Below are 72089 nucleotides of genomic sequence, written 5' to 3'. Positions count from 1 at the left end.
TTTAAAATAATAAATGCTATTTTTGTATGCAATTTAGAAAACAGTCGACTCAGAAATAAATAATTTGTAAATTCCATAGTATGAAAAAAGGCGTTCCCTGTGAGACAGACTATAAATACATTAAATTAATTTTACTATGCCTTCCCACATGCAGAGAAGACCTTTTTTTCATACAAAAATAATATTGTTTTGTTATTTTTACTTCTTTCTTTTTTTCTCTTTTTTTTTATATGTCAAACCAAACTGAAATTATTACAAAAAACCATCTTTATAGAGGGATGGGACGGACTAAAAGTCATTTTTGTTTATTTCTTAAAATTACCGATATCGGGTCCACTGGACTTTGTAGAATTCAAGTGTTATTTATAGTCTTTTCTGCTACATCACAAGTACTAGAACATGTACAGTGTAACAAAATAATTCACACGCAAAGTTAAAGGACAAAACAAGAATAAAAGTTGTAAATTAGTGGTAAGCTCTCTTCACGATCATTTTCATCGTCATCTGTCAGGCTGGTGGTTCGTCAGAAGATGTCCCAGGTTCAAACTGATAAGGCATTATTTGTTGTGTTGCACAAATATTAGTCCAGTCGTCATTACTACACTATTCATCATCGAAAGAAGAATCGCATGACAATTGAGCTTGGCAGTCGCTGTCGGTCCCACTTTCGCTTGCACTTGAAGTCATCTCGTGGTAGGTTTCTGTGAAGCGAGTTCCCTTCATGACGTCATGGCTATTTACAGGCAAATGTTTTTACCTAGAATTTTACTCGGTCGATTCTGGCAGTGTTCTACGGGAGTGATGTTTTAATACATTTATGGGGCATTTTTGTAATTATTGATTTACATATCGGTGTAAAATATTACTGCAATGAATTAAGATTTTTTTTTATATTATTTATTTAACAATGCACTCAACGCATTTTGTTTACGGTTATATGGCGTCAGATATATGGTTAAGGACCACACAGATTTTGAGAGGAAACCTGCTGTCGCCACTTCATGGGCTACTCTTTCCGATTAGCAGCAAGGGATCTTTTATTTGCACATCCCACAGGCAGGATAGCACAAACCATGGCCTTTGTTGAACCAGTTATGGATCACTGGTCGGTGCAAGTGATTTACACCTACCCATTGAGCCTTGTGGAACACTCACTCAGGGTTTGGAGTCAGTATCTCGATTAAAAATCCCATGCCTCGACTGGGATCCGAACCCAGTACCTACCAGCCTGTTGACCGATGACCTAACCACGACAACACCGAGGCCGGTACAATGAATTAAGTGTGGAATTTGAAATTTTAGTGTATGGTCTGGAACAGCACTTTAATGACTTGATCAGACTTTCAGTGGGGGGGGGGGGGGGGGGGGGGGGGGGGATTAAGCTTCCAAGGAAAATATTGTAACATGCAGCAAATCACATTGTGCAATGTATAATGCTAGGCTTAGACTATTAACTGTCACAATGGACAATAGCCAACTCGAATGTTGCGTTGTAATTTCCCCCGCTCCCAACTTACGACTGGTGCACTGACATTAACCTCGAATATGATCCACTCTAAGCATGGTTATACCAATCATGTTTGCATGTAGTATATATATGCATAGATGCATACACACAGGCATGCACATGCACACACACACACACACACACACACACACACACACCATTGTGGAAAAACAATAGGACACAAATTCTATTGTAACCTATTTTGAGAAACTAAGTCAAACTAATTTTGTAACTATGTTTTTGGGTTTTTTTTCTAATTACAGATTTAACCAGCAGTGCCCAGTTAATTTTGTAAACTTATTTCCAATTATAGCTATATACTTCAGCTGCCTGTGAAAAACTACTGTTAATTTATTATTACGAATAAAACCAACTAGTATCGTATATATATATTTATATATAAGTAGTCACCTGTCTTAAGTGGCTATTTTAGTTTTTGTCAAAAATAATCTAATATAATATATTTTAGGTGGCCAGGTTTGGTATTCCACTGGATGGTTGGTTGATTGCCAATGTTCCAGTTGAGTTCAATTTGACGTTCAAAACAACTGAGATTGGACTGAGTTCTAGTGCACTCTCAGACCAGTAATAAATGTTGAGTCTGTTTCATTTTTTAAGTCTGATACGACGGCTGTCATAGAAGTCATATAAGATGAAAATTGAGTTGTAAGAGTGCTCAGATTAGCACCTTGCTGGACAGTCATAGAAGTCTTGAGAGTGGCAAGTTGGCCACCTCTGTAATGCCAGTAGTCGGACCCTAGCATTACAAAAGGTTATGGGTTATGGGTTTTTTATTTAGATACTGCACCATCTTCCTCCCCCTTCTCCAGCCCCAAAAATGTGAGCCCAAGACAAGGCATTCCCAGTCTGGAGCTCGACACGGTAAGACGTGTTTGTTTCACTTATGCACACTGCACGTGCTTTCGCGGCTCGATTTGGGGATCCTTCACTTCGTTGTTTTTGTCAGCGAAGTGAAGTTTTCTACTGGGATGTATGCGGCCATTGGAACTGACTGAATGCTGGAATGCTTCTCGTTTCGACAGTCTGCACCACCAGGTTGGATTCTTTTTTACCGAGATTCCTTGCCTCCACATCATTTCTCCATCTGACTATGTTGACTTGTTTTTTTCATGACTAGTATGACGGCCATTCTGCAGAATGCCACGGTTGTTCGCGTTTAGTCTCTACATGTCCGAGCCTGTCCTAGCAGCACTGGAAGATTGACCGCCCCACTCTAAGAAGAAATAGGAAGCGGGGTCGGCCCCTACTACTCTTTTCTAGATTTACTTTGTTTTATTGTGATACGATCTTGTATCCTCAGGAGTCGGGCCCGTCCGCACCACTATACCAACCCATGACGACTGGACTATATCCTAGTCTGATTCTCTCTCTCGTTCAGACGGATCCGGTCTATTGACTGTCAATCTAAGGGTTTTCTTGACAGGATGCAACCCATCTTGTCTCTACAAGCTGTGCATCCTAACGGCCATAACGAGGCCACTCACGTGGACATATAGATTGGACTTTAAACTTTTAAACCTTCGTTCATAAGTTTATGTCAAAATTACTTTCTTTTTTCAATATTATTAAATAGTCCGATCCTCTCTTCTTTGTCTTATTTATTTTTGGACTGTCCTTCTAAAATGCTCCAAATTATATAAATATTCGACCGAGCAGTCAATTCTTTTTATTTTTGGCTTGTAACTTTTTTTTTCTTTCTTTTTTTTAAATTCTGATAACTTTTTTATTAATTGCTATTTTCAAAATTCTGCCCATTTTCAACTCCCCCCCCCCCCCCCCCCCCCCCCCCCCCACCCCCCCCCCCCCCCCCCCCCCCCCAATCCCGAGTTAGGCCACCGATCTTATCTAATTTCTTTGTGGTCCATGTAATTTCATCAAAACGGTGTTTGACTGTATAAATAGTTAATCTAACTGAGACATATTTTAGCTAGCCATCTCACAAAAAGAATTTGATAGATTTAAGTTCAGTTCACGAAACCTTGCTTTGTTTCTAATTTACCATAGCAAAATGTTTAATATGTACATGTATTAATTTTGTTTTTCACAGTGTGATGTTTTAGTCAATACCACTAGTAGTACACTTAACTTGAAAGATGGAGCAGTTTCAAAGTCTATTGTGGAAGCAGCTGGAAATGTTATCATTGATGAATGTAACAGGAAGTATCCCTACGGCATTACACATGGTCAGATTGCTAAGACCTCAGGTGGAAAAATGAAATTTTGCCATAGTATCTACCACGGAGCACTACAATCAGACAAAAAGAATGAGGCAAGAGTCATTAATGTCATATTGGGTGATTCATGAAAAAAGTCGCTCTTTTCGAAGCTGAATAATGAAAAAGGTTCATGTATATACAACACAGAACAAGAAATATGCACAAAAAATGTTATTATTGGGGTTTTTTTGTTAATGGTATAAGTTTCAGTTTGATAATTAATTTACTATTCAATGCAGCAAAATGCTGAACTATATGACAAAAACAAAAGTCAATTGCCCACCATTATCTTCTAGCACATCTCATATTAAGTATATCTTCCAGGATAATTAACATACATGTACTTCCGTATCTCCTCCTACAGTTTTGATTTAATTATTCTGAAACATTGTACAATGATTCTCTGGGGTACCTTCCACAAACAAATAGAGAGATATTTTGAAATGTTTTAATTTTATTAAATGTTTGTCAAATGAAAAATGAAATTTTGAAAGTCTGTCCTCTCCTAGCGTTTTGATCGGATAGTTCTCAAAGTTGGTATTATGATTCTTTGGGGCAGTTTTCACAAACTAATACATAGTTAGTTAGGAAATTTAGAATTTGAGAATTTTTATTAAATTTAATCATTTTACATAGAAATTTAGCATTGAAAATGTCAAAACTCTATTTTCTCCTAAAATAATAATTAGATAGTTTTACAACTTAGTATAATTATTCTCAGGGGTAGTCTTCACAAACTAATAGAGAGAGATTTAGAAAAAAATTGCATTTTTGTTAAATGTTTAGAAAATTTAAATTGAATATTTGAAAGTCTTATCTTAATTCAGACTTCATAAACTAATTATTAATAAAGAGATGTTTATCAAATATAGAAATTTTAATTAGCAATTTAACTTTGAAAATTTAAAAGTCTATCTTCTCTTTTCGTAAAATTTATTATATAGGCTGGTCAATATACCACCTAACCTAAAAAAAATTGCAACAAAATGTTTTATGATCATTTATTGTATTATTCGATGTGGAGAACAACATATCAAAAGTTGGACAATTTTGACACATGGGAAAGTCTTTAAAAAATGACATAAAAAACCAAGATGGCCGCCAGCAAAAAACCGTCAAAAATCTTATTGATAACCATCAAATTGCAAGTGTTTTTAAACCTGATGTTATAATTAATGCTATTTTCATTTATGTTTTTCAAATAACAGTAGTTCCTGGAATGAACATTGCATTTGTACTGGCGTCATGACGTCATCAATGACGTAATCAAGGCACAACTCTGGGAATAAGCACTGACATCATGACACATAATATCCTATCTTATTGCTTCTCAGACTCAGTCTTGTTCATCATCCTAATAATAAAATGTTAACTTACAAATCTCAAAATATGTCACGTCTACAGGTTTAATTTGATAATTCATAAATTTGACACATGAATAATCTAATTGGTATGGAGTGTATATTTCAATTTAAGCATTCCAGTATTCAAAACCACAGATGACTTTACATCACCTACATAGTTACATGTATAATTTATATAATTATACTTTAAGAATGTGAAGTTTCTATTTTGGTTCAGTATATTTTGTAGTAGGTTATGTTACACAAAATGAAATATTTGCATAATCAATACATATACATATGTTGTGCAAATTTCCAATAATCCATAGTAAGGGGGATTAAAAAGGAAATATAAAAATACTATAAAAATAAAACATCTCCAAGAAGTATGAAAGTAGATTCGATCTGGGATAAAAAAAAAGAAAAAAGACTGGTTTAAAAAATGGTAGGCAGAAGATTGTGGGCCAATTGACCATCTGTTTTTGTTTGTTTGTTTCATACAGTAAATGTTGAGTAGCTTCTCAATGGTATATAATTTTTTTTTTAATTAAATTTTATACCATGCCCCATTTTAATAGTGATCTTTGTCTCAAAGTAAAACTTATAACATCAATATACAAAACAATAAACCACATGTAGTTTTGTGCATTTTGTTGCATTCTTTTTCAACTATTCAATTTTAAAAATTGGGATATTTTTTTAATAAACCAATTAATATATATTTTGTGGTAATGACAGTTTAATATTAATGGAATGAGGAAACACTAGCAATTACATGACGTTTTTCAGGTATTGCAAGCACTTGAAGTGTGCAAGTACTTGAAGGGTGAAAGATTTCTGCATTATTCTTATATTTTATTGTGAGTTTAAAAAGATATTATTGACTAAGCAACAATATTAAAATTATTATGCTGCTTTGCAAATCAGAGTAATCAAATAGTTATCTCATTAACAACCTAAATTAAAAAATAGCTCTATAAAATGTATAATATGAGTTTGTACTTTGTTTTTATGATTGTAAAATATTTATTTATCTGTTTCAGGTTTTATTTAGTTTCATGATGTCTTGTCTGCATGAAGCAACTGTAGATGGCCAGAAATCCATTGCATTCCCAGCTTTGGGAACAGGAAAACTTCAATACCCTGCCGATGACGTAGCAAAGGTTATGTTTGACTGTGCAGAAACATTCTTTATGCAGATGCCACACTCATCCATTCAAGAAGTGGTCTTTGTGTTGTACCCTGAAGACAAGCCTGCTGTTCAGGTAGATATTATTTCAAATATACATGTATTTTAAACATTAGATTGATATAAATTATGATGCAAATTACAAGAAATTACTTTTTAAATAATGATAATAATAATGATTCTTAATTGATTACTTTTATAAACCAGTGACTTTCTGAAACAAAGGGTGGGAGTTAGCTCGATTGAGCGCTCACCTGAGGTGCTTGCACTGCAGGATCAAACCACCTTGGTGGATCCATTCAACTGAATGGTTTTTATTGTTCCAACCAGTTCACCACAACTGATCAAAGGCCTTGGTATGTGCTTTCCTGTCTGGGAAAGTGTATATAAAAGATCCCTTGCTGCTAATGAAAAAATGTTGCAGGTTTTTGTTGATGACTACGAGTCATGATTACCAAATGTTTGACATCCAATAGCCGATGACTAATTAGTCAATGTACTCTAGTGGTGTCGTTAAACAAAAGAAACTTTAACTTTCTGAAACACCTATGACATAATTTAGAAAAGATAATCTATATTTTTGCAGATGTTTTCTATTAATTCGATTATCCGTTGTAATATGCATGTATACATGTATATGTAGGTTGAAGACTTATATATATATTTTACATTTTGTTATTAAAAGCTGTCTGATAAAATATTTTGTTTTAATTGGAAGGCTTTTATTGCTGAGGAAATGGCACGAAGCTATGGAATACGAAGCCTGATGTTCAAGAAACAGACAGTTTGTAAGTTAATTGTTGTTAGGGCCTCTACAAGTCCAAAATATCAGACCCGAGTACCTGACACTTACTAGATGATAATGAGAGTAAGGAATAAAGTAAACTAGCATTATGCATCTTCATTTCAGAGCTGAATCTTGGATGCCAAATCATGCAATTATATTGCATTCTACTTTTGTTTTCCCTCCATGTCTCTTAGCCCTATAATGTAACCGGTGGCAAGCATATGGCAAAATGACGTAAAAACATATAATAAAATGAAAATGTTCTTCCTTGCACAGGTACTCCTGTGAATGGACTCAAGTCTTGCTAGACTCGACCCATGCTTGAGTACTCGAGTACTCATGAAGACCCTAATTGTCATCATATAAAAGCAAAGGTTGTTTCCTCTTGCTGTCTAAGTTGTAAGAACACTGGCTGGATGGTATAAATAGAGAATTTGACACAGGTGGCTTTTAATATGGAAAATATCAACCAAGTCAATGTTAATCAATATTTGTCAAGGCTCTGCTGTGAAAAATAATATTAACTAGACAAGGTTGATCTTTTTCATATTAATAAACATGAGTAAAACAAAATATTTATTCTGTATAACACTTTTAATTTGGTATTTAATAAATCATAATTCTAAAGTCACCTTCATTGTGAACATGACATCACAATTGGCACAAATGCAGTTTGACATCAAGCACTTTAACTAAATCTGATTAAAACATTATGCTCAGGTATACAGGTCCTGTTGGATTGTAAACAAATGACCTATTGACAATAATAAAAACATATTAACTGGGTTAATAATGGTAAATATCAAATGAGATTATTACATGGATATTATGGGTAAGTTATAGATAAATAATGAACATTTATTAATGGACAGACTTTTTATATACAAAAGTTTTGTTATTCAGGCATTGAATTTGGTGATTTTGCTTTATGATTTCACCAAAATCATAAACATCCAACTATAAACAACAACAAGTAGTGTATGAATGTGGATATAGACTGATGGGGAATCCCCAATATCTTGCATACAGGACCATCAAACCTCACTTAGAAACAACTTGGGATGGCGGTGTGTCGCATACTATTAATAGGTAACTGCGACCTACTCTTCACGGTCTACTGCACATAACAGTAAATCCTTGTCCGGACCATATCTTGCATACAGATGCATACAGGATCATCAAACCTCACATGTAAGAACAACTTGGGATGGTGGTGTGTCGCGTACCAGACATGGGTAATCGTAATCAGTAATCGTAATTGATTATATATTTTCATGTAATCGTAATCGTAATCGATTACTCTGTTTGAGAATACCATGTAATTGTAATCATAATCGATTACATTGCTAATGTAATCGTAATTTATGATTACTTCCGTGATTACTACATTAGGATTAAAGTTTCAATCTGTATGAACTTGCACTTTTTTTGATGATTATATATAAATCATTATTACAGCATCCTTTAATATACATGTATCTTTAAAGTAATAAAGTTATTACCTACTAGCAATGTAAACAAAGTATGTAAGTATTTATACAAAATAATAAGAAGGCGTGAATCTATGGTTACTTAGTTTTAAATAGAGTTCTGTACACATATCATATTCTCCTTAATTTTTTATACCGACACCTTCCATTATGTCTGTAAATGGTTATATTATGTTATAACGTACATAAGCTTATGAAAACATGCCTATTAACCAAACCTCTTTGATATGCTTGGTAACAACTCAAGTAACAGTGCTAGTAGTTGGGTGCAGCACTGAGCAAAGGGACTATCCTGAGTTTGTATCCTTTTAACATGTTTTTTTCTGGTGTCACCGGAAACAGTGACGTTACGGCTCAAACTCAATCTGTTGTTTTCTATATTTTCATTTCGGGCTAATGTTGCATTTCAAACCATTATTTTAAGTAAATATTTTTTTAAAACGTATCTCTGTGTTCATCTATAATGTGTTTGGAGTTTGCGATGTTTTTTTATTAAAATAAAAACAACAACCAAACATATCGAAAGAAACTAGGAGTCAGTTACACATTGCCTAATATATTTTTTTTTATTAAAAGTTGTGACGTTTTTTTTCCCTGTGATGTTTTGTCCTGTGTGGGTTTTTTTTTATGGCTTTTTACCTGTCAAGTGAATCAGTTAATTTACAAGTTGACTGAAATAATTGATTCTCCAGCAGTCACATGGCAAGAAAGTGCTGGAGCAAAATATTTTCTGAACTGGTAGAACACTAAAAAAATATCCTATTCTTTTAATCTTTTTTTTTTAATTTGTGGGTTATATTACTTTATACCAGTGGTTACCTAAAATTGTAACGCTTTGGAGGGAGGGGTTATATATGTTAAATAACTTATTGCTGTGTGTGGATTTGGCTGCCCAGTCAAGCTTACAGACAAGAGATTAAGGTTGTGCACTGTCCGTCTGCAGTCATTAAGACTAACAAAAGCAAAGAGTCTGCCACAGTACAACCAATCGTATTCAACACTTTTGATGTATTGTCAAATAATCATAGTTGACAACTCGGACCTTTGATAACTGTAAACTATATGTCTTGTTTTATGTGACACTGAACTAGAGCAGTTCGGCGATTAAAGGGGCATGCTTTGGTTTCTTTTAGCAGCTTGAGGATTAACACACATGTAATTACGTTTTGTCGTTAAATATAATATGTTTTAAATATTCATGTAATAAGTAAAGTTTGTTTTGTTTAATGACACTACTATAGTACATTGATTAATTAATTATGGACTATTGAATGTCAAACATTTGGTAAATTTGACACAATCATCCAAAATAGTTCATATTTGTGAAAATGTAATCATGATTGTAATCATGATTACTGGGCAGAGTAATCGCAATCATAATCGATTACTTTCATTTTCCTTGTAATCATAATCGATTACTTTTGTCATGTAATCACCCCATGTCTGTCACATACTATTACTAGGTGACTGACCTACTTTTCACGGTCTACTGCACATAACAGTAAATCCTTGTCTGGACCATATCTTGCATACAGGACCATCAAACCTCACTTGGAAACACCTTGGGATGGCGGTGTGTCACGTACTCTTACTAGATCACTGCAACCTACTTTTCACGGTTTACTGCACATAACAGTAAATCCTTGTCCGGATCATATCTTGCATACAGATGCATACAGGACCATCAAACCTCATATGTAGGAACAACTTGAGATGGTGGTGTGCTGCATACTATTAATAGGTCACTGCGACCTACTTTTCACGGCCTACTGCACATAACAGTAAATCCTTGTCCAGACCATATCTTGCATACAGATGCATATAGGATCATCAAACCTCACATGTAAGAACAACTTGGGATGATGGTGTGTCACATACTATTACTAGGTGATTGTGACCTACTTTTCACGGTCTACTGTACATAACAGTAAATACTTGTCTGGACCACATCTTGCATACAGATGCATACAGGAACATCAAACTTCAAATGTGGGAACAACTTGGGATGGTGGTGTGTTGCGTACTATTACTAGGTGACTGTGACCTACTTTTCACGGTATACTGCACATAACAGTAAATCCTTGTCCACATCATATCTTGTATACAGGACCATCAAATCACATGTAGGAACAACTTGGGATGGTGGTTGGTCCAAAACAAACTGTTCATCCATCCCATTGCAAAACTTTCACATAATTAGAATTGAATCATACCCATAACATATTAATTAATATCTATGCAGGGTTGAAAATTAACATGAAAACAGTGTTCGAAATAAGCACTTGTTCGTTTGTCCTGACAAGTGAAAATCTATCCAGACAAGCTAAATGTGCCTTGGTGGTTGTTCAGTGGACAAGTAGAAATTTAAAATGCAGTTTTATTTTGAGGAATCAAAACATCATCCTGGTACTTGAATAAAACAGATAATTTATTTGGACAAGTGAAAATGTTGGCGAACAAGTAGATTTCTAGATGTATTTGTTCGGTGGACTAGTGAAAAATTCTGCTTATTTCTATCACTGGAAAAACAAGGTCGCCAGCAGGGCCAGTTGAAGAAAAATCTTACTGGCTCTTCTCAAATTCAACTAGCCCTCCACTTATAACATTGGAATTTAACTGCACAGCTAAAATTAAAACTAGAGTGTTTTTTGTTGAATAATAACCGTTTGCGTTAAAGAAAAGTAGAACTTCATATAAAAACATGTCATTAAGTTTTAAACCCATACCAACTCCAATAAAAAAAAATTTGAAAAAGAAATCCAGTATAAACAAACATGTTTCTTAACAAAGTACCATTAAATTAAACATACTGAATCTCATTTTTAATACAGGGTAAAAGATAATGCAGTGCAGACTAAAGGCAGAACTGCACGTGCTTTAGTAAACTAGTCTGGGAGTGGCAGTTTTCTTTTTGGAGATGCAAGAGGGATGGAATAAATTTTGTGGTGATGCAAGAGGGGTGAAATTCCCAGCAAATGATTTCCTCGGGAGTGGCTGTTCTCCTAGATAGAGATCCATGGAATCATCCCATTTTGCCAAATGCCCATTTGACTATGCTTTGTGCAGAGATATGGCCCTGATCATGTATTATGGTTGTGTCATTCAGATTATGTTGGATGTTCCATCAATTGCCTTGAAACTTGTATCACAAAAAAAAAAAAGAGTTAACCTATGATGTTTGATGGTAATTTGTAAAGAATTTACCCCCAATAAAATGTTATTTGAGACAGTATGGATTTAAAACTTAATAAATTAATATGTTTTTATATGAATTTTATCTTTATTCATTATGTTGGCACTGTCAAAATATAAAATATGTTCTGTCTTCTGCTGCCAAATCTGTAGTTTGTGCCAACATAAACGTGATGTCTTTTGTCACATTCGATTCAGTATCAGTGTGTTTCTGTTTTTTAACTAGTACCATACTCGCCAGACACAATTTTTTTTTTTAATTTGTCATGGACGACCGGACAACTGCTAATTTTGAACCCTGTCTATGGTCTTCCATCAAAGTCCTGATGGGCATATCATGTACCTCACTTGTACACTTGTTTAATTATTCTTTAAAGAGTGAGACTTTTTAATGAAACACCCAATATACTTCTCTTTTTTTTTTTTTAATATTGACAAATTAAAGTCCCTTCTTTCAGTTTGTACCTGCTTCGGTGGCATAGTGGTTAGGCCATCGGTCTACAGGCTGGTAGGTACTGGGTTCGGATCCCAGTCGAGGCATGGGATTTTTAATCCAGATACCGACTCCGAACCTTGAGTGAGTGCTCTTCAAGGCTCAATGGGTAGGTGGTAAACATAATATCGACAAATTAAAAGTCCCTTCTTTCAGTTTAGAGTTGGAAAACTGTGGATACTATTTTCAGCACCAGTTTGTTTGCTCTGTCAATGGGAAAGTGCATATAAAAGATGCCTCTCTGCTCTATGAGTAGGAGTAATCTATGTGGCTGCAGCGGGTTCCACGTCTCAACCAAATATCAAAATAACCACATTATACACCAAAATAGTCATAGTTTAAAATGTGCTAAGGCATCATGAAACAAACTTGAATATATTCCTTTCTAAAGTTCCCGTTTCAGAATGTAATTTTGCACATTTTAGCTTTATTAGAGTTGATTATAACTATTATTCGAACTGAAATATATGTTTCTCATTTACACTTCACAGCAACATCAAAGGACAAAGAAATTCGATCACATTTTCATAACAATGAGATCATGCTACAGATCATAGCTGGAGACGTCAGCACCTGTTCACCAACCAACAGTGGTGGACTGTGTATTTACACTGGAGGTAGGATATATATCTAGCAAGTTGAAATGTCTTGCAGCATAAATGTTTATTCTGTTGAAGTTATACTTAGGTATATAGTAACACAATTCCTGTTGTTATGCGATTTATATATAATCTATTCTGATTGGACTATATGTCACTAAAAAAACTGAATGTTATCCTAGGACTTCATTAAGTAAAACAAATCACGGAAAGGACATTAGATACTGATTTAGATGTGTTAGTCTTATTCAACTTACCCTACTACCACAACAACAACGCTATACAACCCTGAGTCATAACCACCACTGCAGAATTATGTCCCCTTGCCAGATGTATGACCTACACCCACACATGGGCAGACCGTATATCCTCGTTTTTTTATTCTGCAGTCCGCCATTGCAGTTGTATTCGTACTAGCTATTGAAAACTTTTGTAAAATTGTCTATTAATTTGTTTTACTTTTTTATTATGTTTTCTTAATCCGTCATTCGAGGTCTTTTCAGGGGTGTTAATACGGGTGTTAGATGTCTGACACGGCTTCCTCGGGCTCCAACCGTTTGGTTGTGTATGCCAAGGATGGGTGTCTTAAACGACTGTCCCAGTTTGGCAAACATTTGCTGTGTCGGGCCTGCCGTTCTTGTTCTTTTGAACAGCAGTGTGTTGCTTGGTCCCCTTCCATGTGGGGGAAAGTTAAGAAACTCTCTAGCGATGTGGAGCGGAAGAGGATGATTCGATGAGAAAGGGATGAGCGTAGTGCAGAGGCGATCTCTGGGGTCGTGCTCCATACCGATTTGCCATCAGCCGTCAAGTCAATGCCCGGTTCAAAGAGCTCTCGGACGAGTTGTAGGCACAAGGGCGCCTCTTTGTCTGTCCTTCAAGTGCATGGCGATGCCAGTAAACCTGATGCTCCCTGCTTCAGCCGAAGGTATCTTCTAGGTTGGAGTCCACTCCACCTGGGGATATGGACTTGTCTCCATCAGTAGAGGCGGCACCAGTTACAGTGGTAATGGGGTCATTAGTCGGGGGGAGTGCTGTCATGGCGGGAACGACTGGACTCTCAGCTCCGATTCCCATCACACTGATGGATGCAGGGTTATCGGTCCCTCTGTGGAGGGTTCGACTAGCTCAAGAACGACGTCCGCTTCACGGCGCCATTCTTCCTACCAGACATCTGGTGGAGGGTTGGTCGTGGTGCCTGAGGGCACTGTTTCGACCAACGCGCTACTTCGATGATCACGCCACTGTGCTATCACGAAGTCTCACAGTGCTGATTCGGTCACGGAGCTGTTAGGCATTGTTTCGGGTGTGACACCAGTCGGCGTCCCTTCGGTTGCTGGGGAACCAGTACAGCACCATTAGCATTTGGATCACTCTCATGTGGCTGCTTCACCTGTGTTGACTAATCTTCAAGTGGTCCGCTGGGTCCAGAACTTGGCACAAGATTCGTACGTGTATGAATTTCCAGACAGCCCGGTTCAACCGACACCACTAGTCCCTTTGTCTGCTTCAGCAGGGATCCAGAAGACACCGATGGTCAATCCGGACCTGTACGCTATCCCTTGACTATGTGGGCAGAGCCTTACGTTCAGGACCTGCTGGCTTAGGATTGCCCTCAGGGGCGACCTCGCAGGGACCATGGTTGGGGTTGATTCCTCAGGCGTCACCTTCGGTGCCTGTACTGCTAGTCCCTCCACTGCTGGGGTTTCCAGCAAGAACTGGGATGGATCAGTTTGCGGATTCGGGCATTCCGTATTGTCCTACCCATGCAGTTTTGTTTCCATTGGGGTCAGTGCATGGTGCGTCGTTTGAGAAAGTATCTTCTTCGGATGAAGATTTTCCACCCGAATCAGTGCGTGGTTTAGGGGAAAGCTCGGCACTGGGTGATCGGGGAGATTCCCACTTTGGCCGACGGTACACCAGAGGGAGATTATGATTACTGGGCGGTTCTCGGTTTTGTACAGGAACAGGTCGACTGGTGTGCGCAGATGCCATTCTGTCGGAGGAGGCTGTTCCTTCATACCAGGCATTAGGTGTACAAATCTCTTGCGGAGATTGATGCATTGACTGCGGGGAGTTCCTGGCAGCTTTAGCTACCGGGAAACTGTTGTCTGCTGCGAAGGTTTTGTCCATGTCTTCCTATAAGACATTGGGAGCTTCCTTCCTTCCTTTCCTTTCCTGAAGTTCTTTTCTGCAACCCAGTCCCCAAATGCTCAGAAGCGCCAGTCGGCATCTTCATTCAAGCCACCACCTGTCAAGAGATTGACTTTTCTTGACAGTTATCAGATACCCGTGGTGTCTGATTCAGGCGCGCAGTCGGGTAGTACCCGTGGTTCATTGAAGCAGGGATGTTTTCGGGGGAAGCTGAAACTTTTTTTGGTACCACTCGGGGCAAGGCACCCTGGGGTGGTAAGCAGGCGGAGTGAGGGTGCATGGACAATCGGCCTCTGCTTACGGAGGTTCCATTAGCAGGTCTTCCTGTGGGTGGCAGATTGCGCCATTTTGTTCATCGTTGGTGTGAACTGGCAGATCATGGGTTTTGTCGGTTGTCTGAAATGGATACAGAATTCCTTTTTCTTCACCCCATCCTCTGACGTCCTCCCCCTGATTATTTGTGGTACCATCTGCGGACAGATGAGTACTTGTGGAGAAGATGGTTGTTGAGTTTTTCGACAAGAAAGCCATACAGCAGGTGGATTTGGGCACTCCATGAGTTTATTCCCATCTGTTTTTTCGCCCAGAAGAAGAATGGTGAGTGGTGGCCGATCCTAAACCTGAAGCCGCTGATTTCTTACATCATTATTCTATCTGGAATTTTGAAAGTATTTGCGATTCCTTTACAATGGCAGAACTTATGAATTTCGAGTTCTGCCGGTCGGATTCAGTCTTTCTGCCGGAAAGAAATTTTTGGGTATGGCACTATGGAATTGAATACAACTACGGTTGACAAGGGATATGGGGGGTGGGGGCTTCCCTAAGAAAGAAAATGGGTTTCGTTTAGGGTTAGGGTTAAGAAAATCATACAGTAATATTAAGAGTAATTAATTTTGTCAAAAGGTTAACTTAAGCAAATAAATTCTGCAAACAAATTTGGGTATGGCGCCATACCCGTTTTACCCTTTGGCAGAAACCCTGGGATTGGTCACAAGCCCTCACGTCTTTACTCAGGTAGTCAAGTTGGTGGTGAGGCACATGCATCTGTTGGGTATATAGATGCACAATTACCTGGACGACTGGTTAATTCCGGATTCGTCTTGCGGGTGTGGAGTTCATGGATTTATTTCCAGTTGGGTCAAGTCGGAATTGGTGCCGGTGCAGGTTTTTACTTATCTTGGGGTGGTTTTCAACCTTATGTAGGCGTCCGCTCATTCAACAGATTTGTGCCTTCTCAATTTCAAGACGTTGGCGCAACGTTTCGTTTTGGAGGAAAGCACGTCGGTGTACACGGTTCATGTGCGGTTCTGATGATTCAAGAGACCTCTTCAGTGGCATTTGTCCCGAGTGTGGGATAGTCTCAATTGGCATTTTGTTACACCGATAGGGCCTTGGTTCGTTCACCCAATCCAAGAGTGCCTAGTGGACAAGTGTTTGTCCCAGGCCGTTCCATTACACCCACTTTCTCCGGAGTTGGTCCTGTTTACCAATGCTTCCCTCGAGGGATTCAGTGCACACCTTTTGGAACAACATCTGTCAGGGATGTGGACTGCCTCTGAGAGGAATCGCCACATCAACCTGTTGGAGATGGAAGTGGTGCGTCACGTTTGTCTCCATTTCCGGAACGTTATTCGACATTGTCGAATTTTGTTGAGGTCGGACAACACGTCGGTTGTTGCATACCTCAATCGGTGGGGAGGCACAAAATCTATGTCGTTGAGTCGGAGATTCTGGAATGGTACTACGGTTGGGGTGTGGTGTTATTGGTTAAACACATTTCTTCATCCGTGAACATCTTGATGAATGCCTTGAGTCGTCATTCCCCTATGCAGACGCTGAGTGGATGCTGCACCGGGAGGTGGCTTATCGAGTTCTTTAGTTGTAGGAGAGTCTTCAACTCGATATGTTTGCCACGCACCTGAACAGTCAGTTGCCAGTGTTTGTGTCACCAGTACCCCACCCACTGGCACTGTAATACGATGCATTGAGCATGGACTGGATGGGACTGGATCGTTACGCCTTCGCCCCGCAAGTTCTGCTCAGCAAGGTTCTGGCTAAGGTCAAAACAGCAACCTTGTCGTGTCATGCTCATGGCCCCAAGTTGGGCAGCTCAAGCCTGGTTTCCTCCATTCCTGTCACTTTTAGTGCAGGAGCCGGTGCATTTACCATTGATACCCAATCTGCTCAGAGATTGTGGCAAACAATGTGGCATCCGAAGCCGGAGGTCTTCCGACTTCACCTGTGGATGTTGTCGGGGTTTCCCTCCGAGACTGAGGTTTTTTTTACGCAGGTTGCTGAGCTTGTCTCCTCGAAGCGTCAGACTACGGAGAGGGTCTACCAGTATCACTGGCACACTTGGGTTCATTGGGTGACTGAGATGGACGTGGATCCTTTGTCACCTACTGTCAATGACTTAGCTGAGTACTTTCTGGCTCTTGTCCAGGAAAGGCAGCTGAAGGTTCAGACAGTAAGAAGCAGGACTTGTGCTGTCGGTAACCAAATTAGCCATTGACTAATTTTTACAAAAAATGGCTAATAAAATTGGCAATTTGCAAGTGACGGTATCATCCAGAATACAGCGTAGGCCTAATGAAGTTTGCTTATTTTAATAATCATGGTTATTAATTTTAACGGCATGCATTCAACATGTATGAAATCAAATTCTGTAACTTTTTATTTTAACTTTGTAAAGTCTTTGAACCAAAGTAATAAAAACAGACCCACAATGCGTGCCAATTTGAATGCACATGCCAGTTTAGGGCCAAAAGACATGTAGGCTATCCAAAGTATTGAGTTAAGCCAGACTGAGCAAAAACAAAACGTTCACTAGACTGGTTTGTGTGCTTCACGTTAAACCAAATAGACACAACGGACACCAATCAAATAGTTTGTTGGCTGAACTGAGGACAGCTCTCGGCACAAATATACGTCACACTTCAGTCAGCTGACACCCACGTGTCAAGAGACATCTTTGCGGACATTTAAACAATACGATTACACAGGAGTAGATCTTGATGTAAATTTGTACAAAAACAATAGTTCTTCGCATCAATGAATACCTAACTGCAGTTTCGGTTATTTCTTTGTCTTTGTTAATTGCGTACCCATGGTCGAGAGCACGCATGCAGATCGCGATCGCGGGAAATGAACATGCTGTATTTATACAAATTGCAGTTAAATGTACACTGAATAAAATTAGTTTACAATAATCATATTTGTTAGATATAGAATTTGTAAGACTGTGAGGTGAAATTTAATAAGTTAGCTGGATTTAAAAAGACCGTAAATGTTTATTTTATTAACTTTTTTTTTTTCTTCTTTTTAAAAAAATAAATAAATGGAGTATACTGTGAAGTCGGCCTTCTTAGCCTAAGTATTTTGCAAGCAGAAATAACAACAAGCATTTAACAAGACGCTGAAATAAACAGCAACAACATGGCGCAAATTATGAAATTGTTGGGGGTGGGGAATTGATGGGCTACTTAAAAAAAAAGTAATTCAAACTAACATAAAGATAGCTATTCCAAGAAATAATGAGCTCTATATTATAAAAAAAAAAAGGTCTCAAATTTTTATTTGGGGGAAAAAAGGAAGAAAGAAAAAACACCCTCCATAAACATCCACCCACCCCCATATTTCTGTATTTTCATATTCATATATAAATATACTATACAGTACCAGGTAAAACAATTTTGGCTAAAGCATTTTAAATATGGCTAATAAAAATTCCATTTGGCTAATATTTTGGCTACAGGTATTTCTGATCCAAGGTGAGCCCTGAGAAGTCACCAGTCATCCATTTTCACTACTCTGCGACAGTGTGGACGTCAAGATATCTCTACGAATTTCGTGTTGCATGACTTGCTCAAGTTGCTGAAAAACACGGTCGAGAAACCTTCCATTTTGCCAAAATGGAATGTTTTTCTGGTTCTGCATGAACTCAAAGGCAAGCCCTATGAGCCTTTAAAATTCGCCAGTCTCCGTCATTTAACTTGGAAGACTTTGTTTCTTGTCACACTAGCGGTGTGCCATCATATTAGTGAGATTCATGCTTTTTTGCATGATTTCGTGGATTACAAGACGGATGAGTCAGTTATGTTACGTACTGATCCTATTTTAGTGGCTAAGAACCAGGCGCCAGGGAAAGAGTTTCCTCCAGCAATCATTCAGAGTTTGTCTCGTATGCTTTCTGCGGATAATTCTAATAGACTTCTCGATGTCCAGTGTGGGCATTGAAGTACTATTTGGAGCATACTAGGAACCTCAGGCAGGGCACAAAGAGACTTTTTATGTCTTTCATGCGCCAGCCAGGAGACATTACGAAGAATGCTTTGTCAAAATGGATTGCTGCAACTATCAAATTGGCATATGAAAAGGCAGGTGATCATGTTCTGTGGAACTTCTCCTTCCAGCCTCATGAGATTCGGCAATTTCTGCTTCCCTTAATTTCCATGATTCATTGGACATTTTCAAGGTCATGAGTGCAGGGTTTTGGAAAGGTCGACACACATTTGATCGGTTCTATTTCCTTGATGTGGCAGTTGGTCCGGACGGAAGTCAGCGGATTCAGACAGTCATTGCAGGGCAGCAAATCGTATCGGTGCGCATGGCCATGAGAGTGGGGGGGAGGCGACCCTTATTCCGGCTGGTCTCTAGCGCAAGTCATTCTGGGAGATAGTTATCCACCTCCTATTTGTGGGGGTGGATGGATTACTATCTGGGGCAGTCGAGTATCTTTTACCATTACTCAGTGTGCGGGTTTCCTCACCAAGTTGGTTTTACTTTTAATTGGGGCTGTAGTCCTTCAATTTAAAAAGTCACTTTTGACATTTTATACCTCATATGATGTGGGTTGCTATTCACTGTATCATTACTTGAGACGAACACTACTGGTTGAATGGGTAAGTCCTCCTTGTTTTCTTACCTCCTCCCTTTAATGTTAAATTCATATTCTTTAACGGTGTTACATCACGTCTGTTATAGCATTGTTCTTGTGCTAGTATGGTAAGTTGAATAAGACTACTAGAAAATTTGTTTCTAATTTTCATTATTATTCATACTTACCTAGTACTAATTTTCACCCTCATTTTCAATTTTGATCGATCGAGGCTTGGTTAGTTTATACATATTTAAGTTTGTGCTTGTGCAGTATGATTAGAAAGAGTGCAGAAGTGATATGGGATGGAATTCGATAGTTTAGGATACAGGCCCGTAGCCAATGGATGGTCGAGGGGGTCGGTCGACCTCTCCCCCCCCCCTCCATTACTGGTCACGTTTTTTTTCAATATTTCCCCGGACCCCCCTAAGCAACTCTGGTGCTTTGCTCCCTTGTGTGAGGCACTTCGTGCCTCACTATAAACCTAAATGACCCCCCCCCCCCCCTCTCAAAATCCTGGCTATGGGCCTGGGATATATACCTTAGTTAAATTGAATAATTAATTATGCTAAATTTTGAATATGAACAGTTGTATGAATAAATGTGAAATTAGTTCATCCCAATTGCATTATATATTTTCATTTGTGCCTTTCATAAAATATTGATTAATTTGATTTGTAGATATGCCCCACAGTTCAAATTGGCAGCCAACTGTAGATTTGGCAGCTGGTTGGAAAGGTAATTATGAAATATAATTAATTTACCTGAAGCTACAAATGTATGTATATGACCTTAACCTTTAGAATATTCAATTCCTCTAAGAAGTAAATTTTCTTTTTTGTAATGGATTGCATCATTCAGTTTGTAACCACACACTGAGAAGTGAGTCATGGTATTTTTTTCATTGACTGAATATGTTACAATTTTCATATAACATAAAAACTTTATGGTATAACATTGGGGTATTTTTTACAATAAGTTTTGGTCTGTGTACAATCAGTATCTTAATAACCTTATGATGCAAGAATCTTGCTCCGATTTAGGGTTTCGGCGATGTGACATTATTTAAAATTATTTTTAATATTTAAATATTTTCAAACATTGGAATGGGTTGGTTTGTAGTACCTGGTGTGCATGCACTTGTGTATGGCTTATTTGATTGTAGTCATTTTTATGTAATACTATATACATTCGTTACCAATATGCAGTCAGGTTTTCTCCAGGCTGCTCTTAATATTTTCCTTTCTTCCATGTAATACATTATTTCTCCTACGTATTTATTGTGATTGTTTATTGTTCTAATAGCACAATATTTGGAGGTATGGGTATGAACTGCCTTTCTATTGTGTTTATTTTCAACTGTGCCGTAGGAATGAATGATTTATTTAATTCAAATAAATCTGTTTTATTTATTTTTTTATTATTATTGCTTTGCAGACGCTGTAACTGCATAAAGGTCCACACTTATGGCACATTATTAATACACAGTATATTAAAAAAAATACGTAAACATAACTATTAAAAATAAAAAACAAAAATACCATCCCAATTATTAATAAAATGATCAACTTTTTGTAAAACGCTTGGGGAAAAAAACCTTGCTCAGTCGATTTGACCCGCATCAGACCTGTGATGTAGCATCCGGCGGATTCCACTCATTCTTTTAGTAGTTCAGCATGCCGGCAGCAGAGAATGATTTTTCGAAAAACAGCTGATTCTTAACGGACGCTAGTTTTCTAATAAATTAATGGTAGCTGAACAGGACTTTAAAACTGCCGGTTTACACATAATGCCGGTTTAGATAGATGCTGGTTTGGACAGACTCCATTGTATACATGTATGTATATATGTAGACACACAAAGTTACACAAACTTTGTGTGTGTGTGTGTGTGTGTGTGTACACACACACACAAAGTTTGTATTTAATTATGAAATACTTGCCCCATATTTTTTTATCGTTCTAGGCTTCCACTGGCATGGAGGGGGGGGGGGGGGGGGGGAACCAAAACTATGTATATATGATTTTATAAAACTTTATAGTTTAAAAAAAAAGTTTGATGGGGTAGGGGCGTGTTCCCTCACTATGCCACTGCAAAGGTGGCGCATGGCTGTACCACTTTTCATAGAGGCACTTTTGTAGGTTATATTTGTTGTATTTGTGAAAATGTCCTTCTCAACTGAATTTGAAGGAAGAGTCTGGCAACCTTGAGCCGTACCACCATATTTTACACTGCCGCCTCTGCTCTGGTACCCTCCCCCCCCCCCCTTTTTGAGCTCTAGTTTAACTGGTGCTCATCGTGGTTTCTTGTTTGCTGTATCCTGTGCAAATCGAAGAACATGTGCTGGTGGGGATACAGGCTTGGAACAAATATGTTTAACAAAAAAATTATGTATCATACTTATTGACCACCTTAAATAATTGTCGTAATCCCCAGGGATGAAGTGGTCACTGATGGTCCTTTCCATTATGCATGGGTTCGGTTTAAGAACTGCTTCCATGCAAACCCTGTGATTGTCAATTTGTCTAAAGTTCGAAAAAACACTAAACAATGGTTCACCATATTTTATATTTGAAAACTATCTCCAAAAGAATATTCCATCCATACAATTCAATTCAGTAGAATAAAAATTTTGCATTTTAAAAATACACATGTTCCACCTTCCAAGTAAAATGTCTTAAAGGCTGCGAATCACGCTTTCATATTATGCCTGTTAGCGCGTCACGGGATCACATGACTTAATTAGCTCTTGGAGTCGAGAGGCGTTTTGGCAAGCGATGAGAAAAATGCGACTTTTTATTGCAACTATATTAAAAACAGGTCAAATTTTTAAAATTTATTTTATTGATACTTCATATATATTGTAAAAGGTATATTTAGAAACTAAACGATAGTGAATTAAGTTTTCGATGAGCCTGGACCTTTAAACTTTCAAACTACAGTAAAATACTCTTATAATGAAGTGCAAGCTAGGAACCTGACACATCGGTTCGTTATAGCAGTAGTTTGTTATATACATTTGCCTAAGTTAGCCATTTTCATTGAGGAAGTTGGCCATTTTGGAGTTTTCTAATTTAAATACAAGAATTAGTGGGGGTTTTGTTTGAATATTTCATTTATTATCACCAATATCAGTGCAGTCGTTTTGGATTCCGGTAATGCTGCTGACTGATAAGATACAATTAAGATAAAAATTATGATTGGTTCGCTGTGTATGTATATATATATATATACTAATTTACACTGAAATTCATAATTTTGACAAACAGATTTTCTATACCTAGTTCTTTCTATACATTAAAATTTATAAATACTACATAGGGGAAAAAACAGGACTTTACAATCAGTTCATTATATCCAGTAGTTTGTTGTAAGCGTGTTCATCCTAAAAGTACTTTACTGTATTTGTATAATCTTTCTTAATTAATCGTCAGTATATGTGTATAGCCTTGTTCTCATAGATAGTTATGTCTTATATGATTCACATATATATACTCTGTCAAAAAAGAAACGCATAGGTGATAGGGAAAGAAGAAAAGTGTTTGATTTTACAAAGTATTGTTTTTTTGTACAATGTTGCTGAATGACCATGTTTGTTAATGTTCCTGGAATGATCAACATGCCCAAATGTACCCTAAAACAAATTTAACACACGTTGTGGCATGTTGTACGACAATTGCAGGAAATCGGTGTGAAATGGTAAGATTTTGGCGAATGCACGTGAAACTCGGGGGAAAAAGATTGAGGTAGTGATGGGTATTTAAAGCTGCAATGCTCCCACAACTGTCACATGCACTGCAGAAAGAATGGGCTAGGATTCCACATGCCCAGATTCAGAGACTCATTCAGTCTATGCTAAGGAGATGTCGCACAGTGATTGCTGCTGCTGTTGGCCACACACGGTACTGATTTCAGGGTCCTCATGCGACGCTGTTTAGTGACAAAAATGCCTCCACTGCCATCAGTCCATAGCAAGAACATTGTCACATACTCATGTCAAATTTGACTGTGATACGATCATAAATAACGAAATTATGCCACTTTGTATTAAAGAGATAATTACATGAATATTTCGCCTATGTGTTACTTTTTTGACAGAGAGCATATATATATATATATATATATATATATATATATATATATATATATATATATATACAGTCAAACCTGGTTTAACAGTCACCTGTACATAACGGTCACCTGCCTATAACGACCACTATAAATCTGCCCAATGTATTTCCTTCCTTATTTGACCTGTACATAACGGTCACCTGTCCATAACGGCCAGCGGTCACTATTTTTCACCCAAAATCACAGGTTGAACCTGCTATAACTGTTGCAAGATGATCGTCGTGAAGACGTTTTTTGGTGTGTTTTTTTACCCTGGTTATGTCTTTACTTTTTCCATCATCTTAAAAATTATAAATTAAATGTGTTTATATGGCCATGTCTGTAGCTTTGAGTTTATTTTCCATCAAAGTAAAGTTCCATTGTAATTCTCTGATCGTAATTGAAAAACAAACGGACACTCAATAACTTCCGTGACACGCAGTTACTGGTGGTGTAATTCGATTGGTTCTCAGCATCCTCACTGAACAGTAGACGACTTCCCATTGGCTGTCAATAATGTAATCTGTATGTATGGTCACTCTATTGAGTCTCAAGAAACAAAACAAATGAGGTGTTATGTTACGTGTCTGATTATTTCTAGCCAGACATGATTGGTAAATAAACATGAATTTCTGAAGGCGGCAGTCATTAAAGATGCCCAGTGTTGGGATTATTTAATGTCTCATGATCTTATTCAGCTGTAATCAATGGTCATAATCCACTGAAGGATTAGCGGTGACATGAAACAAACAAATGAGTTAAACATGCCACATGGGTAATAACCTTCAACTAAACAAAATATCTTCTGACATGGACAGTCTCATGTTATAAAAAAACTTATTTATGACACATGTATGTCTTCTATGTATGTCTTCTTTCTTTATGACAGTTGTGATATGTTTTAATATATGGGTTCTAATTTTGAAGCTGTATATAAGGGTCACCTGCCATAATGGCCACTTTTGTCAGGTACCTTGGGTGACCGTTATATATAGGTTTGACTGTAGATATATATTATTATTATTATTAGTATTATTATGTGTATGTGTATGTGTATGTGTATGTGTATGTGTATGTGTATGTGTATGTGTATGTGTATATGTATATGTATATGTGTACCGGTATATATATATCTATAGACAGAGAGAGAGTGAGAGAGTGAGTGAGTGAGTGTAAATCAAGAATTTGATTTGATAATATTACAACACTTATATTCTTGTTGGTAGGAGCGGGTTCTAAAATATTTCTATAAATTTTTTGTGAGTTGGATGGTGTACATGTGTTCAGTCATAACATCTTTATATATTCCTACATCCATTTAAACTTGTATCATGTTGGAGGGTAGCGCATTACTGAATTGAATGGTAATGCCATTCACATCTTTTTTCTAAATGTAGATGAGATGGCAGTCTTCTTAGAGGAGAGTCATATTTTGTATTTAATTTAAAACAAATATTATTACACTAATTTCCTTTTTGTTTATATTACAGGAAAGACATTCCAGGAGTTAAAATCCAAATCAGTATTAAAGGAGACGTCCAGTTCATTACCACTGAAGGTTTTAGTCTACTGTTGGAGTAAAAGAGCAATTTCATCTGATGTAATTCAAAAGGGTCTTAAGAAAATAGCATCTGCTAAGTGTTATGCTGCTCAAATAATTGGCATACCTGGTAATTTCAGTTTTATTTTGATACGACTATTAAACATACCTGTATGCTACAATTGGTGACTTAATTAACGTATTTATAAAAGGATTTCATCATCATAAGCTAAATTTTATTCCTAATATATGATATTGACAATACGTACCAAATCACACTATTATACAGTGGCGTAGGAAGGTGCAAAACAGTGGAAGGGCACACTTTTATATTTACATACTTTTACACTATTATAAAGCAAATATAAAGCAAACTATCTGAAAAGTGGGGGGCACATGCCCCCCTTGTCTCCCACCTCGCTTCCTACGCCAGTGCTATAGTACTAATCTCCTATATATTAAACATTAAAAAGATTGCTAAAAAACCCAATTTATTATTATATTCCTTGGTTAAAAAAAAATATATATAAAACTTAATGAATAACGTACTGATTAAGAGAATTCATATTCAGACTTGTTTACTCAAATATATTCATACAAATTGACAACATATGCTTCAACACAGAAACTAATCATTCGTTGGGTCTGTGGTAACTGATGTTACTTTTTTATCTTTACAAGTTAACAAACTCTTACCCAGTATGTTTAAATATTCAGTTCAAGTTGTGACCTTTTAGTTGTTGAATACATGGACATAGGCCTAATAGATAATATGCAAACCTACTACAAATGTAGTCCCAGCTTGTTAAAAAAAAATCAAACTTCTTTGGTAACTGATGTTACATAAAAAGAACAAAGCGATTTTCCAATTGTATTTAAATTAATTTTGTCCTCAGACCTGCACTTGAATTTTACAGATTTTGTTCATAAAATAGATGCTAGAGTAAACTGAATATTTGCATACAATGAAAATGAAATTTCATTTATACATCATAAAAATAGGTTTTGATGTTATATTTAGTCTATAATGTATCCAAAGTTAAAATTTCATTCATTGAGTATAATTTTTAACTTTTAATGTATAAATTTGAAATAAATAAATGAATAAATCATAAACTAAACTAAACTGGTACAACAAATTAAATCAGATTTGCTTTTGTTTATAAATACATGTAGTTTGAACAGCATTATTTTACCCAAAAAAAGAAAAGAAACATTTTTAATTAAAAGCACTAACAATTAATATAATAGTAAATGCTTTCAAAAAATATTTCAGTTTAAACAAATGGAATCTGAAATTGTCAGAAAATATTAAAAAATAGTAATAACCAGTTAACCAGAACTTGAAACTGTAGGGGGTCAAATTTAACAACAGCATCGACAGCGATATCTGTCACTGAGATATAACTTGCCCATAGGTTGGGAGCATCACCGATGGCACTTCTGTGCTGCTGAATAAAACTTACTGCCATAGGTAAAGCTCCTCAACAACAGCAGAATGCATACACCTGGTGTACGTTATCTGCCAGTATTTAACATTAATTTGTACATTTTAAATATGTCTGTATACAGCAAAATGCATACACCTGGTATACGTTATCTGCCAGTATTTAACATTAATTTGTACATTTGAAATATGTCTGTATACAGCAAAATGCATACACGGACCATTTCACTCATGGGTGACAACTTCTTCAGTTAATTTATATACAGTGTAAGCCTTGGGAGCCATCTTGACTGTATGCCAAGTGTTTAATATACAGTGTACACTCGTGTCACATTAGTCTGCATGGCACAAAAGTCTGCGAATGTTAATTACATTAAATTACATCTTGAAACAAGTGTTGGGGTATGTTTGTAAACAAACGAACTACGTTAATTTAATTCATAAAACAATTGTTAAAAGAACACATCTTGATTGTGAATATATGTATAAAACTGGTAAATAACAATTTGATTGGAAAAAACCTCTGAGTTAATGCTCTAAAAGTATATTTTTGCCAGCCTCGAAAACGTGTTTTTGTATCACCTGTCAACACGTGTCTGTTACAACTGTAATGATCAACCTTGAACGTACACAAGTTTACATAGAAGCTTCAATACATACCGTACTGTAATTTATGAATCCATAAATGAAATAAATATTTTATTTTATCTGTTAATGTAAACATCCAAGCATACTTTGAATTTCGCTCCTATTTTTAGCTATAGTATGTTTCAAAATTATCATTGATTGTCCTATATTTCTAACGAACACTATTTGTGCTCATTTACAGTTAATGACAGACAACTTTTGTTGAATAATGATAATAAATTTTGACATTGGTCTTTTTTTATATTGTAATTTTGTGTTATCCAAATTAAGGTGCATGGAACACCATTTATATTTATCAAATTTGCATAATCTAAATTTTCCTGAAACAGACTATAATAGGAAATTGTTATCTAGAGCTTAAGAAAAGTCTGATTCATTACCTGTTGTTGTTTCTGTGAAGATCAGTGACAGAAGTGGTTGTTGTAATATTTGCTGCGCAGACTTATGTACCGTCATGCAGGCCAGTAAATACCTGGGATATGGAGTGCCACTAAAAATGCACTTATTACTTGAGTTTATAATTTTTAAAATTAAAATAACTTTTAGTAGTAACACATTTATTATTCCATTGTACTGTGGTGTTGAAACAAATATATTTAAAGAAAGATTTTAACTTTAAAATAAAACACAAATCCTTAGGTGTGCAGACTTAGGTGCCACCAGTGTATCTTGTTATTCTGCTTGCTTACATGTACATATTGTACCTCCCTGTGCAGATCTTCTGATTTATCATTTTACTCAATAAATGAAAGCTCTATTAACATCTTAATTATTCTGCTATGTTTATTGACAAAACACATTCCTCACCATATACATGTAGGTATGCACTTTTGTATTCATAATAATATGTAAAAGTAATTGAAAATGACTCTTTAAAATGTTTAATTATTACATTTATTTGTCATATTTTTATTATGCTATTATGAGAATAATGTGATGAAAATTAGTTGGTTTTATGGTATAATTGGTTACCTTCATGTACATGAATGTGATGCTTATATATTTACATTTATTAATCTTGTGAATGGACCATAAACTTCTAAATTAAGCTGTAAAATATTTATTACTGTTAATTAAATAAAATACTTACAGAGCTAAAAATAAATAATACATTTATATATAACCATGTTTTAGTGCATATCTAGATGTTAATAATTCATTGAAAACATTACACTGAAATAGAGCATTATGGGCAACATTAACACCAGTGAGGATGTCATCTAGTGGATTACCTACATGTACATCCGTTAAGGACTTTTGAAAAGGAATACTACAAATATAAGCTCTTGTTTATTTCCAATATGACCTACACTTTTGATAACTGGCATTACATGGCAACTGACATTACAAAGTTCAGACTCTTTCAAAACAATAAATATAAGAAGAGTTTTAGAATTATAGCTGAAAAATGCATTGTTTTAGACTGGAAATAATAAACAGCTGTTCAATACTACCTTGCCATACCCCCCAAAATATGCTAATGGTAACTGATGTTACATTTATGTGATAGGTCTGATTTTTGTGCCAGTTCCATCCATATGTAATACTTTCTAGTGCATGTTTTAAATATCTTTGCTGTTGAATGTTCATTTGGGTGTTTGGTAAAATCAATAAATAGAATAATAAATGTGGTACCAATTATTATCAAGTTTATTTAAGGATTGTCTGTTATTTCTTTTCCGTTCATCAGAGTATGAACAAAAACAAATTATCCGGAAATTGAATCGGCGAAGCCCATATAAAATGATGTCATCAGATACGATGTTCCCTGATGACGCAGTTTTTACATCTTTTGTTTGGATAGTTTTGAAACTTAGTTTTAAGTATTCTCAAGAATAGTTTTCACAAACTAATAGAGAGATATTTTAATTTTTTGAAGTTTTATTAAATGTTTTTAAAATTTAATTTGAAAAGTTGTAAGTCTTATCTTCTCCTAGAGCTTTTCTAATAACAATTGGTCTGGTGTCTGCCAACTTTTACCTTGATATCTACATGTAGAGTTTATTGTTTGGATTATTCTAAATCTTGATAAAATGATCTTCTGGGGCACTCTCTACAAACTAATAGAGATACATGTATATGCATACATATGCTTTCAGCAAATTTTTAATTTTTACGTATGGGTTGAGAAACACTGGGGTGAGATTTTATTTTACTCATTACTTCTTTTTGTTTTATCTAGACTATTTAGGTTCAAGACCTGATGAAACTATCAACCAGATTATCAATGCATTGGTTGACAAGAAGTGTCAGAAAGCCAGCACTGAACTCCATCTTGTTACGCTGGTGATAAATAATCCTGACATTTTTAATACGTTGGTTCAATACCTACAGACTGGTGGAGCCGATACTCAGAAGAGTGGATGGACAGCATGGATTTCAAATGCTTGGAGTATGCTACATTAATTTGTTTAATATTACACAGTTACAGCTTATTACATGTACATCACTGTTTCCTGAGTCAAAAAATTGAATATGACTGAATATTTACTGTAAATCAGGACCGTAACGTTTTAGTGAATTTAGCGAGGCCTTTACAAGATACTACTATTTCATGATGCTAAACTTAAAGAGACAGAACAGACTGTTTTGAAAAACCTTTGTGTGATTGCTTTGTCAGTAATTAACTGAACACACAACAATGGTTACATGCTCTTGATTAAACCAAAATGATAGCAAACAACAATAATTACTGCAATTTGCTACTAAATGTAAGTTGTCTGTAAGCTGCATAAGGTCAAAATTAGTCAAAGATATTTCTGCTGATCCAACATATTAAGCTTATTATAGCTCTCTTGGCCAGGCTATGAGAACTTATGTGGCGTCGGCATCTGTCAACATTTCACATTTTTTACTTATATTCCAGTTCCACCAGGCAGGTTTTTCCAAACTTGGTCCGAATGATAATCTTATAGCCCTGACACAAAGTGTTTTAATTTTTCGGGCAGATTCGATATCTATGTTGGCCACCATAGCTGATCTCTGATTTGCATTTATTACTTCTTCTCAAGTTCCACTGTATGGCCGGGCAGGTTTCAACCAAACTCGGTCCAAATGAAAAGTAGAATTAACAAAATTTCAAGGCATTTGTTCTAAATATATTTCTGTTAACTTGTATGCAGGTAGCATTTGGTCATCATTCTCATTGAATAATGAAGGATCAGAGCTTGTGTGGCTTTCAGTTGTTGGAGGAACTGAGGAAGACGTTTACAAAACTGCTAAGCCTTTGTTGAACTTTGCTAGACAGGTATGTAACAGTAACTAAAAAGTGTGTAGTAAACATTACAATCATGAACATTTTAGTATCAAAAAATAGTTTTTGTGTAACACACCACTAAAGCACATTGATTAATTAATCCTCGGCTATGTACCGAAATGCATATGGGCTTTATATTGGGCCTTTACATTAAAGATTTTGTCTGTTGCCGAGTGTTGGTCAATCACAAACCATAGTGAACAAGTATTTTGACTAATAAATATTGTTTAAATTTTGAGCTAGCATTGTATCTTCACATTTCGTTTTGTTTTCGGGTTTGTTAATTTTTATAAGACGTTTAAAGGAATGCTCGTACAAGGCTTTTGGATTGGTATGCATATTCAACGATATATAATGCATATTACTGCATATTAATATCAACAAATATAATCTTATAGCTAATTAATAAAACGGTTTAATGTGACTGTTATTATATATAACGGGTGCAGCCATTTTGTACCATCCCAGTGAATACGCCCTCTGGTGAGCCGTGGTCACATAATACTTAATGTGTCTTTGAACTGAAGAAACAAAACACACCTGATTTTTGCAGATGTATCTCAATGTTCTGTAATAATATCCATTCCAGTAAGCCAACAATAAGTATATATTATTTTTCAATACAAAATAAACCACCATTGTCAAAGTGTCGAAATATATATTACAATCGAATCCACTTTATTGCATATCGGTTTATAGCATAAATCGGTTATTTGCATAGTATTCGGGAGCACAGAACCATTTAGCATTAAATCAATACAAATTATGTCGCATATTTGAATAGCTTTATAAAGACAAACATTGGTTAATTGCATACAAAAAACGAAAAAATCTAGAAAATTTCATCATAAAATGTTCCACAAACCTTTAATATTTTACCAGAAACAATTGTAATTGCACAGAGAATAAAGCAGAATGTTCTATGTTGATTAAAAACTCATATTAAAAGAAGAAAAAAGTAAACACGGTTACTAAAACAGGTGATGTACAATGTTGACATCTCACGCAACAAGACTCATCGTAGTGCTTATAGCAATGTGTTCAAGTGTTTATTGCAGTAATCCTGGGACCATTATTGCATCATTTAAGTCTTGATATCAGGATTTCAGGTGTAATTTGTCCTTTGTTACAAAATCACTTGAAACAACACTGACAACGAAACTCCCTTAACAGGACACATAAAATTTTTCATGCAGAAGTGGAATAGTCCATTGTTATTTTTAGGTGTGCATGCGTTAGTTTAAAGCCTTTGATAACACTGAAAGATAGACTTGGCCAAGGTAACTGTCCCAGAATAAATTTAATAAAGATAATTAAATATGATTCGTTTTTACTGTATTTTGTATGTAACATTTGAACCACCATATTTTAAGTTAACATTAATTATCACTGCTATTTATTTATGTTAAAACAATAATTAAAAAAACTTATAAAAACTGCAACTAACCACATCACTGGCATTGTTTTCAACAGAGAGACACTTACCATGTCTGAGGTAAAACGTTTACAACTACAATGTATGAACTAATCCAATTGTCCAAGCCTTCTCAGTGTATTTCTAGTTGTCAATGAATTCATTGTTACAGCCACTCAACAGTTACAGTCAGTCTATGTTATAGCAAGTGGCTTGCCCATGAAAGAAATAAACATCATTTTTGTTTTTCACTTGGGAAAAGAAAGAAATGTTTTATTTAACGACACACTCAACACATTTTATTTACGGTTATATGGCGTCAGACATATGGTTAAGGACCACACAGATTTTGAGAGGAAACCCGCTGTCTCCACTTCATGGGCTACTCTTCCGATTAGCAGCAAGGGATCTTTTATTTGCACTTTCCACAGGCAGGACAGCACAAACCATGGCCTTTGTTGAACCAGTTATGGATCACTGGTTGGTGCAAGTGGTTTACACCTACCAAATGAGCCTTGCGGAGCACTCACTCAAGGTTTGGAGTCGGTATCTGGATTAAAAACCCCATGCCTCGACTGGGATCCGAACCCAGTACCTGCCAGCCTGTAGACCGATGGCCTAACCACGCCGCCACCAAGGCCAGTATTCACTTGGGAAGGCTACATCATCAAAGAAACTGCCAGCCAAAGTGAAATTGACAAGTGTTACAATGTTTTAATCTGTTGCATTGAGAGGGCAACTTTGATTTCATGTTATTACATTTGAGTTGAATCTTTGTATTTTTCTTTCGAGAGGTTTGACCCTTCGTGAACTTATAGCAGACTTGCAGAACAAAATATTTTTAACTCAAAGCCAAATAAATAAATTTTACAGCATTCATATTGGGTCTTTGTTTGTAGAATAACATGCTTACAGGCCCATAGGTATGACATCTGGAGTGGGGAAGTCTAGTTGTGGGGGGCGTGGGGCATAAGCCCGATTTTAATCTCTATATGGAATAGGAAAAAAAGACTACATTTGTCGGGGGGGGGGGGGGGGGGGCGGGCACAGGCTTCTTTCCCAGTTCCTACAGGCCTGGCTTACATCATGTTAATAATTTTATCCATTATTCAGGATTAAATATTTTTAATTTTCTAATTAATGAATGAAATAAGCAAAATAAACACTACGCTTCTTATATTTTGTTCAATGCACAATAGCATCTCTAACAAAATATACTGAAACATTAGTACACTATAGCTGAAATTGCTGGATAATTAACAGTTGTTAATTTAAGCTATGTTTATTTCGCCTGCACATGGAAATTGCGCTTTGCCAAGTAACACAGTTTCATTACACAGCACCCCTCAGAACAATAGGTGTGAACTGTGGAAAAGCTGTGTGCAACAAACTGCAACGTGAACATTAATAGCTAGAAATAGCATCAATTAACACAACCGCAGATTTTTAACAATGCAAAATTAAAAATATTTGATCTTACAACATTTATTCTGTTATTTTATTTATTATTATTTTAAAATACATGTATAAACAAATGAACCGCAAACACATATCGGCATTCTGACAATGTTCTAGTTAAGAGTTAGATAGACTGTCCACAAGGCATTTGTTGGTTATAATCTGGAAATGGGGCTCTATTGGATAATCAGTTATACCAGTTATTAGCATAAATTTGACAAGCACCGGGGCTATGCAATTAAGTGGATTTGACTTACTATATTATGTTTTGTCCATACATTAACCCACGTACTGAAATGATAATTGGAGTGTTTTCTTAATTAATTGGTATTTTCTTTCCATGGCCTGTACCTGTGGTTCTTGATTGACAGGTGTATATTTGGACGATCACCAGTCAAGGTGTCTAGACGCACATACAAACAGAATATGTGCCTGTTTTATTAAGAACACAGGGTATTGTGGGATAACAGGCCACCCCTAAAATGGTAATGTACATAATCGGACATCCTGCTTTATTACTGTAAATAATTCTGTAAAACCCTTGATTATATAAGTAGACTTTCCAATCTAAAGTCACAACACTGACCAATTATGTAGTCCCAAAGAAAAGAAAATTATCACTTGGGTATCGTGAGTGGTCGTTTTTGCTCCAACGTACCCTACCAATAGACCTAATAATATCCATTTTTTCTATGGATTTTTTAGTGAGAAAAATACTATAACCCCATTTTGTTCTGTTAATGCAAATTGAAATATATTTACTTAAATAGTTTATTATATTATCAAGTCATTTATGTTTTACAAGTCAGGTTGATAAAAGCACCTTCTTGTAAATGACTGTGTTTGTTTACACTGTGCATACAGGAGTTGTTCGGAGCTGACGTTACTTCGCCCCATGCTAGAATTCCGGACGCACCAAAAACAAAAGAAAATGGCTGCCCCAGTTAGCAGGAATAATCGAGTTTTTTTATTAACTCTAAAATTGCCTGTTTTTCATTTCTTAAAGTGTCAGTATGTGTTGGTGGTCTGGATATGCATCTTTCCAACACATAAGGCTCATGTTTGAGTTTACTATCCCTTTAAGGATTATGAAAATGTGCACATGGTAGCCTAAGCACCTTTCGTAAGCTTACGGTATTTTATAAACGTCAAAATTATTCACTTCATTACCGGTACTTCAGTTTGTATTTTTTTGTATTTTTTATTGGTGGAAGGCATGGCAGATTCGCTCATGAACTGACTCATTTTCATAAATTTGAAGTAGCCACAAAAAACCCTTTAGTAACACTTATTACATACAGGTAGCCCTATATATATACATGTAGATGCAAAGAACAACAACTTATGTGTAGTGTCAATTCAGGATCCGATGTTTTAGCAACATCACTCGTTTCACAACTGAACTATCACCAGTCTCTGATAATCGTCATTGCCTGTGGACTATGATAGCTAGAAGCGACTGAAAGGAAGATGTCTTGAAGACATGATGTTGCTGCAAGTGGCAGTATCAGAGAGATGAATGAACCTGGCATAATGGTTGGACAACGGAAAGCAACAAGTTTGCTTCTAGCTGTTACGTGTGAACAAATTATAGTTAATTTGATGAAATCAAAAGAATAATTTTGCTTGGTTTTTTATGTATATGCACTGTAGCATTGATACATTTTTGGACTATTTTATAAAAAAATAAATATACTTGGTTTGAAATCATTAAGCAACAATTTAAAATTATACAAAGTCAGGGACACTCCTGAAGGTGACCAAATGTTTGGTTCGAACTAGTCAGTTTATCAAACAAATTATGGTGCCCTAACATTGTTCAACTCAACGAGATTCTACTGTAACACAAGTAAGAAGAACTGTGTACTGTATATATATAGTAATAGTAGTGGGTGCTAAGCAGAAGCAATGTTATGTGACACAAATCTGTCATCAAATATATACGGCAGTATATAGACAGTATCGAGGTGTGTTCCTAAACCTGACCGAGATGGGCAGCAAGCAGATGACAGTATTTTAAAATCTTACGTAACTCCATTCCTTAATCAAGATTACATACATTTGTATGTTACTGAAATATGTGAGCAGAAATACAAATATATAACTATCTTCAGTGGATCTAGACAATTTGTTAAGACTGAAAGTAAATTGAAAAGATCATATCCTGAGACAGACATATATGAAATGCTGGAATTCTTCATTGACAACATATATGTCAGATTTGGGGATAGAACATATAGACAGGACGTACATGCAGGTATCCACATGGGCACCAACTCTATGCATATGAATAAGATTTTTAAACTAATCTAGCTAAATCAAAACAAAAGAATGAATGTTTCTCAACACCCCAGCATGAAAAATACACTGGCTATTGAGTGTCAAACTGTGGTAAATGCAAAACAAAAAGAGTCTGGTGAAAATTTTTAATTTCACCTTTCGATATATTGATGATCTTATATCATTCAATGCTAATAAGATCATGTATTGATTTACTCACCAGTGTTAGAAATAAAGGAAACTACAGAAAGTATAACATCCGTTTCATATCTTGATTTGGGGATAGAACATATAGACAGGACGTAGGTATCCCATAGGCACCAACTGTGTTCCGGTTACTCGCCAGTTTGTTTCACATAGAGATTCAGAATGACAATGGCCTTTATACAAATGGATAAAAGGGATGACTTCAGCTTTCCAATAGTAAATTTTCCTTTCATCATCATGTCAAGCAATATTCCTTCTGCTCAAGCTTTTGGTGTCTTATATTTTGCAACTGCTAAGATACCTTGGGGCATGCTTATCATATGCTAATTTTAAAGACTGACTTATTGTTCTGGTAAAAAAGTTGTTTGTCAAAGGACTCTTTCTGCTTTATTGAATACACTAATCTGGATTACATTAATACACATTGAATTTTATCCTTTAATAAAATGCAGAAAATGATGTTGTGGAAAACGTGACGTACTATAGTTTTGAAAACTATCTAATTGTATACATTCTGTGACTTATAAATTCACCTCCACCTTTTTTATCTCTTTTTTTAAATATTTGTTCTCCTTATTCCACCTCAAAAAACTTTCATTGCATTCTTGTGAGTTCAAAGGGTATGTCAAATGAATATAAAAGTGAAAATTCATGGCAATAAACTTTGTTTTTGAAAATTCAGAAATTCATGTTAGTTACTTTTCTAGTTTCTTTTCTTGTGCAGACTGGTGAACAACATCCTCGAGAAGAGAGAAATGATCCAGAAGAATCTGGATCTTCCATTGATACAAATGACATGAGTGACAGCTAGAAGGCAAGAACCTGAGAGAGTGGGTGAAAGTACGTAACAACATTTATAGTACCATTCTTAAAGTTCCATCAATTCTTTTTAAGCTTTTCATTCACCAAATGTGAACTGAAGTTGAAGTTGGTAAATGTATTTCAAGGCAAATTAATATAAAAGCTAATTTGATAATTAACAGACTTTTATTTTGGTTTCTTTAAGAAGAATTGGACATAGTTTGAAACAGAATTCAACAAAATTGTTAACATGCAATAGGTTTTGTCAAGCTTAAAAAAATCCCATTGTATTCTGATAATTCACAGACCTCCCAGCACTCTTTGATAATTTCAGAGAACACTGACGGCCTATTTAACTATATTATAATTAGAGGACTTCTTAGCAAGCTATGGTACCATTCAGTATTAGTATACTGCATTTCCAGGCCTCTTCGATGACTCGGAAGCTCAAGTCAAATACTCATGTACTCATGAAATCACAAATTTGATGTACAGTGGCAAGGAGCAGAGTCTTGCTGACCCATCAAAATAAAAGTACCTTTATTTAAGTTGTCCTTAAAAAGTGCTTGAATTTTGCAGAATGCGCTATAGTAGTCCAGATCAGTTTATGCAGGTAAGTATACCAACGTACGAAAAGCAATATACAATTTGGAATGGTACCTTGGCTTGCGAAAATGATTATTAGACAATGTTCCCGATTCTGTCATAGAGGACACATTTGTGCCAAAATATTTTGTTGGAAGTTTAAACTTGACACAGATATAGCTAACAGGAAAATTCTTACAGTGTGTTTTTATACTGTGACCATAATGCTCAAATTTATATAGTAATGAAAAACTAATTATGAACTTATTATATAAAGTTGTATGACTAATTCAATCCATAAAACTGCTTAATCTTTAGACTACTAGATTTATTTTTGGGGTGTTGAGGGTTACAAGTTTTATAAGTTTTGCTCAGATATTTCCAATTAAAAAGTTTATAAATAACAAAATAATTTTCATATGTTAAAGGATAAGTATTATTTGCATTAAAGTTTCATTTTTAGATCCGTTTCTCACAAACTATAAGTCCCAGATCAATAAAACTTGGTTTATAATAACACATATGGATGTTCAGCATTTCTAGTGCATGTGAAAAAAATTAAAAATTAATTAACTAAGCATTTGTAATTAAAATACTTTAAATTTATGTTTATCTTAATGTTAAAGTTTTGAGTTTGGCTCTATTTTTCACAAACTGTAAGTCCTAGAATAATGAAACTTGTTTGAAGTTCCACCAATGGATGTGCATGTGAAAAGAATTTTAAAAATTAAAACATTTTTAATTATAAAATATTTTTGCTTTTTGCTCAACATTAATATTTTATTTAATTAGATTATTGTTTTTGCAGGGATTTTTTTCTTTACTTATCTGTTAAACTTAAAAAAATTGCAGGAAATCAGTTATTTTCCAACAAAATATCAATTATTACATGAAATTAGTTTGCTAAATTAAAATAAAATTTGCCAATTGTTTTTTAAATTCTCAAATGGAGAATTTGGCGTGTGCCAGATCTTGCCCTGCAAAGACAGACACGCAGGGAGGGACAGAGATAGGGAGTCTCTCTCTCTCTGTCTCTCTCTGTCTCTCTCTCTCTCTCTCTCTCTCTCTCTGTCTGTCTGTCTGACCTGTTTAACTGCTTTAAGTGTACATTTTGACCTATTTAACTGCTTTAAGTGTACATTTTTAGCAGACATTGCTGCCTTAATATTTAAAAACTAAAATTAAAAATTGTCAATACAGTAAATTAAATGTACAACACTTTGGGTACTTGCTTGTATAATTTTGAAACTAAGGCCCATTCTTTTGTGCTTGATTAAATATCTAAAATTATCGACTAACAGCCATATAATTATATAATTCACCCCATATTGTTAAAACTTGTCTTTCTGATGAAATGAATGAATGACTGAATGAAACATGTTTAGCAGACTGTTTGACAACAGACTGTGCTCCAGTCTACATGCATTGCATCGCGAGTGTCAGTATACACAATAGCCATGTTCTTTATCAGGGGCAGGACGTAGCTCAGTGGTAAAGCGTTCGCTTGACGCGTGGTCGGTCTGGGATCGATGCCCGTCAGTGAGCCCATTGGGCTATTTCTCGTTCCAGCCAGTGCACCATAACTGGTATATTAACGGTAATGGTATGTGCTATCCTGTCTAATGAAGCATATTAGGAAAATATCCCTTGCTCATAATGGAAAACTGTAGCAGGTATCCTCTCTATAACTACATGTACATATACATGTATATGTCAAAATTACCAAATGTTTGACATCCAATAGCCGGTTATTAATAAATCAGTGTGATCTAATGTTGTTGTTAAACAAAACAAACTAACTTTTGTTCTCTGTCACGCCTATTGACAGCTAGGCAATCCAATAATTTAAACTGCAAACAGTCCGGTTTAGAAACGGAAATAATAAAAAATATTTGTAATATATTTATTATATAATCCCAGTTACAGTGTAAAATCTTTGAAATCAGTTTCAAATTTAGGATCAGTTTACCCTATAGCTAACTAGTAAATTAGCATGGCTTCTGTATATAAAACAGTACGTTATCATAGCTATTTTCCAGGAAGTAAACAAACATTGGTGAACGCTTAGCCTCATCACCCACATTCACATACCCATCCATCCCACAACAACATATAATCATGCAAACTGCTCTTAAAGGAGGGGACAATTAAGCCCTTTGGCCTGGTATGCATATTCAACGATATATAATGCACAGCCATTTTGTACCATCCCAGTGAATACACCGTCTGGCGAGCTGGTGGTTACATAATACCTAATGTGTCACCTCAGGAATTAGTCTTCGAACTGGAGAAACAAAACATACCTGATTTTTGCAGATGCATCACAATGTTCTGTAATAATAGCCATCCCAGTCAGCCAGCAATAATTATGTAATATGTTTCACTACAAAATAAACCACCATTGTCAAAGTGTTGAAATAACTGTGATGTTTGATACATAAATTAACCCAAGTACTGAAATAATAATTGGAGTGTTTTCTTGGTTAATTGGTATTTTCTTTCTGTGGCCTGTACCTGTGGTTCCTGATTGGCAGGTGTATATTTAGATGGTCCCCAGACACTGTGTCTAGACACACTATAAAGACGTGCCTCTTTTATTAAGATCACAGGGTACTATTGTGTATTAACCTCAAATCGCAATGGACCGTCCTGCTTTATTACTGTAAGTAATTCTGTAAAACCCTCGATTAAGTAGACTTTCCCATCTAAAATCACAAAACTGCCCAGTTACATAGTCCCAGAGGAAAGAAATTATCACTTGGGTATCGTGAGTGGTCGTTTTTGCTTGAACGTATCCTACCAATAGGCCTAATAATATGCATTTTTCTTTGGATTTTTTAAAAGAAAAAAATACTCTGATTCCATTTCATTATATTGATGCAAATTGAAATATATTTAGTTAAATAGTTTATTATACTATCAAGACATTTAATTTGTTTTACAAGTCAGGTTGATGAAAGCGAAGCGTCTTGTTGTAAATTAGAGCGTTTGTTTACACTGTGCAGAGAGGAGATGGACGGAGCTGACGTCACTTCGCCCCAAGCTATAACACCGGACGTCACAAAAACGAAACAAAATGGCTGCCCCCAGTTAGCAGGAATAATCATGTTTTTTTATTAACTCTAAAATTACGCGTTTTTCATTTGTTAAAGTGTCAGTATGTGTTGATGGTCTAGGTATGCATCTTTCCAACACATAAGGCTCTTGTTTGAGTTGACCCTACCTTTAATCCTAACCATGAATGTCCTAAAATTCCTCTAAAGACCAGACCGTCTGTCTTTACACTTTGTGTTTTTAAATATATCTTACATGTATAACATGCCAAAATTTAAATTTTATTAGGGACTAACTGCACAACGGGGTACACACCTGCCATTGCCTACAGGTACAGGGAACATTAGTTGTTGTGAATTAATTAATTTAAGTCTTACTCTTGAAGAGGGAAAACACAAACATATTTTTATCTTTATTTATATAAAAGTAGGACAAAAAAATCTTATGTTTTAATTGTTTAAATATTATTTTGTCTGTCATTCTCTCATCCACTATAACAAACTTTATAAATATAGCTTGGGGTTCATCATCACTACTTGCGGTTATTTTTTTATTTTTTTGGTCGCCTCTGTTTTGTCATTTTATAAGAACGGTTCTGGGCCGATTTAGCTATAATTAGGTAGGTATAGTTAGGCCCACCAGGGGGATTGATTGTGTTAAAAAATTATGTGCATTGGCTTCTGTCACGGACTTCCTATTGTATGTCAGTAGCTATGAAACTTATGGGGAAAAGTCTTGAAATTCTAGATTTGATTACCACTACCTATCTACATAAAAGTACCAAAATATTGAATTAATCCACTGCTTGCTTCCAGAGGAATTGGGATTTCTAATGTTAAGTCTGTCTGTTAACTTTTTCTTCCTCACATGTAGGAACAACTTGGGATGACAGTGTGTCGCATACTATTACTAGGTCACTGTGACCTACTTTTCATGGTCTACTACACATAACAGTAAATCCTTATCCAGACCATATCTTGCATTGGATGGCTGTGTGTCGTGTACTATACTGCACATAAACAGTAAATCCGTGACCGGACCATATCTTGCATACAGGACCATCAAACCTCATATGTAGGAACAACATTGGATGGCTGTGTGTCGTGTACTATACTGCACATAAACAGTAAATCCTTGACCAGACCATATCTTGCATACAGGACCATCAAACCTCACATGTAGGAACAACTTGGGATGGTGGTGTGTTGTGTATTATTACTAGGTTACTGTGACCTACGTTTCACGGTCTACTTCATATAACAGTAAATCCTTGACCGGACCATATCTTGCATACAGATGCATACAGGACCATCAAACCTCACATGTAGGAAGAACTTGGGATGGTGGTGTGTCGTGTACTATTACTAGGTCACTGTGACCTACATTTCACGGTCTACTTCATATAACAGTAAATCCTTGACCGGACCATATCTTGCATATAGATGCATACAGGACCATCAAACCTCACATGTAGGAACAATTTGGGATGGTGGTGTGTCGTGTACTATTACTAGGTCACTGTGGCCTATGTTTCACGGTCTACTTCATATAACAGTAAATCCTTGTCCGGACCATATCTTGCATACAGATGCATACAGGACCATCAAACCTCACATGTAGGAACAACTTCGGATGGTGGTGTGTCGTGTACTATTACTAGGTCACTGTGACCTACATTTCACCGTCTATTTCATATAACAGTAAATCCTTGTCTGGACCATATCTTGCATACAGATGCATACAGGACCATCACACCTCACATGTAAGAAAAAACTTGGGATGGCGATGTGTCATGTTCTATTACTAGGTCACTGTGACTTACTTTTCACGGTCTACTGCACATAACAGGTTATGTAAATCCTTGTCCAAATCATATCTTACATACAGATACATACAGGACCATCAAACCTCACATGTAAGAACAATTTGGGATGGTGGTTGATCCAAAACAAACTGTTCATCCATCCCATTGCAAAAATTTCACATAATTACATTTGAATCATACACATAACATACATTGTATTAATATATTATAGATATGGTTTTCCATCAAACTTCTTATGGGCGTATCATGTACCTCACCGGTATACTTGTTGTGTTTTTCTTAAACGCGAAAATCAGTATAGAATTTTCAAGTTACAACAATGTGTTTTTTTCACTACTCTTTACATTTTTAAAATTTTGATTTTAATTTTTTTTAATTACATATTTGCACAGTTTGTATCTTTCAATCTATGAAGGTGATAAAAAATAAAATGTACGTATATGCTAGGATTAAGAATTTACTGCTTTATTAACATGTAAAATGTGAAGCATGTGCAATGTTATTTGTTATATATGGCAAGACAAAATGACTGAATGCATGGTTGCTGGCCAGTCGTCTCTGGCAATACATAACATCATGGCTAACTCTGTGTGTGAAAGGTCAGCCATTGATATCACTTAGACAGCTGGGCTTGTTGTCCAGAAATTATGTATTCTTAAAGCAGCTATATCAGGTATTTAAAAATAATCATTGTTGTTTCTAAAAAAAAAAGTTCTTGGCTGATTTCGCTTAAATTTGATAATTGGTTAGGAGAGAGTGGATTAGGGGGGTGGGGGTGGGGTGGTAATATTAAATAGATTATAAGTATGTCTGAGTAATATACAGCTATTATATTTCTTTTCAACATTACCTGTCCTCAAACAAGTGCACTCCCCTCTACGGCTAGTAGTCTGGTCCGAACATCCCAAAAGCTAATGGGATGGCCTAAATTCTTCTACTGTATGCTCCCTCTAGTTCCGGTCATGTGACTATAACTTCCTTCTTTTTTCCTTCGCTGTTTGGTTCGGATGTTTTTTTATTTGGCTCTGATTTATTCAGAGTCATTTATCGGTTTTTCTTACCTTTATTGCTTGTATTATGTGGGGAATTCTTCCTACATATTGTTACAACCTGATAGTGTATTTATTTTGGCGTAATTCACTTGTTTAACAAGTGTTTTTTCCAAATTTTACTTGTGTGTGCCGGTTAACAAGGTGTGGCCAACATTTGCAATACAGCGACTTTTGTTTACTATTTCACGGTTTTAAATTATCATGTCAGATTCTATCTCGGGGAGACTTGCCAAGTCATGTCTTCGATGCAAGAAATTCAAGGCAGGGGGAGGCCCACACAAACTTTGTCCGGGATATCGAGTCCTTTGTGAAGAAGACTTGAGATGAGAATTTTTTTGGGTCTTGTCAACAGTTTGCTGCTTACCTGTGAGTGGTAGCTACCCATGTGAAGAAAGCGGAGACATTGACAGTGCCGGTTTCAGCATTTCCAGCATCCATTGCTGACTCAGTTGTGGCAGTCCTGAAGACGATGTTACCAACGATGTTGCAAGAGACTGCTTCTATGGCGACCTCCATGGTCACCGCGGCTCCAGTCTAGTGGCAGTTCAGTGACACCTATTCAGTCACAGCCCAGTCTTCGCCAGCTCTATTGATTCCTGATTAGAGACTTGCTGGATACGGTGCCTGCGGCTACCATGATTTGGGTTCCAGCGGCTACACCGGTTCGACGCTCTTCCTATTCGTCTCATGATAATCGAAGGGTTCCTAGTCAGAGCCGAGACCATAGCCGGTCAGCACGGCTTCCCATGGACCATACAGATCGCTGACACAGATCTCCTGCTGATCCTGATTCCAGACCTTCCGACGGGTCCCGATGGGACCATACATGATCTGGGCACCACGGGCAGCCAGTACTTCTAGCGCAACCGATCGGCATGCCTGTTCACTGATTTGCATGGGCTGCTTAGAGAGAAGACAATGCTCATGCAGTCTTGACAATCAGAATTCACGGTGACCAATGGGACCTTCCACGGTTTGATCAATCATGTCTCTCAGATGTCCACCTTGTTCCATCCTGTTTACGATGTCAAAAGTTCAAGGCGGGGGATGATCCGCATGAACTTTGTTTGGGTTGTCGTGGGCCATATGAGGAGGATGCCAGATGTGTCAGTTATTCTGCCGAGTTTGCCACTCACATGAAGGACGTGGCTCCATGAGCGAAGAAGGCGATGTTGACTGCTCGCTCCTCTCTGCTATCTCACCTTTGATTGCCGACTCTGCTGCTGACATCTTCAATTCATTGCTACCGACGATGTTGCAGGAGACGATTGCTTCCATGGCTTTTGCTACGATTCCTGCGGCTTCAGGGAGGGTCCAGTGGCAGTTCCAGCGACACCTGATTCCGACCCTATCCAGACTTCGCCTGCCTTAACGATTCCTGATGCACTTCATTCTGCAGCTTTGATCTTGCCGTTTACGTCACCTGCGGCTACCGTGGAAGGGACTTCAGTGGATTCACCGGGTTAGCATTCTTCATACTCCTCTCATGACTGGTCTAAGTAGTCCTCGTCTCATCGGAGCTGTGCACGCAGTTGGTCTCCACGGCCAACCACGAGTGCCATGGACCGAGTCACCGATCTTCGGCTGATGTTAGCTCCAAGGCTTCTGATGGATTCCAACGGGACTGACCATGGTCTGGGTCTCCAGCATCTGCCAGTACCTCCGATTGTCTTGTTTGTGCTTGCATTCTGAGGGATTTTCCACATGATGTTCCAGCCCCATCTGTGGTTGAAGATACAGTCTGCAGTTCATATGACGATGCGTGATTGCCTTGCTGATGTTATGAGATGTTACCGTCGTTTCCGCATTCTCCGGCACCTTCCTCGAAGGGTTCTGTTCCGATGATCGCTACGGATGTTCCTCCTGAAGATGGGCAGTTTTTTCCAGATACTCTGTTGATATCAGATCGCCGCTGTCGCTGTTGAAGGGGATGGACGATACCTTTACTTCACACCTTCTATTCGGGTTGCTTTTCCAGCTGCCGTCTAGGTTACCATATCAACTCATGAGTTGCGGTAACCCTCGCTACACGGTCTTCGCCACACAGCCATTTGTGGTACGTCATCGGTTCAAAGTTACAAGCATTCCAGGTTGGTGCTGAACACAGAATGCTGGAACCGTCAATTGTGTTGGGACTTCCACTGGCTCCGGAAGTTATCCAGTTGCCATCACGCATTTACTGCTACCATTTTACTACGGTTCATTGAGGATTATCAACCCACTGACGTTCACTGTTATTCCTGCCAGCATTTATGTCTGTTGAAAAGATTATCTTTGCTGCTGCCTCACATCGGTGGTGTGACGGCTTCGCATCCACATATATCTTGAATATAGCATAGCGGACCGCTGTGTCGTCGATAGCTCTTGACTGTTTTAACAGGATCATATTTCCAATTTCTCGGTTGCTGCTTCACTGCACTACTGTTTCATGAAGTGCCATTGCAATATGCCTTCATCATGCAGTTTCTCCAGCATCTCGGTTGGGTTATCCACCTCGAGAAGTCCCGGTTGGATCCCATGCAGACATTGCAGTTCAACAGAGCATGCCTTTGACCAGACTTGGGCCTTGTTCAGGTTCCTCTAGACCAATGGACGAAGATATAATCCATGGTTTCCAGAGCCTTAACTGATCCAGTGTCATTCCACGCATTGGCAGAGTCTTTTGGGTCTTCTCACATCGATTCAAGCTTTGACGCTTAGGGATCACCTCCAGCTTTGTCGAGTCCAGATGTTCCTGAATTCGTTCGTTCATTGCCCAGACTTGATAATCGGTCTTCCAGTCGACCTACAGTCCAGCCTTCAGTGGTGGCAACGCTGGTCGAATGTCTTAGACGGAGTCTCTTTGCGGCCATTCCAAGCATCCCATCATCTGTTCGTCGATGCGTCTCTAGAAGGTTGGGGAGCCCATCTCAGCAACCAGACTACGTCGGGCCTGTGTCCTCCAGAAAAAAAACGGTCTTCACATCAACCTGTTGAAACTGTTGGCTGTCTACAACGCAGTCCTTCATTGGTGCCAGACATTGATTGGAGCATCTCTCATGGTGGCCACAGACAGGTTTACCGCAGTGACTTACATCAATCGCCAGGGTGGAACAAACTCCAGCAGTCTTTTTCCACTGACGTATCATCTTTACGAGGTGGCCAACAGGATTCCTCTGCAACTTCGTGCTCGCCACATTCCAGGGGTATCCAATGTGCTTGCAGACACTCGATGGGTGTGCAATAGCCTAGGACACCAAACATCGACTTCTTTGCGACATGGTTAAACCGTCAGTTGAGGGTTTACATGTCTCCTGTACCAGATCCAGATGTCCTAAATCTAGACACCTTGACCATCATTTGGGACCAGATGGACGCTTATGTGTTTCTGCCACCAATCCTACTTCCCAGGGTGCTGCAGAGATTCCAGCAGTTCCACTGTTTGCTTCTGCTAATCACACCGAGGTGGCCATCCAGGGTGTGGTTTCCAGACCTCATCAGGCTTGCAGATCCAAATCCACTTCCTCTTCCAGATTGGGATCATTTGTTGCTGCATTCCACATCCAGGTTACACCATCCACAACCTTGGTTGTTCCAACTGCACGCGTGGACATTATTACCAAGGGTTAGACGATGAAAGGTTTATCTTCTCAAACTACGGACGCAATCCTGAAAGCTCACAGATCGTCCACTGCTGTGGCTTACATCTGATGGCTTTGCCACCACCGATGGTGTGTCCGGCAGAAGATCAAACCGCAGACTATTCAGGTGCCTCGTCTGGCTGATTTTTTTAATGCATTTACGTACGTCTTTTAAGCTGAAGGGGTCGACCATCGAGGGCTACGCTTCGGTGATTGCTACTGTTCGTGATGCTGCTACCGGAAAGAAGTTGTCTGGTATCCCTGAGATCCACAAGATGATTAAAAGGGATTCAAGCTTGAAAATCAAGTTCAGCATTTTCCACCACCAAAATGGTACTTTAATCTTAAGCTACGAGCCTTGTCTACTGCACCTTATGAGCCTATCGAGTCATCTTCCTTAGACGTTTTGACATGGAAGACGGTCTTTTTGCTGGGTTTTGCCATGGTTGCTTGTGTCTTCGAGATCCATATGCTAGATGTTGATTTGGTCCGGTTTCACAGATATCGCTTATGAACTTTGTAATGAAGAATCAGTTGCCTGATCAAGCACCTCATTCATATGTGGTTCAAGCACTCTCCTCCATTGTGGGTCCAGCGGATGTTAAGGACTTAGCTTTGTGCCCTGTTATTGCTGCGCAGACTGGTGAATACTAGCTGTCCTCGTCGTCGTTGATGTTGCTGTCTGATTCTGGCCTGCCCACCGAGATGTCCACTGAATCGACAGTTGAGGACTGCTTAGACTTTTGTTCTTTTGCCTTTTGCACCTTTCAAGTACTGGTGCCGGAACCTTTTTCTGGATAACATTTGCCTTGCACTGCACTTGGTCATAAGTTTTCCTTATTGGGCTAACAGTTCTTTGGTGTACTGGACAGAAAATACTCCAGGGCCTGTTTAGTTCAATGTTCTGACGGATGCACCCATAACGTTGTTGCTTGTTATTATTAACACTCCAATGCATTGGGAGGCTATGCCTTCCCACCCTGTTAGAACCAGCATGAGATGTGGCTTATCGACTCCAGTCCCATTGGTTTTCTATGAGTCGTACCTGCCACTGCTGACGGATGCCACCTTTTCCAGTTGTTGTTACTAACATCACCTGCATTGGTCTGTGACGGGCATCCCTTGGAGGAAGGCTTACCATGGCTGGCCTATTCTTCCACTTGTCAGACTGTCCGGTCCTTGAGGAGAAGACAGATGCATCTAATGTTATTTGAGATGGAGTAATTACCTATTTGCTATTGATTGTGGCACTTCAAGAAGTCATTATTTACACAATTTTTAAGCTGTGGGATTTTCACATGATGTCCACAGAGATTTACTGTTTACAAGCACATGCAGGCACTTTTTAAAAACATTTACTCAGAGTTCCACTTACAATGCATGTGTTTCAGAAAGTCAAACTGAAGTATTAGTGATCACCATGTCCTCACCTTGTTCATGTATTTTTGGCACTGCAAACTGCCAACATTGCAATGTTTTTACAAGTATACAAATGGACCTGAATATGAAAGAAATGACAATTGTCATTGGTTTAGTAATAAGGATAATTATTATTAAATTATTAAACCAAAGACAATCAACTCTTCATTAATTACAGACAATCTACCAGTCAGTAAGTCACAGGAATATGTTACATGTACATCCTACTAGTGAATAAACATTATTAATCTATAGCTGTTGGTTAAATAGTATAATGACATTTACCCTTGTCTGTTACAGCTTTGGTTATCCAGACCCTGGCTACCTTTCATGTGTAAAGGAAGAACTGGCTGCCAAGGGAATCACGGAAGAAAGTATTAAAGATCCAAAGTATAAGACCCTGATTGACATCTGGTACAGTTAGAATTCAGATGGACAAATTTCAACATTGCTGCCAAGTTCTTTTGTTTGTTAAAGACTAGTGAAGCTGTGTGTTTGTAAATACACATACACATACATTGTATATGTCTGTTTATTACATACTTCATTGTGATTGTATTGGTTTCTTTTGTATGTTTTGTTGAGAAAAAAAATTTGTCAAAAAGTTTTGCATTTTTATTTTTTGTATTTATACAAGTTAACTGTGATAATTAATGATAAATATCACAGCTGAGTTTGGATCACACTATACAATACATTGTACAAGAACAGTTAAGTCTTTCCATTTACAAATAGCATAATTATTAATAATTCTATGTAGGAAGGTGAGGGCAGTAACACTACTTTTCATCTTTGGGAAAGTAGGCATTGAATTTGGGGATTTTTTTAAGGATTCCCCAGAATGATAAACATGGTTTAATATAGATATTTTGGGATTCTGTCTCATAATCCTGTGCATCTGACCCAGAATAAGGGGTTAACAGAAGCTCAGAATCATTCTAAATTCACATCTTGGAACGTATATGGCAAGTTTATCATAGGTATAGGCCTACTCAAGCATTATTATTGTCTTCACTTTGATTTTGCAGAAGCAATATTACAATGTTAGACACTTTTGTTGTTAGTACCAAATACTCTTAGATATGTTTTCTCAGTTGTTAATTACCATTATAGTTCATTCGTATTTGTGGAGTATATCTATAAGTAGCTTGAATGTGCATACATAAACCGTGTCTTCTTGGCTACAGCATGTTTTTAATCATGTATGTACTTAACATTTGTATTTGTGGAGTATATCTATAAGTAGCTTGAATGTGCATACATAAACCGTGTCTTCTTGGCTACAGCATGTTTTTAATCATGTATTTACTTAACATTTGTATTTGTGGAGTATATCTATAAGTAGCTTGAAGATGCATACATAAACCGTGTCTTCTTGGCTACAGCATGTTTTTAATCATGTATTTACTTAACATTTGTATTTGTGGAGTATATCTATAAGTAGCTTGAAGGTGCATACATAAACCGTGTCTTCTTGGCTACAGCATGTTTTTAATCATGTATTTACTTAACATTTGTATTTGTGGAGTATATCTATAAGTAGCTTGAATGTGCATACATAAACTGTGTCTTCTTGGCTACACCATGTTTTTAATCATGTATGTACTTAACATTTGTATTTGTGGAGTATATCTATAAGTAGCTTGAATCTGCATACATAAACCGTGTCTTCTTGGCTACAGCATGTTTTTAATCATGTATTTACTTAACATTTGTATTTGTGGAGTATATCTATAAGTAGCTTGAATGTGCATACATAAACCGTGTCTTCTTGGCTACAGCTTGTTTTTAATCATGTATGTACTTAACATTTGTATTTGTGGAGTACAACTATAAGTAGCTTGAATGTGCATACATAAACCGTATCTTCTTGGCTGCAGCATGTTTTTAATCATGTATATACTTAACATTTGTATTTGTGGAGTATATCTATAAGTAGCTAAGTAGCTTGAATGTGCATACATAAACCGTGTCTTCTTGGCTACAGCATGTTTTTAATCATGTATTTACTTAACATTTGTATTTGTGGAGTACAACTATAAGTAGCTTGAAGGTGCATACATAAACCATGTCTTCTTGGCTACACCATGTTTTTAATCATGTATTTACTTAACATTTGTATTTGTGGAGTATATCTATAAGTAGCTTGAATGTGCATACATATAAACCGTGTCTTCTTGGCTACAGCATGTTTTTAATCATGTATGTACTTAACATTTGTATTTGTGGAGTATATCTATAAGTAGCTTGAATGTGCATACATAAACCGTGTCTTCTTGGCTACAGCATGTTTTTAATCATGTATTTACTTAACATTTGTATTTGTGGAGTATATCTATAAGTAGCTTGAAGATGCATACATAAACCGTGTCTTCTTGGCTACAGCATGTTTTTAATCATGTATGTACTTAACATTTGTATTTGTGGAGTATATCTATAAGTAGCTTGAATGTGCATACATAAACCGTGTCTTCTTGGCTACAGCATGTTTTTAATCATGTATTTACTTAACATTTGTATTTGTGGAGTATATCTATAAGTAGCTTGAATGTGCATACATAAACCGTGTCTTCTTGGCTACAGCTTGTTTTTAATCATGTATGTACTTAACATTTGTATTTGTGGAGTACAACTATAAGTAGCTTGAATGTGCATACATAAATCGTGTCTTCTTGGCTACAGCATGTTTTTAATCATGTATATACTTAACATTTGTATTTGTGGAGTATATCTATAAGTAGCTTGAAGATGCATACATAAACCGTGTCTTCTTGGCTACAGCATGTTTTTAATCATGTATGTACTTAACATTTGTATTTGTGGAGTATATCTATAAGTAGCTTGAATGTGCATACATAAACCGTGTCTTCTTGGCTACAGCATGTTTTTAATCATGTATTTACTTAACATTTGTATTTGTGGAGTATATCTATAAGTAGCTTGAATGTGCATACATAAACCATGTCTTCTTGGCTACAGCTTGTTTTTAATCATGTATGTACTTAACATTTGTATTTGTGGAGTACAACTATAAGTAGCTTGAATGTGCATACATAAATCGTGTCTTCTTGGCTACAGCATGTTTTTAATCATGTATATACTTAACATTTGTATTTGTGGAGTATATCTATAAGTAGCTTGAATGTGCATACATAAACCGTGTGTTCTTGGCTACAGCATGTTTTTAATCATGTATTTACTTAACATTTGTATTTGTGGAGTATATCTATAAGTAGCTTGAAGATGCATACATAAACCGTGTCTTCTTGGCTACAGCATGTTTTTAATCATGTATGTACTTAACATTTGTATTTGTGGAGTATATCTATAAGTAGCTTGAATGTGCATACATAAACCGTGTCTTCTTGGCTACAGCTTGTTTTTAATCATGTATGTACTTAACATTTGTATTTGTGGAGTACAACTATAAGTAGCTTGAATGTGCATACATAAATCGTGTCTTCTTGGCTACAGCATGTTTTTAATCATGTATATACTTAACATTTGTATTTGTGGAGTATATCTATAAGTAGCTTGAATGTGCATACATAAACCGTGTCTTCTTGGCTACAGCATGTTTTTAATCATGTATTTACTTAACATTTGTATTTGTGGAGTACAACTATAAGTAGCTTGAATGTGCATACATAAACCGTGTCTTCTTGGCTACAGCATGTTTTTAATCATGTATTTACTTAACATTTGTATTTGTGGAGTATATCTATAAGTAGCTTGAATGTGCATACATAAACCGTGTCTTCTTGGCTACAGCATGTTTTTAATCATGTATGTACTTAACATTTGTATTTGTGGAGTATATCTATAAGTAGCTTGAATGTGCATACATAAACCGTGTCTTCTTGGCTACAGCATGTTTTTAATCATGTATTTACTTAACATTTGTATTTGTGGAGTATATCTATAAGTAGCTTGAATGTGCATACATAAACCGTGTCTTCTTGGCTACAGCTTGTTTTTAATCATGTATGTACTTAACATTTGTATTTGTGGAGTACAACTATAAGTAGCTTGAATGTGCATACATAAATCGTGTCTTCTTGGCTACAGCATGTTTTTAATCATGTATATACTTAACATTTGTATTTGTGGAGTATATCTATAAGTAGCTTGAAGATGCATACATAAACCGTGTCTTCTTGGCTACAGCATGTTTTTAATCATGTATGTACTTAACATTTGTATTTGTGGAGTATATCTATAAGTAGCTTGAATGTGCATACATAAACCGTGTCTTCTTGGCTACAGCATGTTTTTAATCATGTATTTACTTAACATTTGTATTTGTGGAGTATATCTATAAGTAGCTTGAATGTGCATACATAAACCGTGTCTTCTTGGCTACAGCTTGTTTTTAATCATGTATGTACTTAACATTTGTATTTGTGGAGTACAACTATAAGTAGCTTGAATGTGCATACATAAATCGTGTCTTCTTGGCTACAGCATGTTTTTAATCATGTATATACTTAACATTTGTATTTGTGGAGTATATCTATAAGTAGCTTGAATGTGCATACATAAACCGTGTGTTCTTGGCTACAGCATGTTTTTAATCATGTATTTACTTAACATTTGTATTTGTGGAGTATATCTATAAGTAGCTTGAAGATGCATACATAAACCGTGTCTTCTTGGCTACAGCTTGTTTTTAATCATGTATGTACTTAACATTTGTATTTGTGGAGTACAACTATAAGTAGCTTGAATGTGCATACATAAATCGTGTCTTCTTGGCTACAGCATGTTTTTAATCATGTATATACTTAACATTTGTATTTGTGGAGTATATCTATAAGTAGCTTGAATGTGCATACATAAACCGTGTGTTCTTGGCTACAGCATGTTTTTAATCATGTATTTACTTAACATTTGTATTTGTGGAGTACAACTATAAGTAGCTTGAATGTGCATACATAAACCGTGTCTTCTTGGCTACAGCATGTTTTTAATCATGTATTTACTTAACATTTGTATTTGTGGAGTATATCTATAAGTAGCTTGAATGTGCATACATAAACCGTGTCTTCTTGGCTACAGCATGTTTTTAATCATGTATTTACTTAACATTTGTATTTGTGGAGTACAACTATAAGTAGCTTGAAGATGCATACATAAACCGTGTCTTCTTGGCTACAGCATGTTTTTAATCATGTATTTACTTAACATTTGTATTTGTGGAGTACAACTATAAGTAGCTTGAATGTGCATACATAAACCATGTCTTCTTGGCTACAGCTTGTTTTTAATCATGTACAGTGTATGTACTTAACATTTGGTTTGCTGTGCATAAATATATTTTTTTAACTTTACTAAATTTGAATACTGTATAATATAGAATAATTATGTGGTATAATATAGAATAATTATGTGGTTTAATATAGATAAACATGAAATGCTCTTGCTTACATAATTAGAAGGATAATTTGTAGATACAAACATATCTTTTTGCTAGTGGCAATTGGACTAGATGTCAACTGAAGCAGTGGTAGGAAACATCAACCAACCTACAGTGTACATGTATGTCTTTATTGTACCAGTCCGTCATTATAAAATAGCAATATTGTTATTTTTAGAAATTGATTCCATCTGTTGATGAAGGAAATTGATTTATTAAGATTATGTTTTATTGATAAATGTCTGTCTTTGATGTAAATAGCAGAACTGTTTGATACAGCGGTCATTATATAATGCATTATATTTGTCTGTAATTAATGTTTTCATGAAACAATCATTGAAAACAACATACAAACTTGTGTACTAAATGGTTTACACGCATTATTACATGTACATATATTACTATTTGGAATGTTTGGTTTTAAATGTTTTGTTCTTGTTGGAAAACCACTTTATATATAATACAAGTAAAGTGACTTATAACAAAATGTTCTCTTATATTTTTATAATGATTTCATATAAAATTTTCTTAGAGTTAAAGGTCATATACAAAGTCGTGTATGTATTCTCAGAAAATTAAGTTAACAATTCTTTCATATTGGAATTCCACAAATATTAAAAATAACTTTATTTTCTCTATCGGATGTTTTGAAACATAGACCTGAACCTATGTACCAGAAACAACAAAACTTACATTTTGTCTCAGTATAGCTTTGAAATTTGATCATGTGCATTGATGTAATTATATATATCTTATGTATATATAGGGCTTGCTGGTTCAGTAGAATGTTAGTCTGGTCAATCATTTAGTTTTTATGTCCGACATTTTTTCTTACCTTCACAAAGTAAAACGATGACTCCTGGTGAGATACACATACAATGTACATATCTGGCAGTGACAGTGACGACAGCATCATCTTTTACATTTAGTTTAATACAAAATACAGTTAACCTTAAAGTTTCGCATTTAGCTTCATTTCTTACATGCTATAAATCATAGATTAATGAAAAATGATTTTTAGTTGTAATATGAATGTTCATTACATTGCACATGAAAAAATATTTGTAACATTTTAATTTCAGTTTTAAAAATGAATTTTTGTAAAGGTGTTGCTTTTTGACATGCTTTTTGACATGCTTTTTAACATGCATTGAGATGAACATTTATTGATACAACTAAGTGAAGTCGACAAGTTTATGGTAGGCAAGACATTTAATTCTGTTGAGTTCTTGTTTATCTTTTGTATATATATTTTTAATGTGGAAAATACAATTGAAGCTTATTTTAAAGCTGTGAAAATTTAAAATAAAATTTTTGCATACAATTTGTAATTATTCAATAATGTGCAATGCTTTTATTTTTTCTAGGTTTGTTTTATTAGTGGACAGTTAATGGTTTGCTTTTTTTGATGCAGCAGCAATATTGGAAATAGTTTTATGTATGATTAAATTAACTTTTGCATTATCACGCCTCTGAGAAACAGAATTTTACTGGTTACTAAAAACAATGTTTATGGTAACCTGTTTCATTTTGTACAACCCGTTGCCAACCATATAAATTTTGTGCTAAATTTAATGCACAGATGAAAAATAAGTTACACTAACATGAAGCATTTGAACGAAATTATTGTTTCTGCAGATTTCAGAGGCACGATAATTTATAACTGAGAAATTATTGTACAGTGTATTGTATATACAATAGTTGTTTTTATCTATTTGTATCTTTTCTTATTATTATTTATTTTTGTTTTGAATGCATATGCCTTGGGGTTGTTTCTGCTTTCAATGCTCTCTGGTCCCTTGCATGTCAGAAATGTTTTCACCGAACATGTACATGTAGACTGTTTCCATCACTTGGGTCGGGTTGTGGCGGCTCAGGCTTTCGTCATCTCGGGTCATCCTCGCATTGATGTTGGAATTAGTGGACTGCATCCAGAGATGTCCACCTATCCAATTTGATAGTTGTTCTCTGCACTCTAACTAAGTTATGCACTTGTTGGGTGAAGAGTCTTATAAGGTTAACACTAACTAACTGATAACATGTTTATAAGCTATTATTACCATTGTTTTGAACTAACAACATCTTTCATTTTTAAATGTTAAGATTGTTTAGTTTTTCTTCTGATGAAGGCTACCATGCAACCTGTTTATTACTAACATTGTTTATATGGTTTTGGCCCATGCTTCCTTTGGTGGTGGATCAGATGATTATGGCTCAGATCATTTACTTTGTCAGAATCATTAGGACTATTGTGAATCGGCCACGACATCTTGGATCATGGAACCCTCCACCTTCTGTTGAATTCTGCCATTAGTTTGAGGTCAGGTTAAGTTGAAAAGAAATATAGAAAACGTGGATCGTTTTTCTTTTCATGAATACTTAACCTGACCCCAAATATTTATAACCATCTGGCCGCCACGCTTCTGTTTCTTCAGATAATGTCCCTCGGTAAAAAAGAAGGAAGTTGCTATCATGTGACCAAATAGATAGCAGAGGGCTCACAGGGGTTAATATATACACTATTCTGAAAATACTCTTTTAAAACGGAAAACTAAATAAAATCTTCCAGTATCCATCATAAAAGTTGCAATAAAACATGGAATAGCTAAATTCACATGTGGTTATTCCATCTTTGCTTGATTATGCTCCTACGCTATTCTCGAAACAATTTTTTGTTTTAAATTACAAAGGAATAAACTTTTATTGCATGAAATTAATGTATGAGGTGCATTCAATTCTAGTTCTCATTGCTGCGTACTCTGACACATACTCGCTTGATCATAGTGCTATTTTGCATAGCGTAACATAGCAAGATAACTGGTTAGGGAACAGTGGTAAAAAAACCCGCCTAAATTTCAACCCCTGGAATATGTGCTGTACTTTTATTACTGAGTGAAATATTAGCATTTTTGACAATTTTTGTTTTAGTAATAATTTAAATTACTATGAACATACCGGCCATTTGCATGTATTGAAGATAGCTGATCAATAATTAAGAATTACGTGTAAGTGTATATACAAGACAAATTTTATCACTGTGTAGCTGTTTTAAGTGGGTTTTATTTCATATTGTGTTAAATTATGCGTCACGTTATTAGAACTTTATTAACCTACTACATGTACGGTACTCTGATTGTTGATTTACGATTGGTGTAGGATTTGTTTGTTAATTTAGTTTAAACTGTTAGATTTTGTAATTATTAGCAGATAATTTTTACTATTGGTTTCTCTGAAATTAGATAATGCACTTACTAGAACTTTATTATCATACTGACAAGATTGTTAATTGAAGTTTCCATAAGAATTGATTTCCTAATTGAGTAAATTGTTACATGTAGTAATCACAATTTGTTTACCAGCACTGAAATACACTGATGACTGAAATGTATATTCATAGTCAATGTTAACCAGTTTCAGTTACAATTTAAGTTTGATGTTAGTCATGTTGTGTGTTTTTTTCTTGTTAGCAAAAGAGTACACATTTCCATTAAAAAATTTTGACATAAATTATATATTGCATGTATTATTTGAGCTTATTATTCCCATGTTGTAGAAATTGTTGATAATTTTATTATAATGTTTATAATATTTAAAATGCATATTAATTTTTTGGGGGTGATGTCAAGTCAATTTCATTAAATAAAATATAAATTAAGATGTCATAATGACATTGAAGAATTGTTCTAATGATTAATTCTATTTTACAAGTTAAAAGTCATTAGATGTACAAGAAACTGAATCTTGTTGTGGTTTTTATTACAAATTGGCAATAACAGATGCATGTACATGTAGTGTATGATGTACAGGTATGTAAAAAAATTCAGTTGTTTTGAAATTTTAATTTGACGAAGAATTGAATGCATTTTTACTCACATGTCAACGTGATAAATACACTAGCTATTATATTTTTAATATTTAAGCATTAAGATAGATCATTAACTTCAGTTTCTTTTAGATTTTTTTTTTCTCCGAGTCATATTCATTTTCAGTTGAATTGAAACAGGCCAGGTCTAGCGCGAGCTTGCAGGGACTACAATGGTCTTCTCTATATTAATGTCAAACTGCATGGGGAAAATATCTTTGTTCATTATATATAATTATATAAAGTCAACAGAGATCACAAATAATAAACATTTTAGCTGTTCAAACTTTGTGTTAAAATTAAATAGTGATGAGTTATGTGAAGTACATAGTTAATGATAATAGTTATACATCTGTTGATACTAGCTGATAGCCAATCTTTTCTGTTTGTATTTTGCATTAATTAGTAAACAATATTATGAAATGGTGAATTTTAGAAAGACTGCAGCAGAAAGTTATATTACATGTCAAAAAGATATTTTTGCTGGTGCAAATGGATAACATTTTCAAAGGCCATTTTTATTATAATTTTTTGTTTGTTAATCATATAAACAATTTTGTACATTGTAAATGAAGTGGATTCTAGATTATTCCATATTTATGACCAGAAATAAAATTTCAAAATATAATTATTTTTCAAGCTTACACTAATGCAAACAAGACATTATCCTTTTAAATTTTACTATATTCTTGTTGAATTTTGTTATAGATGTATTTCTTAGCTTTTTGTTAAATTTATATGATATAATCAATGACAAAATAGCACCATGCTATATGTGCCCTATCGTAACTTGTACATATATGTAGATATATTTACAATTAAGTTATAGATAATTAATAGTTTGCAGTGGCAGATCCAGGCAGGAACTCAGGAATCTTTAAATCCAGGTTAGAACTTAGAATTCTGCAGATCCAGGCAAGATGTTAAGAAGCTTTAGATGTGATAGGAGCTTGGGAAGCTGCAGATCCAGACAGGAGCTAGGAAAGCTGGCAGATTCAGACAAAAGATCCAAGAAGAAGCTTAGAAAGCTGAATATTCAGGCAATTGGTTAGAAGGCTTCAGACCCAGACAAAAGCTTAGGAAGCTACAGATCTAGGCAAGATAATGTATAGGATTATCCATGCAGTAGTCAAATTTCTGCTGGTGGACTGTTACGATTGAAACATTGCTGTATATTATTACCAAACTGTTACATTACTTTTGAACCAAATGTTTGTCAGCACTTGTTTAATTATGGTTAATTGGGCTTCCATTTTTATAGAAGACCTGATGGCCGAGTGGTTAATTAAGATTGCAGTCTGTCAAATCCCATGCGAGTCGTTGCAGTAGGTTCAAAGCCTGCAAGTTGTTTTTAAATATTATGAAGCTGTCAATTCAGGCAGGGGCTCCTTGTCCTACATTTCAGTGCTGTTAAAGGTACATTCCAGGATGTTAAAGTTTCATATAGATGCAGACTTTGAATTTGGGTTCATCTTCCTTAAAGACAAACCTGGATCTGCCACTCAGTAGATTTATCATAATAATAGAAATATATCTGGCAGTAGGCCTACTTTTTATGATTGTGTGTAATATTATATAATATTTGGTTACATTTGTTGAATTTGATTATACCAAAACATCTTCACATCTCACAATTCATTCTGTAATATTAAACTAGTTTCACCTGTTACTCATTGACATTAAATATATGTAGCAACAAAATTATCAACTAGTATTAACAACAAAATTATCAATTATGATTATCAACCATGTTGCCTTTAGTATTAATTTCGAACCACATTTGAATTGTTCACTACAGTTCGGGGGTCCATTATTTTTCTTATTGATTTATGCAGTGAAATATTTCACAGATGTTTGAGTGAAATGTTTTCCTTAAGTTATATGAATAAGTAAATATGAATTTTTTTTATTTTTAAATAAAAATTTTTAAATAATATTTATCTACTGATTTGTTTTTGATTTTTGTTTTCCATACTAAAATATTTAAAATATGTAAATGTTTGAGATAATTCAGTTGATTTTTAGTTTTAATGTCCGACATCTAGAGATGGTTGCTACCTTGATGGTTGCTACATGTGAAGATGAATGCAATTTGGACTGTGAAAATGATTTTAATTTCGACTTTATTAGTCCATCCGGAGAGAATTATATACTAGTAGGTTTCATCTCCATCCTTGTTGTCTTTCAGTCTTTCTTTCTTTCTGCATGTCTGTCTGTCTGTCTGTCTCTCTGCCCCACATACAGTTTTCCATGCTTTTTTTGACAGTGCCTCCAAATATTGAGCTGAAATTTTATGTATAGCTTTATTATTTAGTTACAGATATTAAGTTTGACTTAAATGTACCCATTTTTGACAAGAGTTATGGCCCATGAACTTAGATAAAAAAATTAGTTGGGTCCAGTAGGGAACATGTATTGCTTTAGCAGTATACTCTCAAAATGCTCGGTTTTATTTTATTTTGTATTTTATACTGACATGGAATAATAATTTGTTTAAAATATAATAAAGGGAAACATTAAATCTTATAAATTTTCTTGTGAATGTCATTAATTGTTGTCAGTTCTGAGTGTCCCTAAAGTGTGTTGTTTTGTTGAGTATACTGCTTGTTTTGTAAATTAAATTTAGTTCGATGTCCCAAAAGGAACACATATAACAACACTAAATATTTCAGATAATGTGATATTTATTTTAATGATAATTGAGCACATAACTCTTAGGTTTATTTGAAATTTAAGCTTTTTAAATAAGAGTTCAGATTTATATTTCAATGTCTGACAACTGCGTGATGCACATGCAAACTATGGAATGTGTTTCGGTGTGTTGATAAACAGACCTGAACATTCTTTACTAGGATGTCTGTGCTCAAAATGTATGTTCAGTCTAATAGTTGATATTAACATTAATATTTCAGGTTTCCCTACTTTTTTTGAAGAGTATATAATGATGCTTGCAACTAGTTTGACCTATGTAGTAAATGTGGGGCGAGACGTAGCTTGATGGTATCGTGTTTGCCTGATGTGTGATAGGTCTAGGATCCCATTGGGCCATTTCTCATTCCAACCAGTGCAGACTAGTATATCAAAGATTATGGTATGTGCTATCCTGTCTTTTGGATGGTGCATATAAAATATCCCTGGCTACTAATGGACAAATGTAGCAGGTTTCCTCTCTAAGACTATACGTCAAACAATTACCAAATATCTGACATCCAATAGTCGATGGGGGCGGGACGTAGCCCAGTGGTAGCGTGGTCGGTTTAGGATCGATCCCCATCGGTGGGCCCATTAGGCTATTTCTTGCTCCAGCCAGTGCACCACGACTGGTGTAACAAAGGCCGTGGTATGTGCTATCCTGTCTGTGGGATGGTGCATATAAAAGATCCCTTGCTGCTAATCAAAAAGAGTAGCCCATGAAGTGGCGACAGCGGGTTTCCTTTCTATATATCTGTGTGGTTCTTAACCATAAGTCTGACGCCATATAACTGTAAATAAAATGTGTTGAGTGCATCGTTAAATAAAAACATTTACTTCTACTTCTTGCAATAGTCGATTTATAATCAATGTGCTGTAGTGGTGTCACAACAAAACAAACTTTTAAACTTTTTTTGGTAGTAAATGTATTTAAATTACCAAATCTTAAAATTATTTAAAATAAATTGAGAACAAGTCATTCATTTTTTCATGAGTTTATTACATGTCAAGAAAGTTGAGAATTGTACTTTATTCTCTACAATTTTGTTTATTTTTACAAAAACACCAGATCTTAAATCTTGAAATTAGTTGTGTGTTGTTTAAATAATTATAAACAACTCACACACGTATCGGTACAACAAGAACAGTGATATGAATGAATAAGATATCAGCACATTTCTGAAGAGATCATAATGAGAATGTATCGTAACTCATAAGATACGGTAACATGTACACTATGCTTATTTCAATGCCAAATTTGTTATTTTTATAATTAAATAAACTTGATATTTCTGTCAACATACTAGTGACACTTTAAAAAAAGGTCTAGCCAAACCATGTTCTGGGTTTTTTAAAATTCATTTGATCAAGATAACATTCTACTATATGATGTTCAAAATAAGTAGAGGATGTAACACAATATAACAGAGATGTATTACTTTTTATTGCAATATTAATTAATGGTAAAACACAAGCACTCATGTGACAAGGGATTGGCATTAAAGAGTATAGCCAGGATAGTGATGTAGGTCCGGAGGAGACACAGATAGGCAACATGGGTGGTGCTTGTCAATTTGATGTTTTTAGTAATTGCACTAGTAACGGGTAAAACCCCGCGATTTGCCAAGCACGCAAGAATTTGACGTGGCATGCTCCTGGTTAAACGTCCAATAACATTTGGGGGAATCCTGTCACATTCCACTTGAAGAGCGGCACCTAATTCAGCCAAGTTGGTTGGCTGACGTTGACATTCTCGGAGACGTCTGATAATGTTCCACGTGATCAATGGGTTAAAGGTCTGGGCTTAGGGCTGGCCACAGTAGTGTGGTGGTGTTCTGTTGCTGCAGATATGCAGTGCCCAGTGACCCTCCCATGAACAATATGCATCTGGGTTCTGGCAGTCATGGTGATGCCACACCACACCAGACCCTCCTTCAAATCGGTCATGACGAAACTTTACCCGAGCCCAACGCCTGTTAGCCCAATGTTGACATCTGGCAGCAATGTGTCTCGCAGTCAAATATGGGGTAACATATAGGGTCGATATGCGTGGATGTTACATCTATGCAGTCTGTTACGAATAGTCTGACCAGACACCACAATTCGCCGAGTGGTGCCAACTAATTGGAGCATGCCTACAGGTAGTACTAAACCAAATAACTTCCAGCTGGGTCAAAGTTCGAGGTGCACCGAACTTTTGATAGAGAAGTGAACACCACAAGTCCTGTGATTGGTTATAAATGTGAGTGTGTTGGTTGTAAAAAATAATAGTTTCATCTGGGCTAAAAATGTATGCAATTTTATTTGATGTAGTACCACCATGTCAAGTAGCATTGTGCTTGAAACATGTATGGGGTACCTGTAAAAAAAAGTACTCGAATTTTGTGCGAAATTAGGGTAGTCATAGACGCTACACGTTATCTCAGAAACGAGCAGCTTGACCCCCATTTTTTTCTGATTCACTTTAAGTGTAAGGGGTGGTAGTATTTATATCCGTGGCGTTTATGTCGGTTGATACGTTGCAGGTAGGAGTTTTAGCCACATATGTTACTATTGTCGTCTATGGGATTTGATTTGGTAGTATACACCCTACAGCCCTGAGACATTCCTGACATTGTAGACGTCGCATTGTTAAAACGTTACACAATGTTGTAAAGAATCTGACAGCAAGGTTATGATTTAGTGTTCCAGTAAAAAACAAGAAAGAATATTGCCACAGTGTACACACAAACTAGGTGTTTAATTTCAAATCACACCCTTAGCACGTGCAACGTCATGTGCTTCGCGATTAAAACAATCGGTGTGTTTTTACATGCTCTGAATGGGAACATTAAAGGGACATTCCTGAGTCTGCTAGAATTTTTAAAATGTTATTGACTAACAGAGACTTGTTAACGATTGTAATTACATATCAAATATATTTTTCTGCATAAAATATTAGTGGCTATATATTAAACGTGTTTCTCATCGTTCTAATATTTGTACCAGGCTAAATTTTATAAAACATAATAAATAAATAAATACGATCGTAGAACTTGGAACAAACGTTTAATCTTGTCTATTTTATTAATAGATGTAACGGAAATTCCATAAACAAGAATAAATAACACGTTTGTTTGAAATTTAATAAATCACCACCACACCCCTCCCAAAAGTCGACCAAGCTACAACGTTTAATGCTACCTTCACAGTGTAATATCACAGTTGTCAGGTGTAATAATTATGGGTGTTATTCAGGGACGTAGGAACTATATCGGGAAGGGTGGGGGCACATCCTATAGTAGGGGGTCACTATTATAATAGTATTACATGGATTTATAAAAACCAAAATTTATATAGGCCCTAATAATCCAGAAATGTTTTGGGGAAGGGTATATCGTCAACGTCCTTAACTGCGTTATACTTCTGTAGTGAATAGTATTCGTAATACATTCATAACAATTGTAAATAATTTTGAGTGTTCAAATTGTGTTAATTAAGAATCAATTCATTAAAAAAATTATATTTTACAAACTATTCACTGGTATGAAGGTAATGCCTATCAGTATTGACATCAAGTGTTTGCCATGGGTGTTGGTAAAGCGCGGACCGGCCTAGAACGCTTGACAAAATGAATTTTTCCTTTCAAGAAACAAAAACGTATTCGTCAAGTGTGCATAGTTAAGAAACATATATTTGTTCATGTAGTGGCCTTAAACTTTTTTTAAAATGACGAACGGCACATGCGCGGTACGATACTTTTTGCAAACGCATGCGCCTGAACGCAGAAACGTCGCACTCTTTCCTGTTTACTGGAAAGTGCTTCACTTTTGTTTACTATAATGGATATATTTTATGTGCACATTGTTGATTTTTTACGTCAACTGATTGCAAACTATTTCGTTTCACGTATCATAGACGAAAAATGTAGAATAGTATTTCCGTAAATATTGTATTCGTGTTTTTGTCGTTAGGTGAACGCAGTTTGGGACGTCGATGGTAATTACTAGATCGACGTTAATTCCAAACTTGGCAGTAATAGATTGAAGTTAATTACATATTGACCTGTTACAACCAGTTTAAAATAATTAATTTAATCTGTTTTCACAAGGACGACTAGCTGTAAACCGGGGTGGGCGAGCCTGAACCTTCTGGATATGGGCACGTTAATAGTTTCTCATTCCCATGTAAGCTAACATTTTTTTTTTAAATAAATTTAAAACAAAACAAACAATGTTATAACTCTGTAAACGTTCCAACTGGTTTATAGTCCGATGCTCACCATCAATATTTTTGTGTTCCGAAAAATTTACAATGTCATAAGCGTACGAGACGAGGAAGATACACGTATATATAGAACGATAGAAGTGTTCAATCTACCCCTGGTCGTGTACGCCCCAACAATGGAGCAGCTGCCTACAACACCGACCAGAGGAATATTCCCGCACCGGTACGACAGACAACGGGGCAGCTTCGACATCAACAGCGTGGAATCCCACACCGGTGCACTGAGTACCATGCTGACGATGGAGCACGACGGCGTATACCAGCAGGCATACGTGGGGGGAAGGCTCCACACACCGTCAGACCCACGACATGCTGCGCAGGGTGTTCGCGCAGCACTACGGGGACATCGTCAGCAGGTATCAGAGGGAGATGCATCACCTCCCCAACTTCGACAGTGACGCCTGAACACCGCACCAGCCCTTAAGGCTAACCTGGTTCGTATAGGTCGGTACGTTAAAGCTTAAATTATTATTTTTTTGGGCCGAACCGTCTAAATTTGCGTTCAATCACCAGGAATATTTCGGACATAACGCAACAAATTACTTTAACTTTTTGGCTTAATTCTCCTTCTGAGAAATTTCAAAATTATTACCGCCGCCTCTTCCGCCTCTGCCGGTCTTCGGTGCTCCTTGTGCCAAGTCGTAAGCGAGAAGACACCCCCCCCCCTCCCCCCCCCCCCTGTCTTGGAAGGAAGAGCTTGCTTCGCAAGCACTTGCGCCCACGACAGGCGTGCGCTACAACAGCTTGTTCTGAATGTGCACGTTAAACCCTATGACATGACATGACATGACATGTTCAATCTACAAGTTATACTATTGTAATGAAATATGTCCATGGCCTCATGCAAGTATTCAGCTGCGGTTCTGGTAGTATTGGCCGTTTCACTAAAATGGCAGGGGAGTTTTTCTGGAGATATAAAGTTTCGGTTTCATATTTCTCATTTAAACGGCCATTATGCGTTAAAATTGTTAAACATACCAGGTAGATTTGACATCCAGAAACAGGTGTCTTGTGGCAAGCTCTGTGAAGTTGGTTACTTATTCCTCGTTCCTTATTCAATATCGAATAAGTAACTGGAAATTCTGTTTCACATTCGCTTTGCGCGTATTACGTTTGAATTTATCGACTGGTAAGGTCTTTTTGAAACCTTGCAATATTGTCAAAAACAAGTAAAAATTCGGTATTATCGTAATTATCAGAAATATTTTACAAATAAATGAGTTGCAGCAACAACAACGACTATTAGTATTACTGCTGCTACTACTACTAGTACTACTACTACTACTACTACTACTACTACTATATGCGAGTATGCGTTTTTTGCCAATTTTGATTATGGCGACAGGCCATAGACGAACGACGTCGTGACGATGGGTTAGATGGCATGGACCACCACCCCGTTGCATTAGATATGTACTTATAATATGTCTGAACATTTTCAAACCTAGCCTTGCCCGGTCCATGAGATATGAGTGCCTCAAAATATATTGTAAATACATGATTATGCGTTTTCTGCCAATTTTCATTATGGCGACAGGCCATAGACGAACGACGTCGTGACGATGGGTTAGACGGCATGGACCACCACCCCGTTGTATTAGATATGTACTTAGAATATGTCTGAACACTTTGACACCTAGTCTTGCCCGGTCCATGGGGTATAAGTGCACGTAAATGCATTGCATATATACGAGTATGCGTTTTCTGCCAATTTTGATTATGGCGACAGGCCATAGACGAACGACGTCGTGACGATGCGTTAGATGGCATGGACCACCACCCCGTTGCATTAGATATGTACTTATAATATGTCTGAACATTTTCAAACCGGGAAGAGTTCTCTTTTCTTTGTAAGGGACCCAATCCCTGGAATCGGCTTGCCCGGAGATAGGGAAAAGGGGTTCCCGTAAAGCACCGCGGCTCTTGCGGTGTCCGGTGCGCTCTCGCCGGCCCTTGAAAATCCGACGGAGACTCGTGATTCTCGTGCCAGGCCGTACCCATATCCGCAGCAGGTCTCCAAGGTTAACAGCCTCTAGTCGATGCAACAATGTAGGTAAGGGAAGTCGGCAAATTGGATCCGTAACTTCGGGACAAGGATTGGCTCTGAGGGCTGGGCCAGTCGGGCTGGAGTACGAAGCGGGACTGGGAAGGGCACGGGCTGGGCGAGGCCTGCCGCTCTCCCTGGTCGCGTCGTCCCTCTCCGCTCTTGGTTCTCTCTCGCCCGGTTGTTCCTGGCGTGTCGGCGTTCGGCGGGTTCGCGCTCGTCGGGTGCCTCTCGTCGGGTTTCGGCCGGGGCCGGGGGCGTTCCGTCGGGGCGGTCTGGGCGCGCGGCCACTCGGGGGTGGCGTGTCGGGATCGAGCTCGGACCGTTGCTTCAACCTTCCCGTGGACTGCCTCAGCTATGCGGCGGCGCCCCGTGCGTCGTCCGTGTCGGCTGGCATTCAACAGCCAACTCAGAACTGGTACGGACCAGGGGAATCCGACTGTCTAATTAAAACAAAGCATTGCGATGGCCGTCACCCGGTGTTGACGCAATGTGATTTCTGCCCAGTGCTCTGAATGTCAAAGTGAAGAAATTCAAAAAAGCGCGGGTAAACGGCGGGAGTAACTATGACTCTCTTAACGAGGAGTTGAGGCTCAACCCCATAAGTGAAATGGTAGGAGGTTGAATATAAGCCACCCTCGGTATCCCTTGCGGCGTTACGTCCGGTATCCACGATGGCTTAATAAGGCTTCCCTTGGCCGTTGGCCTGACGAGGTACCACGTGAGAGTTGGGTAGTAGACCATAAGGGCGTGTGTCGGTTCACCGGCACAATGGGCTACGAGCTAAAGACGCAGCTTCTCCAGTGTGTGCCAAAGGGTCGTAAGACCCCACTAATCATTTGCCTCACGGCAATTTATATTCGGTTCGGATGGCGCCTGCACTGAGTGGCGTCGGTCACTCTTAGCGGCAGGGCTGAACCCCGAGCGGCAGAGACGTAGTCCCACCTTAGCAGCTCGGAAGCACACACCGGCCGGGGACGCTACAATAGTGGCATGAGGGGAAGGCCCCGAGTGAGGTACCGTCTGAGGGCCCGTCGTCTCAGAATCCGTCGAGTCGGAAAGTGGTGCCGGAGTCGGAGAGTCAAGTTAGGACGCACGGTCTTACTTTGACTGCCAGGCTGATGGGAGGGATGTTCCTGGTGGTCGGTTTCGCCAGCTGCATGGGGAGGTAGGGTTCAGACCTCCAGTTAGTAAGAGTACCCAAAGTGACTGGGTTGGGGTCGGGCGTAAGGCTTACGCGTCGGGGGGGTCATTGGTTCCGTTCTGTACAACCAATATATGGTAATCGCGGACGCCCAGCATCAAAACATCAAATAGGGCGCAACTCTGTATGCTTTTGGTTTACCAAAGTGTTATAGACACATTTAGCCAAATGCCTCGTCATCTAATTAGTGACGCGCATGAATGGATTAACGAGATTCCCACTGTCCCTATCTACCATGCAGCGAAACCACAGCCAAGGGAATGGGCTTGGCAGAATCGGCGGGGAAAGAAGACCCTGTTGAGCTTGACTTTAGTCCGACTCTGTGAAGAGACATGAGAGGTTAAGGACCACAAGGATATTATAGACATTATAGACACCTTTTAGCCAAATGCCTCGTCATCTAATTAGTGACGCGCATGAATGGATTAACTTGTGGCGATCCCCCGTCGACAAGCACTCCTGCAAATCGGACATAGCAGACAAGATTTTCTCGATAATCGTAGAGAATACGTAGCCGATTCGTCTACGTCTAGATGGTGGCAACCACAGAGAATCCGGAGTAGTCCTCTGCAGGGTCAGGTTACTCTGTGCGGAACCCTGTCCGAAGGTCCGACCGTGGAGAGGTCCCGTGGGCCCAGCCGGTGACAGAAAGGCCTCTGCAGCGGGAAACGTTGTCAGGTCCCAGCTCGCTGCCAGGACCAGGAGCGTCCGGGACCCCCGAGGGCTAAAGTCTTGCAATGATGAATAAAATACAATTGTATAAAGGGATTCTTCATGGCAAGACTTCATGTCAATAGCCACCCCGCCAAAAGCCAAGGTTCGCGACCAAGGCCACACATCTGCAGGTAGGTAGGGTACAGACCTCCAGTTAGTAAGAGTGCCCAAAGTGACTGGGCTGGGGTCGTGCGTACGGCTTACGCTTCGGGGGGGTCATTGGTTCCGTTCAACCAATAAATGGTTATCGCGGACGCCCAGCATCAAAACATCAAATAGGGCGCAACTCTGTATGCTTTTGGTTTACCAAAGTATTATAGACACATTTTAGCCAAATGCCTCGTCATCTAATTAGTGACGCGCATGAATGGATTAACGAGATTCCCACTGTCCCTATCTACCATGCAGCGAAACCACAGCCAAGGGAACGGGCTTGGCAGAATCGGCGGGGAAAGAAGACCCTGTTGAGCTTGACTTTAGTCCGACTCTGTGAAGAGACATGAGAGGTTAAGGACCACAAGGATATTGAGAGGAACCCGTTGTCGCCACTTCGTGGGCTATTCTTTTCGATTAGCAGCAAGGGATCTTTTATATGCACCATCCCATAGACAGGATAGCACATACCACGGCCTTTGATGTACCAGTCGTGGTGCACTGGATGGAGCGAGAAATAGCCCAATAAGCCCACTGATGCATCAATAAAGGTAACAACCAAATATTAATATTTATATATGTAGGGGCGGGGGGGGGGGGGGGATAGCTCAGTGTTACAGCGCTCGCGTAATATGCAGTCCGTCTAAGATTGATTCTTGGCATGACCCACTGGGTTATTTCTTGTTCGAGCCAGTCTTCATCACACGGTGTTACAGAAAGAAAGAAAGAAGTGTTTTATTTAACGACGCACTCAACACATTTTATTTACGGTTATATGGCGTCAGACATATGGTTAAGGACCACACAGATTTTTTTAGAGGAAACCCGCTGTCGCCACATAGGCTACTCTTTTACGACAGGCAGCAAGGGATCTTTTATTTGCGCTTCCCACAGGCAGGATAGCACAAACCATGGCCTTTGTTGAACCAGTTATGGATCACTGGTCGGTGCAAGTGGTTTACACCTACCCACTGAGCCTTGCTGAGCACTCACTCAGGGTTTGGAGTCGGTATCTGGATTAAAAATCCCATGCCTCGACTGGGATCCGAACCCAGTACCTACCAGCCTGTAGACCGATGGCCTGCCACGACGCCACCGAGGCCGGTTACGGTGTTACAGATTCCGTGGTATATATTAACCTGCCTGTGGAACGGTACATATAATAGATCCCGTGTTGCTAATCGAAGAGTAGACCATAACATGGCGGCATCGACTTTCCTCTTTGTCGTCTTTATCCATTTGTCAGACGCTATATTTATAGTCGTAATTAACATGACTTTACTAAATAATTGGCGATGTAAAATGGTGTATGTCACTATTACTGTTTTATCCTTTTCAATGAACTTTTTTTGTTGACAATACCACTGAAAACGTGCTGACAATGAATGACATCATTGTAATATATAATAGACTGGACGGTGCATAGCTATAGCTTCCAGGTTACATGGTACCAAAGAAGAGAGTTCCGTGTCAAAGTTCAAATATTTACGGAGTAAAAGCAGCTGTGGGTGGGATTGGTAGTAATATGTGACATTGATTATTTGTACGAATACTATTATCAATTGACAATAAATAAATACATTTTTGTTATACAGTTGTTATGCAGTATATACCAGAGGTTGAAACTAATGCGGAGTACCCCCAAAATGGAACTGCACTTTTCAGCAAAAATGACGATTGCTATTATAAACATTCATTAAATCTCCTAAATTGTATGTGACCCCCAATTTTCTTCCAGGTAATTTAGATGCGAGGTGCCAGACGTTTTATTGCTGTACTTCCTGGGTGTGTTGATACCCAGCTTATATCAGTTTTATTGGTGAACGTTAACATTATCGACAATAGGAATTGATTTGGTCTATTAGAACCTTCAATGTATCAAAGCAGAAATTTCCGTGTCAAAGTTCGAGTTGCACCGTCAAATATTCACGGAGTAAAAACAGTTGCTGATCCGATTAGTAGTAATGTATGTCAATAGTCATTTCTACAAATATTATTATCCATTCCAAATAAATAAATAAACACTTTTATCAAATATAATCTTGTTATACGGTATATACTACATGATAAAAACAATAGGGGTCATCCCGTATTCTATATCTCCCTCTTTAGAGGGTGTTCACGTACCAAATGGTTGGATCCAATCAAAATATAGTTTACAAAAATATGCATATTTATAAGTTTGTTGGATTCGGGAATAGTCGGATGAAAGTAATTTTTGTCGGAAGTGACCGATTTAATGTAATGGCGGCAAATCATGTCTTGGGTCTTTTGGAGGTGATCATACTTAATTTCAAATGGAGACATAGTAGGCCCTATTTGTTTTGTGTGAAAATGTTAGAAGTTGTATAAATATATTTGGTTATGATTTTATATTTCTAAAAGTTTTGATTAATCAACTTTAACAATAACCAAATCCTCACTAAAATTGTTTTCTTAGTAGGCCTACTACGTACTAGTAGTACCATCGACGTCCCAAACTGCGTTCACCTAACGACAAAAACACGAATACGATATTTACGGAAATATTATTCTACAGTTTTCAGCTACGATACGTGAAACAAAATAGATTGTAATCAATTAATGTAAAACATCAACAATTTGGATGTAAAACAAATCCATTCTAGTAAACAAAAGTGAAACACCCTCCGGTAAAGAGGAAAGAGTGCGACGTTTCTAACTGCGTTCAGGCGCATGCGTTTGCAAAAAGTATGGTAACGCGCATGTGCTGTTAGTCATTTTCCATTTTTAAAGCCACTAAATGAAAAAATATATGTTTCTTAACTATGCACAGTTGACGAATACTTAGGTTCATATGTTTTTTTAAAGGAAAAATTCAATTTGTCTAGCGTTCTGGTCCGGTCCGCGTTTTATCAACACATGAATAACACTTGATGTCCATGCTGATAGGCATTACGTTTATACCAGTGAATAGTTTGTAAAATATTTTTTTTTTTAATGAATTGATTCTTAATTAACACAATTTATACACTCAAAATTATTTACAATTGTTATGAATGGATTATGAATACTATTCACTACAATAGAGGCACAAAAATTTAGCATACCTTTTGCAGATCGAATATAATAATTGAAAACAAATTCTAACAACAGGGGTCTTAAAAATCGTAAAAAATTAAATGCTTTGGCCTTGTTGAT

General features: G+C 36.9%; 1 protein-coding gene across 1 annotated transcript; it reads left to right on the top strand.

The window, feature by feature from the left end:
* Positions 1–64931: 64931 nt before the first annotated feature.
* LOC121391488 lies at positions 64932–67431 on the top strand. Its single transcript, XM_041523104.1, has 2 exons — positions 64932–65171; positions 66670–67431. The coding sequence occupies exons 1-2, from the start codon at positions 64932–64934 to the stop codon at positions 67372–67374; spliced, it is 945 nt and encodes a 314-aa protein (XP_041379038.1). The 3' UTR covers positions 67375–67431.
* The last annotated feature ends 4658 nt before the right edge of the window (positions 67432–72089 follow it).

The sequence above is a fragment of the Gigantopelta aegis genome, unplaced genomic scaffold, assembly GCF_016097555.1.
Source record: "Gigantopelta aegis isolate Gae_Host unplaced genomic scaffold, Gae_host_genome ctg2547_pilon_pilon:::debris, whole genome shotgun sequence".
Classification (NCBI taxonomy): domain Eukaryota; kingdom Metazoa; phylum Mollusca; class Gastropoda; order Neomphalida; family Peltospiridae; genus Gigantopelta; species Gigantopelta aegis.
This window is presented reverse-complemented; position numbering and strand designations above follow the sequence as displayed.

What these genes read in the sequence shown, in the direction of transcription:
- LOC121391488 (XM_041523104.1), top strand. Translation starts at nt 64,932, where the DNA reads ATGGAGCAGCTGCCTACAACACCGACCAGAGGAATATTCCCGCACCGG. An exon ending in TACGGGGACATCGTCAGCAG is followed by an intron (nt 65,172 to 66,669) that starts GTATCAGAGGGA and finishes TTTTCTTTGTAA; the next exon opens with GGGACCCAATCCCTGGAATC.